The following is a 70218-nucleotide window of genomic DNA, read 5'->3' as shown; positions in this document are numbered from 1 at the left end:
GAAATGCTAGTGAACAATGTTGGCATGCTTGAAGCTGAGGGACCAATCACGGTGAGTGCACACTCTTGTAGGCCATGCTATTCTTGATGTTCTGAACTACCTAGACAGCTTCTAGCTCAATTTTAAGTTTCACCTACTCCAATAGCTGGCACATATATGTCACAAGATTTTCATTCCCCATTATTGTTTCCATTCTCCTTTCTGCTTTCATGAACTATCTTTCAATGATTCCTGGTAGTATTTCTCGGCAAAAAATTTCATTTAATTATTTGGTGTTTAGTTCAAGAGAATCTTATAGTATGAGTAAATTCCATTGTGGGTAAAAACAGCTTGTGAGGTGGATGCAACTATGTACGGAACTTTACAATGGTTTGTTTCGGTCACAAAGCTTGATTAGCGGGCTCAAAGGCCAGTTGTGCTAATAATGCTTAGTCAGCATCCAACGGTGAAGTGTTCTGGTCGTGGGCTCTCAGTCCCATGAACTTTTGCAAGGCTAATATTCCATTTGGTAGTATTATTTTTTCTATGGTATTGTTGCCAGACATCATGCCAAGCACATCAACCTGTGCAGGTAACAGAATCTGATGCTGTGGATGCTGTTGAGCTAGGTCTTAACCGTTACTCTGCAGATGTGACAACTAGGTCTATGTGTCTAGTTGCACTTTTGAAGCTCTCCTCACGGTTTCCATCTATGTCGGAGTAAGATATCTTTCAACTTGACCTAGTACTGTAGTTGCATAACTTCTAAAAACATACTAGCTCAAAGCTGCAATTTTTTTTTAATAAGGAACCATTTGAATTTGTTCTTTTGGTTCTCCTGTATCCATAATATTTCCAGTAATTTCTGAATACTGCAAAACTATGTAATGCTGTATTGATGTCTACCCTATGGTAGTCATATGGTGTATTTGGTACATGTTTTTCTCATCTTTTTGTACATACTACTGCCATTGTGTATTTGTTTATAATTTTCTCATCTTTTTGGCATCTCTGCAAACTTACCTTCTGTACAAATTCACATCTTTTAGATGCTTGCCGTGGTACCAGGTTGTAACCTGGAAATGCTTTAGCATGTTAATGTAGATAGCGTTAACTACTACCAACTGCTTCTTGCATTATATTACTGTTATGTTAAATCGTATGATTTAACTTTTTAACAGGAGGATAAAACAAATAGTTGCCCAGAATAAAGAGAATATGGTGCTTGAACTACAGCAAAGATCAATTGAATTCGGTTCCATTATACAAAGACATCAGTCTATCAGGTGGGTTACAGAACTTCTAAATATTACTCCCTCCGTCCCATAATATAAGAGCGTTTTTGACACTACATTTGTGTCAAAAACGCTCTTATATAATGGGACGGAGGGAGTACTGCATAAACTTTCTCTTTTATCCTGGTACTTATGAATGGTATTAACCTTAGAGAAATGTGGTATGTGCAGGTCATGTTTGCTTGAACGTATGCCTGTACTGGATGAAGCTACTTATCTTGTGAAGAGGGCTAGTGCTACACAAGCAACTATTCCAGCATATAAGCCTGCAGCAGTCACTCCTGGAGGCCTTAAGCTTCCTAATGGTGTAGCAAAACCTGCTGCAGCTCCATTAGTTGATTTGCTTGATTTAAGTTCTGACGATGCACCAGTCACTTCCGCTGCTTCTGCTACTACAGCACCTAGTGATTTTCTACAAGACCTTTTGGGAATTGGTGGGACAAATTTATCAACTGCAGGTATTTTGTTTTGCATTTCCATTATTGTTCTCATGGACGTGCCTTGTTATTTTGCTTCTCACTTGACGTAAATGGAGCTAGATGGTACTTCATATCCTCACCATAGACATACTAAGTTCCTTTCGTTTTGTTCAGGAGCACCTTCATCTGCAAGCACAGATATTCTAATGGATCTTCTATCCATGGGATCGTCTCCATCACAGAATGGTCTGCCAGCTCCAGCCCAAGGTAAAAGTAACTCTAATCGTAACAATGACCTTATTTTCTGTTTTTGTAGCCATTACTGATCTGTCTAACACTTCTGTATAACAGAGAAAAAACCTGTTTCTGCTGCACCTCAAGTTGGTTCTCTTGTACCTGAACCTATGGATCTACTCGGCAGTTTGTCATCAAGTGCATCTATTTCTGGTTAGTTTTGTTCATGCTAACAGTACCAGTTGCTTCCTCTGTATCTGTTTATCGCCAGTGCCAAATTGTAACACTTGTGCCTCAGGAACTAAATCCACTATTGCTGCACCTCAAGCTGTGGATCTGCTTGACGGTTTGTCACCAAGTACATCCGTTTCTGGTAAGTTTAGTTTTAGAGTTTTGAAAGGAAGAACTGGCCTTGATATGTCAATGTTACTAAAAATTCTATTTGAGCAGGACTTGAAGATACTCGCCCGTCAATAACGGCTTTCCAGAGTGCAACTTTGAAGATCACCTTTGATATCAGAAAACAGCCTGGAAAGCCACAAGAGGCTACCATCCATGCCACTTTTACAAATTTGACATCTAGCAATTATACAGATTTCATTTTTCAGGCAGCTGTTCCAAAGGTAACATCATGTTCCCTTGGGTCAAGGAAATATAGCCTAAAATTGTGGTGCATTCTTGTTTCTTTGTTTTATTGACTAAAGGCTGAAATATTTTCTTATACTGATGGAATGTTCCTTATGCTTTCCAAAATGATACCACAGTTCATTCAATTGCGACTGGATCCAGCTAGCGGTAACATTGTTCCAGCTAACAGGAAGGGTTCAGTCACACAAGGTTTCAGTGTCACGAATAATCAGCATGGGCAGGTTTGATTTGCATCCTTCACTTTGGGTTCATCTTCCTGACTAGATTGAATTGCATTCCACATTGGGAATTTACGCTCCGTTTACAGCTGAGACTATCCTATAATGCATAGTGCATCATTTCCATTTATGTGCCAGTTAACAGCATGACAGCATGTACATAGCAGGCTGAGAAGTGAATTGTCTGTAGAGTTCGATAGTGCTATTATAAGAAGAGAGTCGATTATTCCATCAGTTATCAGAGACTAGACTCTAGATTGCCTATCATGTCGTCATACTATGGTAGCACCTGGATAAATAACCTTTTGATACATGAACACGGTTCTTGAAATGCCATGATTACGGAATGAGTTTATTTGGTTTCTCTTTGATGTTTTGTACTTATCGTTTCTGCCCTGCTGCGATGGCTGATTTATCTTCGTCACCTCTGTTATGATTTTGGTGCAGAAACCGCTTGCAATGCGTATCCGGATGTCTTACAAAGTGAACGGCGAGGACAGGTTGGAACAAGGCCAAGTCAGCAATTTTCCACCTGGAGTATAGTGCCATTTGTGTGTAACCTATGTTTTGTTGTGATAGTTATGTTCATTTCATGTGTTCGGGGCAGAGGGGAGATTCTTATCTCTTGTTATACTTTTTCGGCTCCTGTTCCCCATTTGAGGGCACTTAAACAGATAGTCTGGCTTGCCCATCATTGTCTCAATATATAGTGTATAGTAGTTACAGCAGTGTAAAATATTTGGAATCATCATAATGTATTTTCATGCATGTGTATTTCACATTCAAAGATAATCAAAATTATTCGGCCTGCCCTTTTGAGTTATTTTGGAAAGGTCCCTTTGAGTTATTAAACAATAGATGGAAATACATGCTGCAATCATAGTTGTCGGGGAATTTCCATAGTTATATTAGGTAAATCATGATGGAAATCAAAATCTATTAAGACCCAGACACTTATTTTGGATCGGAGGGAGTATCAACTAAGAAACTATTACTCCTGCAGTTAGGAAAAAATGGAGTACCATAGAGTCCAACACAATTAGACAATATATATGTTCATCACAAACCATAAGCATATTTATAGAAATCAGATGATCGAGTAGCCAAAAGAGAAAAAGTCATGGGAATGATATCTTTGTGTAGTGCATGGTGCTTGAATCTTAATGAAATTATTGGTGTTGTAACCGCCTCCTCTCCCCAAATCACCATTTTCCTACAAATTCTCTAATTCGAGCCCCCATTTTAAATCGCCATAGACCCTTTGGTGCCTCTTGGTGTCTCCACTTTATCCATTATCAGACAAATGATCTTCTCCAATTCGACCTCACATTTCAAAATTGCCATGGATCCTTTGGTTTTGATGTGTGTCTCCACTTCATCCGCTATCGGAAGATGGATTGGCTCTCCACGGTCTAACACGACTGCTTCTTGGTGTGCCTCCTCCGTCAGCTCATCCACACACTCAACCGCTTCCTTCCGCCTGATACGGACCTAAAGGCACCAGCGTCACCACCGACACGTCCCGTGTTTCTCGCCTTCATCATGCACAACATTGTTTACCGTGCTCGCTGGCAACAACTTCAACATAATGGACTGCATACATAGTTTTCTCCTCCCCGTCGTCGACGGTGCCCTCCGTCGCCACCGACTCATTAGTGTTTTTCGCTTTCATCATCCACTACATTATGTACCGTGCTCGCCAACAACAACTTCAACATAATGGACCACATACATAATTTTTCTCCTCCCTAACATCGTAACACATCATGATGTGCAACTTATGCATATGACCTTTAGAAGCCCTATATCATTCCAAAGTCTCAATTAGTGTAAGAAATTATGGTACTATTGTCTAAATTGTAAACATTATTTTCATTTACATTTTCAATCAAATAATCTTAAATGATATTTTTTTGAAAACTGGAATTGATTGTCATTTATTCAGAGTTTTGGGGCAAATCCGAGTTCAACACATCCTTTATAATTCTATGTGACATGAAACCAAGTCTTACATACATACGATAAATGAAACCTTCCTAATTAAATTATAAGCGGCACAATATATCATTCGTCGAACGTAAACGACTCTGAATTCCTTGGGAGCACCGTGTAAACCTTTTTTTCTCACCATTGGTCCAAAGATGGACATACTCTTTTCCCGATCAGATAACTTTGACATATCGTCTTTGAGTTTTATTAAACAAATTTTATTGAAGGTCATTTTTGTATTATACTTTTGAATTTTGGATTAAAACCTTATTGAATTAAATATAGTTTAAATGTACAAAAATTATAAAAAATAATAAATAACATTTAGCCATGTCATTTAAATGCCTTTTTATTTAATACTAAACTTTTTTTTATTTCCTATGACTAATTTTGTCTCTAAATTGTAATATTATTTTCAGTCATATTTTTCATATTAAATTATCTTAACCGTTTTTCTCTTATTGTAGTTCATGACACCACAACGTTGATAAATCCAATATATATACAACCGAAACGTTACCATTAAACGTACTATAGTACTGAAAGTATGAAAAATGATAATTGCTTAACTATTGTTATTTATTTCAAACAATTATAATTTTCGGTGTTGTAGTTAATCTATCAAAATAATAATTTAGTAGATACATGTGTGACATGCATAAACATCAGATACTATAATAATAAGTAGAAGTTTTATCATATATAATATTCCCTTTATATAACGTCTATCGTAATATGAACTCTACGAGGTCTACATGTACATGAATAAAGTTGGATTCAACTTTTCTTACTACTTTTAAATCTGGTTTACAATTTTCTTAACCACCTTTTTATTTCCTATTTGTCTATAGTATATTGTAAAATAGGTCAGTACAACACCATTTAGCACATGCAAACTGAGTTTCACCGTTAAATATATATCTTGCTTATACTTCGCTTAAAGTAACCTCAGAGCACTTGGAAGAGATCATATTTTGGAGTCTTCTAGCGAGTCGATGACGCAAGAACATGGCATTTCTTCAGAATGTTAAAGAAAATTGAAGCTGCCCCGAGAACTATGGAATGTGGTCATGAACACATTCTCCAAATATATACATGGGCGTTCTAGAGTCTTATGAGGGCATGTACAATGGTGTTAGCTTAGGAGTGCCATGTAGGATAAACGTTGAGGTGAAGGAGAGAGAAATCATAAGAAAATGTTTGTCTTCTATTATTTAAGAGATGATCTCTTAACAACAATATGTCTCACCATGTTTTTAGGAATAGCTAGTTATTAAAGATAATGCTAAGAGATAACCCATTGTAGTCATACTTTTATTGTGATCTTTAAAGTACCTGCAAGGCTTAAGATAAGACTGTCTTATCAACCACTGTACATGCCCTGATAATCTTGAATCATGTGTATAGGAAAGGATAAACTACAAGCTCGGATATGAAACCTAAGACACAATTTTTGACAGTTGACTGGGAGTTTCACTAATGCATCTTTCACTTCTCCAACATCTTTCCTAACTAGTACTATTACATTATTAAATTGCACCAGACATTGGGAATTCAAGTTCCGGTACAGCGAGTCTATTCTATAATACATAGTACATCATTTTCATTCATGTGCCCACTGCCAGAGTATACATACCAGGCTGAGAAGTATATAGTCTGCAGATTTTACATAGTCTAGATGCTTGTAAGTTCAAGATTATTTTTATAAGAAAAGGGTTGATCATTGCATCAGTTATTAAGGACTAAACTTAGAACATCTAGCATGTCGTACCATGATAGTACACAAACACGATTCTTTAAATGCCATGGTTACAGAACTTGCATTATGTGGCCTTTGATTATTGCTGATTTATCTTTGTTACCTCTATTCCGTTGAGCACACAAAAACCGCTTGCCAGGCTTATACGTATGTCTTGCAAAATTAAAGGCGATGACAGGTTGGAACAAAGTTAAGCCAGCAATTTTCCTCCTGGGTAATAGTACATTTTGTGTGTATCATTATCATGTATGGTGTGATGGTTCTCTTCATTTCACGTGTTTGGGACGTAGGGAAGATATCTTTTTATCTCGTCCTGCTTACGGTCATGCAGTAACCGCAAATGCTTGACTCCCACCGGCTTGTGAACAGGCTCCGCGACGTATGCCAATCTAGATTTCCTAACTAAATTTTCAAGATCTATTTTACCATCTGATTAACCAACTTCTTTTCTAATCTAGTGGTTATCACAACTTAACAACTATAAACTGAGCCTAGTCGTGTAAATATACCTTGCTACTCTGCACTTAGAAGAGATCTTGTCTTGGATCTTCTAGCAGGTCGATGAACCAAAACGGAAGGACATTTTCCACTACGCATAAAGAAATTCAAGCTAGCCTTTGGATCCATGGAATGCTGTCACCACACTATGATGCACACATTCCCCAGATATTTTTTGAAAGTTGAGCAGGAGTTCTGCTACTGCATTAAACAAAGGAAGAAACTAGACAAGTGTCTAACAAAAAAAAGGGAAATAAAGAAAGAAAAGGAAACAGAACATCAAAATTAAAGGTGTTGTCTTACAAAATGAAGTTACCTGCTACAAATGTGAGCATACAACACGTAAGATGGGCAATTTGAGTGTTCTGGTTGGCTGTATCTGTGTTACGACTTACGAAACATGAGCGTATGTTTTGGCATTGATTTGTTTTTTTGTAGTAGATGTATAATTTGATTGACACGCATAACCCAAGCAGTAGTAGGCCAAAGGCAGATTTCTGAAGCATACAAAATTTATTTACTTAAACAAGAACTATATAGTGTTCCAGGTGAAAGAAACTTCAAAATGTATGGCTTATTCATATGCCATCGCATCATTCCGCATCTTGGAAGAAGGAAATGAATGCTCATGCAATATGCTGGTCATCACATCCAAGGCCTTGATCCGGATCAAGCGGCACTCCTCAAGCTCACAAGGCCCGGACAAGCTGAAGGTGACAAGCTTGCTCTCTCTCTTCATCCAATCACACATCTTTGTGGCCTCATTTGCCATACCCACCATTGCAGCAACAAGAGCGGCAGGTTGGTGTCCTCTGAGGTGGTTCACAAGGCCCAAGGCGCACACGCGAATCACGCTGCTCTGCTGGACGGTGTCATCAGAAGGCTTAGCGCCATGGTTCAGCAGCTCACACATCAGTTCAGCCTCCTTGGCGATACACACAAAAGCAACGGCAGAAGGAACACAAATTTCACCCCCTCTGCCGCAGATCGAAAGTGCAAACTTCTTGATAAGGCTGCTCTGAATGATAGTGCTGACTGGTAAGGTGTCGGCCGTGCTAAGTCGCACCCGAATCTTCCATTTGGACTGGAGCTCCTCCTCCATCTCGAGACAAAATCTGACAACAGCAGCACACATCTCAGCACAAGTGGAAATTTGTGAATCATCATGATACTCTTCAAGATAGCTGCGATAGTCGGACCACTTAACGGAACCGTGCAGTGGCAGCAGCCTTTCCCACCCCCATAGCTTCTCCAAAAGACTTTCTTCTTTCCTCTTACTCTTTTCACCACCTTCAATATTTTTCTTAGACTGAGAATTCAATGCATCTGAATTAGTGCCACCCCCTGTGCTGTTTGCTGCTCCATCAGCAGGAATGCCATCCCCATCACCACCAGCACCATTTCTATTGGGAGGTTCTTCCCTATCAATCTTGTGCCCAACAGCAGCAACAACAGAAGATTCTTCTAGTATCTCAATCATAAAATTAAAGGTATAGTACCGGATCGTGCGGCTGTCCATTATCTCATCAGGTATGAGATCATCATAGAAATCAATAGGCTTGTTATTTTTACTCATCCACGCGCACATCATTTCGGCCTCCCTTGCCATACCCAGCATGGCAGCGGTGGCAGCAACGAAATTGACCGAAGTATGCCGGTTCATAAGGCACAAGGCACACATGCGTATCTCTATGCCCTGGTCGACCAAGTAATCATCAGTGGGATCAGTGCCACGCCTCAGCAACTCACACGTCAGGTCATCCTCCTTGGCAATGCACAACAAGGCGGCACCGGAAACATCATCCCGGAGAGTGGATTTTCTGAACCTTGAAGCACCATCCAAGACTGCACCGAGATATGCGCGGACGATGACTGAACGTGCACGCTGGTGGATCAGGCAGCTCAGAACGATCGATTTCCTCATCGGCAAGACCATCTCCTCCCAAGATTTCATCCAGATCTTCTTCCACTCGGACACGAGTTGCTCCTCCTTGACGAGACAAGCCTCGGAGAGAGCGGCTAGCCTTCTAACTACGGCAACATTGCGGCGGTGATACTCTTCAAGGTAGGCGCTATAGTCAGACCACAACACATTATTACCTTTGTGTAGCAGTCTGTCCCATCCCCATAATTTCTCCAAGAAATCATGATACTTGATGATACTTGGCCGCGGCAACTGCTTTGTAACTGTGTCGTACTCCTCACTCTCCTCCATCTCTTCGATGCGATAAGTAAAATGCTTCCTCTCTGCCTCTTCTTCCCTTCGCCTGGCCTTCTCCCTGCGCCTGCGCCTGGCCTCCTTCACGATGTCGTCCAAACACCCGCCTTTGGCCTCCATCCGCTTCTTCGCGATGGGTCCAAAGTGGCCGCAAAGACGATGCCGGTCTGATATATGGTTAATTCCTACCCGTCTAAAGGAATGAAAGGATGGGGGCTGGAGAGGGGATTGGAGGAGTAGAAACGCTATAGATGAAATGGGCTAATGACTAGGGTGATCTATTAACTTGTTGAGGGTAAGAGGTAAGACTGACCTACTCAAGGCTATTTATATCTTTGACACATCATTACTTGCCATTTTCTGTCATGAGTTTAGATGGAAAGAATTTGTGTAGAAGGAAAGAAACAAATCATGTAATTGTATAGGGATCCGGCTTGCCTGCTCCCTCCTCATGCTCCCATCCGTGCCCCCACTTCATCCTACGGTTGTATAGAAGGAGAGAAACAAATCATGTAACCGCCTGAGGCATGCACAAACCATGTTAGGTATTTTGTTTACTTGTTCAAAATGAGTTATTTGAGAAAAAAAGAACTAAGATTACATCAAACATCTGTCAGACCATTATTTTTCAAGTGATGCTTAATTATTATGGTATACTCGTTTGACACACTTCAAAATTAGTTGTCTTTAATCAAAGTGTTGTTTGTAGCCCAAATCCTTTGCGGTTAGAATTCGGTGACCCCAAGTTTGGAATAACTTGTTGTCCAGGCTTGTTGTTCCACATCAAAATATAAGTCCCAAATTTAAGCGATTAATTTGGAAAACAAAAAATGGAACTTAATTATAAAATGTTTTTGTTATGGAATGGCTGGCATCCGTGGAATACTAGAAAGAAAAAACAGATTATTTCCCCATAGCATTACAATTTTTTTCTTCATGAAACATTGCACACGCGTGAAATATTCAGCAACATTTGCCAAAAAAGTTCAGATTTTGAATTTTATTGTTTTTCTTAATTTACTGTTCACCCGAATGCATGTGCACACGGGATCCAAAACTCCATGTTCCATGTTAAACGACTTAGTTTTGGGAAATCCTAGTTGGTACGTGTACCATGCTGCCTCTTTTTTTGTACGATAAGATCATGCTATCTCACCATAAGTTTTTTTCCCGATTGCTTCATGATCATTTGTGCCACTCTTCCTACTCCAGGAAGAATTTCTTACCAGACAATTATTTCGTACCATTACTTATATATGTTCTCTTTGTGGTATATAACTGACAGTATATTTAATGTTGTCTCATCCAGCCATTTGTGGCTTTGATTTATTTGATTAGCCTTTGTTATTTGTGCTCCTTTTGTGAGCTGTACCCTGGATTACAGACTATGTTTTTTCTTGGACCTGATTAATAATATGGCTGCATGCATCTATCGGATGGCAGAGGCCGGGGGTGACCTCCTTTTCAAAAAAAAAACTGACAGTTTAATGAGCCACATCAGTGGAAGATAGAGCAAGAAAACGGATGCGCTAATGCGCAACTGCTTTCACGCTAGTTGTTTAATCACACTCATATGGTTTCAGCGGGTGAGCCGGAAACAACGAAATGGATGGTGCATGAGGACCACACCAGCTATAATTAACAGACACCTGAACAAGGACGATGGATGTTTTCTGTAATAGAAGAAGATGTTAGTATGTTACTTTCATACATTGCATGAGTTTTGAAATACGCCGTATATTATGTTTCTGACCAACAATTACTCTATTAGTATAGCTTTTATATGTGACACAAAACTGGTGTCATTAGATCATATTTGGAAGAACCTATTTGTGGCAGTGATTTTGTATCACAAAAGTCAGATACTAATAGTGTAATTGTTGACCATAGCTAACCAAATCAAAAAGGCGGTGCATTTTCAGTGGGAGGGGGCCTAAACAATCACCGGTCATAATAATTAGTGGAAGCAGCTATCACAGATTATGTACACTACCATAACGCTACATTTGCAAGATCAATCGCGGTGTATCTCACTTAAACCCTGCTTAAAGCAATCTTACAGAGCACTTGGGAGAGATTTTTCCTTCGAGATATCTTCTAGCGGTTCGATGAGCCGAATCCACGAATTTCGCTTCCTTTGCGGGATCTTTCCACACACGCTTCACCTGTTTATACGAATGGTCAATAGTTAAAAATGCCAAAGCAGGGGCATTTCCCACGATGTGCAAAAGAAATTCAAGCTGGCCTCTGGATCCTCGGAATGCTGTCATGCACACATTCTTCAGATATTTATATGGACCCTCCAGAAGTCCCTTCATAGGCACGTGTCCCGTGTATAGGGAAGGAGAAACAATAAACTGCAAATTGGAATAAGAAAACTAAGATAGAATTTTCGAAAGTAGCAGGAGTCCTGAATGAAATGTATGAAACTAGAGAAGTTAAGCTCATACAGATGTGAGCATGCAGGGGGGGAGATGGCACAAATTCAACTGGCTGGTTTGCTATATCCAAGTTATCATGAAATAGAAATGCTTGCTCTTGTACTGATTTGGAAGAGTATCGATGCAATAACATGGAGAAGTGTACAAATTACCAGAGAGGAAACCATAAGAATACTTACATCCATCTCTAGTGTTTCGAGGAAAGGAGCGGATGTCAGAAAGGAGGCCAAATGCGGAGTGTCAACATCGTTTTCAAATAGCAGCATCAGTTTTAAATGCCTCAGCTGGGAAAACTTGCATGGGTTATGCATCAGGCAGGGCATCTGGAAGACAGACAATCAAAGGTCAGTATGACTAACTAAATGGTTTAGAAGATACAATAATGAATCATAAGTTATTAGGGATGGTCAACTGATTAACAAACCACTTGTGGTTCGCAGCAAGTATCAAAAATCAGATTTTGAGCATGTGTAAACACATTAGCAAGTTGGGTGGTAGCGTCCTCAAGAGTCACTCCATAAAAACTAACATCTGCACTTTCGAGCCTTGAAGATTTGCCGAGGTCAATACATACTGACTTCCCCTTGTATACAAAATTTGTGAGTTTCACGGCATGCAATGCAATCTTCGTTATCTCGCAGAATGAAAAATGCAAGTGTAGCAGGTGAGGCAGTGGACCATTAACCTTTAGTTCATCGTAGAGATGACATCTAACAATACTTAACCACTCTAGGTTAGAGCAATTTGACAACATGTCTTGAAGATCTTTTCCACTGACATTCACTAAGTTCAGATCAAGCTTCCGTAGGTTAGGGAAACCACTGAACCCGGTTGGTGGCCGGAGATATCCAAAGCTAAGATGGATTTTCTGTAGACGGGATATACTTCCACTGTCCAAAAGTTGGAACGGAAACAAGTAGCGATCATAACGACCTCCAAAACGTTCTGGTGCCAAATCAAAAGTTAAGAACTCTATCTGTGATGAGGATAGCACAAAGCGAACCGAGTTATTGAGATGGTCAACCAGCATGGTGTCAAAATCAAATTTGATGGCTGTTAGAGTTATAATATAAGTCATGTACCCCTTTGTATCTATTCCGTTGTATAAGGGGTTTCCTGCATATGTTTCACACCTGTACATGTATATATATCGGCCTATGGCCTCATGGTAATACAAGTTGCATATTTCCTAACATGGTATTAGAGCTAGGTCAATTTTTTGCACGCTGCAACTCGTGTTGTTGATCCACCTCGCTGTGGCCGCCGCGACTACCCTATCTGTGGCCGCCGCTCCTTTTTCTCTATCACCGCTGCCTCTCTGCGCCTGCTGATCCCCCCGTAGGTCAATCCCAGCCGGCGCGTGTCCCCTCGTCCAGCCTGCTCGTGATCCATCCCAGCCAGCGCGCAGGTCAATCCCACGCGCTCCTCTGGCCCCGATCGAGCCGACCGACTGCTGCTGATCTCCGCCGCCAGGAGTGCCGCTCGTCGCCGATCTTCGCTGTCCTCGCGCCCTCGTCAGATTCTGCCGCCAGCCGCCGTTCTGTTTCATCCGCTCCTGTGATTCAGATCGAAGTTGCCACCTTCCTTCAGTCCAGATCAAGCAGCCGCCGCTCCAGTCTTCCTGTCGCACGCAAGCTGCTGCAGATCGAGACTCCTATAGTCTGCCTCAAAAAAAACAGGCACGATGTCTCAGTCCTCGGGTTATGTTGTTGTCCCTCGCTGTCCGGTGATCTTCGATGGTACTAACTACACTGAGTTCACTGGCTTCATGCGCATTCACGTGCGTGGCATCCGTCTCTGGGGTGTTCTTTCTGGCGAGGTCTGCTGTCCGCCACGTCCGGTTCCTCCGGTGGCTCCTATTCCGCCGACTCCACCGGTTCTTCCTCCGGATGCTAATCAGGCCGCCAAGGATGCGGCTAAGCTTGCTGATGAGGCTGCTGATCGTGCTTATGATGAGAGGGTTTTGGCTTATGAGGAGGCTCTTCAGACGTATCATGGTGCTCTGTCTGTTTACACCCAGTGGCTTGATGATGATGCTCGTGCTGCAGCTGTTCTCACTGCTAGTGTTCTGCCTCAGTTTGCTTCTGAGTTTCTGGGTCTTCCTACTGTCTTTGAGATGTGGACCCGTCTTCGTCAGCGCTATCAGCCCTCTGGTGATGCCTTATACCTTTCTGTGGTCCGTCAGGAGCATGCTCTTCAGCAGGGTGACTCTACTGTTGATGACTTCTATGCACAGAGTTCTGCTATCTGGCGCCAGCTTGATTCTCTCCGCAGTGCTGGTTGTCGTACCTGCCCCTGTTGCCAGGCTGTCCAGGCCAATTTGGAGTTTCATTGCGTCTATGAGTTCCTGTCTCGGCTCCGTAAGGAGTTTGAGCCCAGGCGTGCTCAGTTGTTTGCTCGTGGCCGTATTTCTCTCATGGAGGCGCTTTCTGAGATTCGTGCTGAGGAGACTCGCTTACGTGGTGCTGGTTTGCTGGAGGTTCCCTCTGTGCTCGCTACTCGTGCTCCTACGCCACCTGCTGCACCGACCCCTTCTCGCTCGAGTGCTCCACCGCTCTTACCCACTCCTTCTGGAGGCTCAGGTCGCCCCCGTCCACATTGCGACTATTGCAACAATGATGGTCATCTTGAGTCTCAGTGCTACACGAAGAAGAAACACCTGCGCAAGGCGTGATCATCATCTTCAGGGACTTCGTCATCTACCTCGACAGCTTCAGCCATTGCTTTGACTGACCAGGATATTCTGAGACTTAAGCGTCTGCTCGCGGCTTCAGGTTCTTCCTCGACGGGTACTGCTGGTTCTGTGACTGATGCTTCCCGCACTGAGCAATCACCCTCTACACAGTCAGGTACATCCCCATGGGTTCTGGACTCTGGAGCTTCTTTTCATATGTCTTCTCATTCTTCCACTTTGTCCTCTCTTCGATCACTGGATTCTCTTGTTCATGTCTTCACTGCTGATGGTACTCCACTTTCTGTTGCTAGTAGAGGCAATCTTACCACTCCTTATTCTGTTCCTAATGTTGCTCATGTTCCTCGTTACCATGAATCTGTTTTCTGCTGGTCAACTTACTGATTCTGGTTGTCGCGTCATCCTTGACGTTGACTCTTATTCTGTCCAGGACCGTCGCACGCACACTCTGGTTGGGGCTGGCCCTCGCCGCCGTGATTCTCAGGGTCTTTGGGAGTTGGACTGGCTTCATGTTCCTTCCGCTGCCACCACCATCGCCAGTTCTTCCGCTTCTGTCGCCTCCGTTACTGGTTCCTTCCAGCAGTGGCATCATCAACTTGGTCATCTGTGTGGTTCTCGGTTGTCTTCTTTAGTTCGTCGAGGTCTTCTGGGGTCTGTCTCAGGAGATGACTCTTTAGAGTGTCAGGGTTGTCGTCTTGGCAAGCAGATTCAGTTACCATATTCACATAGTGAGTTAGTGTCCAAGCGTCCTTTCGATTTAGTCCATTCTGATGTATGGGGTCCGGCCCCTTTCGCTTCGAAAGGTGGTCATAAATACTATATTATTTTCATAGATGATTTCTCTCGTTACACATGGCTTTATTTCATGACTTCTCGTTCTGAGGTGTTGTCTATTTATAAGCATTTTGCTACTATGGTTCATACTCAGTTCTCTTCACCCATTCGTGTTTTTCGTGCTGACTCCGCTGGCGAGTATATCTCTAAGATGTTGCGTGGTGTTCTTGCTGAGTAAGGGACTCTCTCAATTCTCTTGTCCTGGTGCTCATACTCAGAATGGTGTGGCTGAGCGAAAGCATCGACATCTTCTTGAGACGGCTCGTGCATTGATGATTGCTGCCTCTCTCCCGCCTCATTTTTGGGCTGAGGCCGTCTCCACATACACCTATCTTATCAATATACAGCCTTCCGCTGCTCTACAGGGTGGTGTTCCTTTCGAGCGACTTTTTGATCGTTCTCCCGATTATTCGATGCTTCGCTCGTTTGGTTGTGTTTGCTATGTTCTTCTTGCCCCTCGCGAACACAGCAAACTGACTGCTCAGTCTGTTGAGTGTGTGTTCTTAGGCTACAGTGATGAGCATAAGGGCTATCGTTGTTGGGATCCTATCGGTCATCGGATGCGTATCTCTCGAGACATGACTTTTGATGAGTCTCGTCCCTTCTACCCACGCCCATCTTCCTCGACTTTTTCAGTGCATGATATCTCTTTCCTCACTTTTCCTGACTCACCTATCACCCCCGTCGAGCCTGTACCTCTCTGTTCCACTTCCTCTCCTTCTCCACCTCTAGTTGATTTGCAGCCACCATCCTCCCCGGTCTCCTCGCCTAGCATGTCACCGGGTTCTCCACCTTCATCTCCGGTGACTTCCTCCCCGGTCTCCTCTCCTAGCATGTCACCAGATTCTACACCTTCATCTCCGGTGACTTCTTCGTCGCCACCCCCCGATTCTACCTTGACGATTCCTCCTTCTGTTATTCCATCTTTTCCTCAGCATTACACTCGTCGTCCACGACCAGTCGTTGCCTCTGTGGATGAGTCGTCATCTTCCTCTCAGCCTACTTATGGCTTGCGTTCTCGTCCTCGTCCGCCTGTTGATCGCTTTGGATTTCCCACCGCTGGTGCTGCTGTTCTTGAGCCGACTTCTTACCGTCAGGCTGTTGTTCATCCTGAATGGCAGTTTGCGATGGCAGAGGAGATTGCTGCTCTTGAACGCACTGGTACCTGGGATCTTGTTTCTCTTCCTCCCGGAGTCCGTCCGATCACTTGTAAGTGGGTCTACAAGGTTAAGACTCGCTCCGATGGTTCTCTTGAGCGTCACAAAGCTCGTCTTGTGGCTCATGGTTTTCAGCAGGAGCACGGTCGTGATTATGACGAGACTTTTGCTCCTGTGGCCCATATGACCACTGTTCGTACACTTCTTGCCGTTGCCTCTGCACGCCACTGGTCTATATCTCAGCTTGATGTTAAGAATGTCTTTCTTAATGGTGAGCTGCGTGAGGAGGTGTACATGCAGCCACCACCTGGGTATTCTGTTCCTGATGGCATGGTATGTCGTCTTCGTCGCTCTCTCTATGGCCTTAAGCAAGCCCCCCGCGCCTGGTTTGAGCGCTTTGCCTCTGTGATCACTGCTGGTGGTTTTTCAGCAAGTGCTCATGATCCAGCATTGTTTATTCATCTTTCTCCTCGTGGTCGGACTCTTCTTCTTCTCTATGTTGATGACATGATCATCACGGGGGATGACCCCGAGTATATTGCCTTTGTAAAGGCCCGTCTTAGTGCGCAGTTTCTTATGTCTGATCTTGGACCTCTTCGCTACTTTTTTGGGATTGAAGTCTCTTCTACCTCTGATGGCTTTTTTATATCCCAGGAAAAGTATATCCAGGATCTTCTTGCCCATGCTGCTCTTATTGACGAGCGCGTTGTTGAGACTCCTATGGAGCTCAATGTTCACCTCCGTGCTACTGATGGTGCTCCTCTCCCTGACCCGACGCGTTATCGTCATCTTGTTGGCAGTCTTGTCTATCTAGCTGTCACTCGTCCGGACATCTCTTATCCGGTTCATATTCTGAGTCAGTTTGTCTCTGCTCCCACCTCGGTTCACTATAGTCATCTCCTTCGTGTTCTCCGATATCTTCGAGGCATGATCTCTCACCGTCTATTCTTTCCTCGCTCCAGTTCTTTACAGCTTCAGGCCTATTCGGATGCTACGTGGGCTAGTGATCCTTCAGATCGCCGTTCACTTTCTGCTTACTGTGTTTTTCTTGGTGGTTCTCTCATTGCCTGGAAGACGAAGAAACAGCTTGCAGTTTCCCGTTCGAGTGCCGAAGCTGAGTTGCGAGCAATGGCTCTTTTGACGGCAGAGGTGACTTGGTTACGGTGGTTACTTCAGGATTTTGGTGTTTCTGTCACTACACCGACTCTGCTCTTATCTGACAGTACAGGTGCTATTAGCATTGCGCGCGATCCTGTGAAGCATGAGCTCACCAAGCATATTGGTGTTGATGCTTTCTATGTGCGCGCTGGTGTGCAGGATCAGGTTATTGCTCTTCAGTATGTGCCTTCCGAGTTACAGTTGGCGGATTTCCTGACGAAGGCCCAGACTAGAGCACAACATGGCTTTTATTATCTCTCCAAACTCAGTGTTGTTCATCCACCATGAGTTTGAGGGGGGGTGTTAGAGTTATAATATAAGTCATGTACCCCTTTGTATCTATCCCGTTGTATAAGGGGTTTCCTGCATATGTTCCACACCTGTACATGTATATATATCGGCCTATGGCCTCATGGGAATACAAGTTGCATATTTCCTAACAATGGCAAGCTCGTCAACAACCCGGCCATGGCACTGTGCCAAGACTGCATTAACATTATCGATGAACTTCTGAACATCTTGTTCTTTCCCACAAGTACTCTTGCCACACATTGTAATTCCTTCAAAACTCAGGTTTGGACAAACTGTCCACAAGAATCTCCACTTCCTTGACACGGCACTGGTCCTTACAGCATCATTCAGAGGCAACTTGGATAAAATTGTGCATAGCACGTCCTGCAGCAAAGATACATCATAGTAGCACACCCGTTCAATGAGTAATTTGCGATCATGAGAAGGCTGGATAGAAAATTTCAAGTCTGCAACATACCTCTGGAAGGCTCTCAAACGGATCACTTGATATCCCCTTTTCAGAGTTTAATAACTCGTGACAGATGATGTAGTCAGATATAACTCCACAAGCCAGAACGCTGCGCAGTCTATGTTGATCATTTTGCGCCCCCTTGTCACAGACCGGTCTGGGACGAGTGTGCAGTGACATTGCTCTGCAAATCAGAATGCTCAATAGTTCGAATCGGCCGTCTGCAATCCTCTTTTGATGGACTGCCTTACATCCAGCCTGGTATGATATAGCCCTGAGAACCATAATGCAGCACGGTTCGAATGCTTCATCTGCTATTCTACCTTGGCGGCATCGCTTCCGATCGTGGTGTTCCAGTGTAGTTATTCCATTTCCAGGCATGAGATTCAGAATGCTCCCCATTCTGACGCTACAAGGAACAAGGAGAAAGCTATTCATGTTCAGTCCAACATTATTATGGTACTCCATCAATTTCATAATGTAGTGTGTCCGCGCTTTCCGAGATTCAATGGTATAATTTTTGCTCCCGCCGCAATCGGTCTCTTTGGTTAAATTTACGGTCAAACTTGAATCTCAGGAAGCGCGGGCACACTACATTATGGAATGGAGGGAGTAGTATGAAACAAGTGGGCAGTCAGGAGAGAAGTGATGGGGACAGGCCCGTTTGGAGAATGTTCTGGAAAATCCAAGTTCCACAAAAAGTGAAGATATGTGCGTGGAAGATGCTAAAGGAAGGGCTTCCCACACGCCAGGTTAAGAAATCTAAACACTTGGATGTGGTTGATGAGTGTCCGAGATGTGGCCGGGGGACGGAGGATAGCTTTCATGCTGTCGTTGCGTGCCCTACCTCCAGTGCTGTATGGGATGCTATGGGTGAAGTGTGGACTGTTCCAGCGAAGGAGACGATTGGGAACACTGGTGATGAGTGGTTGTTCGATCTGTTGGTAACCCTCCGGGAAGAGGAACGTGCTAAAGTTCTGATGATAGTATGGAGAAACTGGCAGCTACGTAATGTTGCCATGCATGACAAGACGGTGCCTCCGGTCAAGGTATCCAGGAATTTTTTGCAAAGCTATATGGTCTCTCTAAATCGGATAAAACTTAGTAAAGGCTATTAAATGCTGAAAGGAAAAGAAGACATAAGACAGGAGGGGTCGGGAGCTCGGCCACAGCGCGAAAAGAGTATTTAGGAGCCAGCCCCATGGCCGCCACCCCGTGAGGGATGGATTGCAGTATCCGTTGATGCGGAATCACACACAGCGGGAGCGGCTATGGTGGTGAGAAACAGTAGAGAAGAATACATCATGTCGGCGTGTTGGTTTATACCACGCTGCTCGAGTGCCTACGAAGCGGAGTGTGTGTCCGCTCGGGAAGGCGTTACTACGGCGCTCCTGCAGTCAACACTGCCTCTGGTTAATCAGACGGATTGTGTACCCCTGGTAAAGGCTTTAGACAGTCCGAAGACGGGAGACATATAGGTCGAGTGTAGGTCATCTGGTAAATGAGACTAAGGAGCTGTTGAGAGAAAGGGAGTTTGTGTGTAGGCGCATTGATCGTTTGCAAAATAGAACTGCAGATCGCCTTGCTTATCTGTCAAGAGTGGAGCAACGCACCGACTTGTGGTTGCGGGGGCCTCCTGATGCTCTTATGTGCTATCTAGCATGTGATTATACAGCTATTCCTTAATTAATAAATCTCTCTTTCCAGTCGCAAAAAGAAAAGGAGAGAAGTGAAAGTATGAGGCGCCGACAACCGGGGTTGTCAAGATGAATGTCGACGGCGCAGTCGACACGGCTAGTGCAAAAGGTGGCACCGGCGTAGTTGCCCGTAACAGCGAAGGCAGACTACTAGTGTCGCGGTGCACTGGCTACCAAGGGATGGTTGATCCCCTGATAGTGGAGATTTTGGCTTGCAGAGATGCTACCTTGCTTGCGAGGGAGAAGAACTATCAGAATGTGATAGTCGAGACAGATTGCCTCAACGTTGTTCAGCTATGGGAAGGTAGGCTGAGAGGCAAATCGAAGGGGTTCCATATCTTTCAAGAGATGCAGGAGGAGTTGCCGTTTTTTCAGAGATTTCAGCTTCGTTATGCTAGCCGTCTAGTGAACTCTGTTGCTCATATTTGTGCTAAGAAAGCTTTAGTTATAGAGAATGTTGCTACACACTCTAATGTAATCCCTGGCTTTCTGAGATGCGCTGTGCACTCGGATTTGCTACCGCTGAATGAATAAAATCCAGAGAGCGGAGGTTTCAAAAAAAAAAGTGAAAGTATGAGAAGCAGGTGTGCAGGCAGTGCATATTACAGTAAAAAAAAGGTGTATCCATTTATTTCCGTTTTCTTTGCATTCCAACAAATACTCTGTTTCTGCTGCTGCTGCTGCTGCAAAGATGTACTAACAAAGGGTGAACAAATTTCAGTTTCGGACCCTCCTCTGTCCCTGCTGTCTCACGGGGTGTGTGTGTCACAGTATGGAAGAACTAGCCCTAGCTTATGCAATTTACTCCTAGTAGCTTATACTACAAGCTGCATAAAGAGATTTGAAGGAGAGATTGCCATGCTTACTCACCCCTACCCAGTCGAGCGCGAATCTAGGGTTCCTCACGAACAATCGGGAGCAGAAACCGATCCGCGACGGTCACAACGAGTCCGTCCGTCGGAATCGAGCCTGGGGAGGGGACAGCGTCATCGGATCGGAAGTTTGGGAAATTTTCAGCGCGCTCCAGAGTCCAGAACAACAGCGCGGCACTGGGTTTACGTTTGCTCTGGGCGTTTACGTATTTCCCTCGGCCCGGATCACGATCCGTTCCGGTCCGACCTCCGACGCCTCGCCAGGCCCGGCCCGGCCCAGCCTGACCGCCACGCCGGGGCCGGCCTACTTAACCCGACAGCTTTGCTGGGCCGCTCCGTCTCCGAAGCCGCGGCTCCCGTCCGTGCCGGCGGCGGGCGGGGCGGGGCGGCGACACGGCGCGACGGCGACGCGCAGGGCCGCCCCCCCGGCCGGGTGGCAGAACCTCTACGCCCCGAATGGTACCGCACCTTCCCTCCCGCTTCACTCGCATAAGCTCTAAGTAACCCTCGTCTAGGATCTAGACTAGATGCGTCGCTTCTTCTCACTGTCCATGTTGCGCTCCGAGGCTCCTAGAGATCCCCGTGCTACTAGCTGCTGCTAGTTCAACCTCTGAGATTCGCGCGTATAGGGTTCAGCAGGTCAGGGAGCCTCCGAGGTTCAGGTTGTTTCCCCAATGTTGGTTGGTAGATGCATAGCGCGCTGCACCGAATCTGCTTCCTAATTAAGCTAAGCTGATATATACTCCAGTGATGACCGATTTTGTACTATGTCGTTCCAATTCCTGAAAGCGTGCCGCGTCCCATCCAATGGGAACGGGATGCTGCACGCTGTGTGGAGCTCAAGAGACATCTGAGGAGTCCACTTCCTTTGTTAATGCTTGGTGCACTTCTTACTTCAGTGGCGTTCCTTGAGATCTTCGTTTCATTCTCAAAACTGTTAATTGCTGTTGACACCTGGTTCAATTCGATAACTTCAAATATGACTTATTTCTTCTACTGAATCGCGCTGAATTGCTTCCTTGTTGTGTGAGATGCTCCAGTGATGACTTATTTCGCCTCCTATATCGTTCCAATTCCTGGAAGCGCATCCAATACATGGGGTGCTGCACACTTTTTGGAGCAGAAGGGACATTTGACGAGTTTAATCTGTTTTATTTCAGTGTTCTATGTTGAGACCTTTTTTTTAATTGATTCTTGAACTTTTGTCAATGTTTCTAGTTAGAGTCGAAAACAGTGCAGTGTCCTAAATTTGCTTCCTTGTTGTGTGGGATATACCAGTGATGACTTGTTTCACCTGGCATATCGTTCCAATCCCTGAAAGCACATCCATGGGATGCTGCACATTATGTGGAGCAGAAGGGACGTCTGAGCAGTTTAATTCATTTTTATTCGGCTCAATGTGTCAACAACTCTTTTTATTTCAGTGTTCTTTGTTGAGTTGTCCGGTTGTCATACTATTTTCATGCTGCCGACGGTTGGTCTTATATGATACTCCTATACCATAAGTGAAGATGTCTACAGCTTGAAATGATTCTTTTTCTTGATTTCTGGTTTCAAATGTTGCAATGTATTCCCTCCGTCCAGAATTAACTGTCGCTGAAATGAGTGTATCCACGGATGGAGGTTGTAACAAATTTGCTTCCTTAAGGCGTAGGATGCTCCTGTGATGACTTGTTTGTTTTGCCTCATATATCGTTCCAATTCCTGAAAGCGCATCTAAGAGATGTTGCGCATTATGTGGAGCAGAAGGGACATCTGAGGAGTTAAATGCTGGAAGAACTTTTTTTATTTCAGTTTTCTTCATTGAGTTGTTGGATTGCCAAACTATTTTCATGCTGCTGAACGTTGCTTGAATTTGATCCATACGTGACCATGTGTATAACATCAAATGATTCCTTTTAAGTTTCTGGTATAAAATGGTGCAATGTATCAAATCTGCTTCCTTTATGTGTGGGGTTACTCCAGTGATGACTTACTTCACCTCATATATCGTTCTAATTCCTGAAAGCACATCCACCGGATGCTGCACATTATGTGGAGCAGAAGGGACACCTGAGGAGTTCAATTTGCTTCTTCTATTGCTTAATGGACAAATCTTTCTATTTTTAGTGTTGTTGGATAATCTGTTTTCATTAATCTTTTCATGCTGTTTGACACTTGGTTGAAACTGGCAGCACGTGCAAACATGTGGAGCATCACATATGAGTATTTTTTGTCGAGCTTTCTGGTTTGGCCTTCCGTTTCCTTTTGGGTGTTGTTGCAACTTTGTGTGGAACATCAAAACATTCATGAGCAATACGACTCGGCAAACCAAATTTGGAGTTACAGAAACAATAGATATTTTGAGATTGTTAGTCTGACTGGTTTACAAACTCTAGGCGTTGAATCACAGAACTGACATTGTATCTGCGAATGTGATGCTATTTATTTATTTGTTTTTGTTCAGTGAAGTAGAACGGGCATCTGAGGAGTTTAATCCGTTTTATTCTTGCACAATTTGTGGAGAACCATTTTTATTTCACTGTTCTTCACTGAGCCTTGTTTGATTCAGGAACTATTTTCATTTTCACTTTGCCCACAGCTGGTTGGCTTTCATACCGTAAGTGAACATGTATAACTTCAAACGGTTCCTTTTTTCAAGATTTCTGCTTTCGAATGATGCAATATATCGACTCTGCTCAGTTAAGGTGTCAAACACTCCAATGATGACTTGTTTCGCCTTGTATATCGTTCCAATTTCTGAAAGCACATCCACGGGATGCTGCACATTTTGTGGAGCAGAAGGGACATCTGAGGAGTTTAATTTGTTTTTTTCTTGCTAAATGTTTGAACAACTCTTTTTATTTCCGTGTTCTTCATTGAGTTTGTTCGGTTTCCGTACTATTTTCATGTTCTCATAAGTCGGTTGAATTTGATGCTATAAGTTAACATGTATATAACTTCAAATGGTTCCTTGATTTATGGTTTGAAATGGTGCGATGTACCAAATCTGCTTCCTTAGGTGTGCACGTGGGATACTCCAGTGATGACTTATCTCGCGTTGTATATCGTTCCAATTCCTGAAAGCACATCCATGGGATGCTGCACATTTTGTGGAGCAGAAGGGACATCTGAGGAGTTCAATTTGTTTCTTTTCTCTCTTAATGTTTGGCCAACTCTTTTTGTTTCACTGTTCTTCATTGAGTTGTTCGATTTCCAAACTATCACACTGCCGATGGTTGGTTGAATTTGATATCGTAGGAGAACATGTGTATAACTTCAAATGGTTCCTTTTAAGATTTCTGGTTTGACATGGTGCAATGTGTCAAGTCTGCTTCCTTCAGCTGTGGGATACTCCAGTGATGACTTATTTCGCCTTGTATATCGTTCCAATTCCTGAAAGCACGTCCATGGATGCTGCACATTTTGTGGAACAGAAGGGACATCTGAGGAGTTCAATTCATTTATTTTCTTGCTTATTGTTTGGAGAACTCTTTTTATTTTACATGTTCTGGAGAATTTGTTTCATTTTGATATTTCTCATGCTGTTCGACACTTGGTGAATTTGATACCACATGCAAACCTGTGCGGATCTTCAAATGTGAGTATTTTTTTGCAAGATTTCTGGTTTGGTCTTTGGTTTATTTTTGTAGCCTTTCAAGTGATACGACTTGGCGAGCCAAATCATTAGTTAAAGAAACAATAGATATTTTCATATTGTTAGTCTAACTGGTTTACAAACTCTAGGCGTTGAATCACTTAATTGGCATTGTATCTGCTAATCTGATGATATTTATTTGTGTGTTTTGTTCGATTAAGTTTTAGCAAGCTTTTGTTTTTCCAATGGAGAAACCAACACTAGATGCAACTATTTCTGGTCCATTTGGTGGTCTTCATCTGCTCTGCACTTGACTATAATCTCACAAGAAGCATTTTTTTGTCTGCAGAGTTAATCACCCAGTTCTCTTAAGCTCCTGAGCAAGGCAGGTGACTGATTGGTTGCCTTGATGCTTGAATAACTGAGCAGTATTCGAGGGATCGGGCCTCCATTGCTTTTTGACCTACACTACAAGAGAATGTGCTGAGAAAGCCAGGGAGGAGCTTGCTGACAGTGTTAGTCATCAAATGTTTGGTTGCAACCATAGGGTGATGTGGGGTTGACGTCCAGGGTCTCGACCACAGCACAGCAGGGCTGTGAGCAGAGTGAATAGTGAAGGATCCTGCTCACACATTTGCTGTATTCATCCCCACCTCGTGTGCCCCTGTTTTCTGGGTTAACCACCCCCTTTTCTTGTAACACTGTCAATCCTGTATAGATACACTCCTTTACCTTCTGGTCTACGTGTAGATTTGTTGTCTCACTAGAGGTTCATAATCCAAAGAATTTTTGTTCTTTCTGCTGTGATAGTATATTGTTGTGTTTCTTTAATGGTTATAGCATATTATTACTTCCTGCAAAAAATAGGTGTTACTCTGTAGACCAGAGGTACTTCTTTATTGATATTGTGAGTCATTGATTTTACTCTGTAGGGGCAGTGAAAGAAAAGGTTTAGAATAGAGGTAAATACACTAGAAGTCATAGAACTTGCACGCAATGTTCAGTTTAGTGCATAAACTTGTAAAATACGTGTTTCTGGTCATCTAACTCGTCATTTTGTGCATATACGGTGCTCCCAACCGTATCCCTACGAGTGCCAACGTGGCAGGGCCACCATCAGTGGCTGAGGCTGTTTTTTCTTAAGAAAGGACCCATACATTCTATTTATTTTTACACGAACAATCCTCAAATAAAATGAAAGAAGCTGCAACGCATGATGGGATTCAAACCGATGAGCTAGCACGATCCGCCTAGCGTAGAGAGCGACTAGACCAACTAACAGTTGGCGCTTCCTCAAAAAAGAAAATCTAACAGTTGACGCTAAAATGCACAGTTAAAGCTATTTAACACGTACTGCATAAAAAATAGAAATTAAAACGACAAAAGGGTTTGCTGAAAAGGGAAAGCCCCAGTTTGATACTATGGCATCGTGTACAAGTGCCAACCATCAGGCCACACCGACACTTAGTAACACAAACAAATTTTATCTTGTATATTGTTTTTTCTATGTAAGATAGATTTGATTTTAGTTTATCAGTGATAAATAGAGATAAAAATGATAAAAGTGTTATGTATTGTATAGTATAAAATTTATGTATTCCAATGGCAGTGAGCTATGTTTAATTTTTTTACGCAAAGATAGATCTTTTTTTGCACATAGTACCTAACTTTAAATATATATTCCCGCAAAAAATAGTGCAGAATGAATGAATGCAAATTCTTTTGGACAAACCAACGAAAATTTTGGTTGAATTTGATTTTTTAAAATTATAAAATCTGGATAAAGGAAATAAAATGTAGAATGAATATACGTAAATTGTTTTGGACAAATCAACAAAAAATTTGTTTGAATTCGAATAATTCTAAATTTAAATATTTATATAAAAGGAAATATAGTGCACAGTGAATGTACGTATGTTTTCGGACAAATAAACTCAATTTATGTTTGAATTCGAATAAATGTAAATTTAAAAATCTAGATAAAAGAACGTACAGTGCAGAATGGATGTACATAAATTATTCTGGACAAATCAAATATTTTTTGTTTGAATTCAAAAAAAATTAAATTAAAATCTAGATAAAAGAAAATATAGTGTAGAATGAATGTACATCCTCGAGCCCGAGGTCTGAACTTTTTCATAATAGTAGTCCAAGTAACTTTGGTTTTAGTAATGAAAAAATTCGGACAAATCAACGGAAATTTTGTCTGAATTCAAATAATTTTAAATTAATAATCTAGATAAGAGAAAACATAGTTCAGAATGTGTACTTTTACTCTTTGATATATATCTTAGGAGTCTCAAATAGGGTGCTATCTAAAAAAGTGCATGCGGATTACCACCATCTCAGCCACTGACAGTGGGCCCCTCCATGTGGCATGCATAGGGATACGACTGGATACCGTAGAAAGCACCGTATATGAACAAGAGGACAAGTTAGATGACCAAACACGTATTTTACAAGTTTATGCACTAAACTGAACGTTGCGTGCAAGTTCTTTGACTTCTAGTGTATTTACCTCTTTAGAATATCCGTGCTCTTCCTGATTAAGGTTGAATAATGTTATATCTAGTATATGGGAGCCTTCCCATATTGATTCTTGTGTGTTTCCTATTCCACTAACAGAAATCAAAGTAGAAACCTGTCATGGCTCAGTCTGAGGCCAAAGATATTTGAGCAATAGTTCTCAAGTATATGTCCCATGTACCTAAATTAAATCCGCAGTATGTGTGAACTCTCATCATAATTATACATTTGATTAGTTTAGATGATTCTTCACTTGAGCGGTTGAGCCATAACAATTTCAGGTTAGCTATACTGCTATTCTTTCAAAAACTTCAGTAGCATACCAGCTTTGCTGGATGAAGAGAACCAATGGCAGTAAGGACTTCTTTTTTTGTAATCAAGACTCACTAATAATTTTAGGAGTAAGATCCATGTTTCTGGTACACAAATCTTAACCAGTGCAGTTGAAATTCTCTTTCAGCATAAAATTTATTTGTATCCAACCAGATCACTTTGTTGACCTTTCGTCTTGCGTGTGCATCTGAAAATAGACGACGTTCGTTTTTTCAGGTGCTATCTGCATGTTCAGCTGCAAGCTCATCATCTCTAGAGAAAAATGCTGGTTGTGCAAACTAGTGTTCTAGTTGCATCCAATTTGTCTGTCAGCAAGCCAAGATGTCTCGTTCATTTGATTGAGTGCATGGAGTGATCTGGAGCTATGGACACCTTCTCCCCTGAAGCTTAAAACCTGTAGTTTCTGTTTAGATTTTGTAGGGTGCTGGAATGTTTGGAACTTCAGTTTTGTACTCCTTTATTGCTTTCTCTCTGCACTGCGATAGGCGGAGGCCGGTGAACAGATTTGGAAGTGGCTGTGATGCGGTCTCCTTTTAATGAACTGTTTTACAAACTCTAGGCGTTGAATCGCAGAACTGACACTGTATCTGCTAATGTGATGCTATTTATTTACTTGCTTAGTTCATGCAAGTTTTATCCAGCTTTTGTTCACCCTTGGAGAAACCAACACTGGTTGTAACTATTTATGGTCCATTGTAGTCTTCAGCTGCTCTGCGCCTCATTATAATCTCACAAAAAGTCTTTTCTTCTCTGCAGAGTTAATGACCCAGTTTCTCTTAAGCTCCTGGGGGGTTCGCTTGTAGGGTCTCGGCCGTAGCAGCAGGGCAGTGAGAAAGACAAACAGAGATCATTCCAGTTGTCCACCTTGCGCACGTTTCACTGCATGATTATGCAGTCACAAGCAGCAGCTCAGCAGAGTGAATAGTGAAGGATCCTGCTGGGAAACACCATCTCAATCGTGAGCTCAGACCTTGCTGTATTCATCCCCACCGCCTGTACTACTTGTAGCACTGTCACTCTCTATAGATACACTCCCTTTCCTTCTGGTATGCCAAAGGATTTTTCTTCTTCTCTGATACGGAGCACTAGTATATTATTGTGTTTCTTTAATGGTTATTGGACCATTTGGAATGAACGCGCCCATGTCTTCCGTCACAAGAGTGCTCCTTCAAGGAAAATTTTATGCCTCGGTTTTGAAAGGAAAAAAATAGTACTCCCTCTGTTTATTCAGTCTACAAAAACGTCTTATATTATTATTAATGAACAAAGGTAGTAGTATATTATTACTTCCCACAAAAAATAGTATTATTACTACTTTTTTTCAGTGATATTCTTTTGTAGAGGTTTTTCTGGTGATATTCTGATCTCCTCGTTTGTAGAAAAATAGTTCAAGGGAATAGCACACAAGAACCCCACGAGGAATCAGGCCCCAAACATAATTAGGCCTCCCGAACACAAGTGCCCCACACATGGAATCAGGCCCCAAGCAGAATCACGGGCCTGTCCAACACAAGTAATCAGGCCTGCGAGCTTGCACCCAACAACCGGCTAATAAAGCACAGCGCTATGGTTTGGTTTAGTACCACCTCGCCAGCCGAACAAGGGAGGTTGGGAGAGCAGGAGTATATAATTAGCACCAGGGCAACGTTACAACATACTTACCTGGACTGGGTCGACGGCCGATCAAGAAGGGTCGTGGCCTAGATCAATGGCTCACATTGCACCTGGTGAGTGCGTTGGCCTACCATCTCCTCAAGTGGGAGAGTGGACGTCGTAATTTGTGATAGAGGGGGTACGCGTTCGCGCGGCCCCTGCCAATCTATAAAAACTAAAAAGTTGCATCTGCATCTTGTGTTACATGTAACAATAATTTTTCAAAGTGCTTTGAATCATGATCACATCTTCAAAACAATCCTATGAGCTATGGTGGGCATCTTCAAAATAATGCTAACTTGTTTTTCTCAAGCCCTGCGTACAGTTTTATGCTTGTATTTATTGGGTTTGAAGGGAATTGGGATTAATTAAATCCCCAGCAAGTCAAAATCCACCTCCAATCCTCTTCAATCCCCTTGTGGTGGGGATTAACCGAACAAGCCCTAAAGAAATATTAATCACATAGTTCAACCTTATCACAGTAAGAGATACGTCGTGGGAAATTTCATATACTCTGTCGTATGTGCACTGTGCTTGGTAGTCAGAGTGAGTGTTTACCTGCAAGTACATGTCATTAGAATTTTCAACTCTAATGCAGTTATAGCTTGAATAGTTCAGAGGCTGAAAGGGGCCGCCGCCTCTGTTCCGGGAGAGACATGATGTTTATTTGCAGCAAGTATTTCTGCAGCGAGATAACACCAATGAGCTGGAAGTGTGTCCTGGGTACTTGCATGGTTGAGGAAGAGACTGGTTGTTCCTAAATGTGCTATTGCAGATCCATACTATTGATTCACATATACTGAAGCTTGAGGCTGAAATTCAACGCTTGACAACAAGTTTGCATCTGCATCCAAACTGAACTGTTGTGTAACCATTCAGTCTATCAGACTGTCATGGAGACATAACTTTGGGTTAGTACACCATTTTCTTTACACCAATGAGTTCCCTGCATATATATGAGAAGTGGCTAATACTTCCTCGGTCCCAAAATAAGTGTCTGGACTTTGTACAAACTTTAGTACAAAGTTATACTAAAGATTGAGACACTTATTTTTGGACGGAGGGAGTATGAGGCATGGTCATCTCTGTTTCACAGGCTAAACTAAATCCAGACCAGGGGGATACTAGCACCTGTTTCTAGGAAGAGAATACTATAACAAATACGAGTAAGTTCTGACCACGTTGTAATTAATTCCACTTATTTGGATGAACCATATCAGTTGAGACCCAATAAAGAAATGCCTAATAGGTGTATATTTATGTGTTTACATTATTTTCATTCTAAAATGTGGATCAGAGTGTTTAAACAAGATACGTCACCTTACATTTCTGTCCTGGTGGATCCTGTGTTTTCTTGCAATTAGCAAGATCTTCTGTGATTTGGATGAACCATATCAGTTGGAACATGTGTTTTGTTGCAATTAGCAAGATCTTCAGTCTTGAGGCCACCTAATTAGTAACCACGGAGGATCGCCGCCTGCTGCCATGGAGGATGAGCCGACCAACAAGCGGGGTCGGGTCAAGCCAGAAACGCAAGAGCCTCCGGCGATCCTGGACTTCATCAGCAGCCTCCCCGACGAGATGTTGGTAACCATCTTATCCCTCCTCCCCATCAAATCCGGCGTGCGGACCACCATCCACTCCCAGCGGTGGTGCACCCTCTGGCACTCCACCCCCTGGACCTCATCGACGACGATGAGCTCTGCCGCGGGGATCACAAACGCTTGGAAGTGTTGTCTCACATCCTCGCACACACCCTAGGCCAGTCAGACACCTTGCCATCGGCAAGTTATGTTCCAACTGCAAGGTCAAACCCAAGTTTCACGAGTGGTTCCAATCCCCGGCCCTAGGTCATCTGGAGGAGTTGAGCTTTCAAGCTGGCCATCTGCGCTCGCTGCCGCCATCGGCCCTCCGCCTCGCGCCCACTCTGCACCGCGCTAGGTTCATGTAGTGCGTTTTCCCCCAGATTAATGTTGAGCCCGCTCTTCATCTCCCTAAACTGAAGCACCTCAAGCTCCAGGGCATCAGCATCTCGAAGGAGGATATGGAGCACCCACTCCTCAGTTGTACAGTGCTCGAGTTCCTTTGTCTTCAGGTGATGGATGAGTTCAGTAGCATCCACATCGCCTCAACGAATATCTGTGTGATTTATTTTTATTGCTGGTGCCGCAACAGGTGGTCAGTTGCGGTGTTTCACGATATGGTCATTGAGAATGTGCCTTTCCTTGAGAGATTATTTGTGGTTGATAAAGAAGGTCCAACAAGACTCATGGTCATTGACGCACCAAAATTGACAGTATCGGGCTATTCGTGTGCTGAATTCTCCGAACTTGTAACTGGATCCATATCCATTCAGGTACAACTGTCTTATTCTTCTCCCTCTTATCATACACCCCATTGTCTAATATTGTTTATCTATGTTCGGTTGTCATCCAGACAATGATTCCCACAAGCATGATCCCGTCTCTGCCCACAATGAAGATCTTGGCACTACAATCTGTCGGTCCGATATGGATCAAGTTGTTAGATTACTCAGATGCTTTCCGTGCACGGAGAAGCTATACATCGAGGTGATGCTCCTCTCCTGTTAATTGATAACCACAACGGAGTTCAAATTTTGGTACTTTTACGCATGATTACAATGACAAATGTACTATGATTTCTAAAGGAATTTTGGAGCATTTTAATGCATATTTTTTTGAGATGTTAGTCATGAACAACTGAAGATGGCATGTCATTCTTTGTGTGTTCTATAAATCCAGCAAATCAAAGAGGCCCGTAGTGTTGAACACTGCATCTAGGTACTAACGTGTTGTGTTCGTTTGCAGATACAAGCAAGCTCGAAAGTGGAAAATGTAGCGTAATATAACAATCCCATCGAATGCCTTGATCCCCATCTAACAGAAATTACTTTGAACAAGTACCGAGGCACCACACAAGAGATGAAATTTGCTAGGTTCTTTGTTCAGAAAGCAAGTTTGCTGAAGGTAATGAGGTTTGCCCTATATTTAGTGCGCAGAGATGAATGATTTGTTGATCAGCACGGGCATCTTCAGCTAAATGGAAAAAGCTCGGCACAAGCTAAATTTCATTTTGAAAATTCAAATGACAAATTATTTGGAAGTCATTCTATCAAGTCGATATATAACTTCTCGGTGGCTGATCCCTTCGCAGAAATAGTGCATGACAAAGATTCTGAAGATGATGAATTTGATCTGTAATATCAGTTTGAACCTTGTAATCTCCGAGTTTGGGCCTTCTCATACTAGAATTTGAACCTTGTAATATTTCTAGTATTTGTGATACAATGTTTGAAATGGCATTGTCTTCTTTTTTTTTCTTTGAAATTTCTGGCTACAATTTATACAGAGTACTGCCCGAGTATGGATGCAAGCGGACTGCGTCCAAATGACATGGGATTGAGATGATCGAAAAGGCAAAGTTGTTCATTTGTACAAAACGAACTTTCTTGTTGACCACCTTTCGGCTTGATGAAATTTTAGATTAACTTGTACATAATGGAATATATTTCTATGTGATCTATTTTCCTGTTCATGCTCTCATAGTTCACTACAATGAGAGCACGCACGGAGAAATAATGAATGGATTTCGATAAGAGCATTTGAACCCTAAATCCTGAAAATTAGAATGTATTTGTTATAAACTCTATCGTAGCAGAATTTATAAGGTACTACGTTCTAAACACCAACACACCATTTTTTATTTGTTTTTTCTAGCCCGCCTAACATGGTCTGTGACACTACAAATCGTTCAGGAAAATAGACATGCCTACTGACGCCCAAAAGCGTCGCACAATTACGGGCCAGAAAGTCGCCGAAATTGGTTAGGGTGCTGCCCCGCGAGGAAAACACCTCGTGATGATGCTCTGTCATAGAAAATGATTTCAGGCGACGTTTCCTATTTCGTTGCCAGGGTTTTTGTCACTAAATAAATGAAATTTTGTGGTGCGTTACTCTGTTTGTTATGAACTTAATATTGTAGATGCATGCTGGACAACGGTCGATTGGTGGAGTAATAGTAGTAGATGTAGGCATGAGTCGGTCTATTTGTCATGGATGTGATGCCTATATACATGATCATTGCCATGAGTACGTCATAACTATGCGCTTTTCTATCAATAGCCCAACATTAATTTGTTTACCCATCGTATGATATATGTTCAAGAGAATAGCCTCTAGTTAAAACTATGGTCCCCGGATCTACCTTTATCATATTATAAAAACAAAAAATACCTTGCTGCAATTTTATACTTTTTATTTTACTTTTGTTTTTATCTATCTATCACTATTACATTTAATCCTTGCAAGTAACGAGTTCAAGGGGATTGACAACCCTCTTGTCCGCGTTGGGTGCAAGTATTTGCTCTTTTGTGTGCATGTGCTGAAGACGGGAATTCATGTGATTCTCCTATTGGTTCAATAAACCTTGGTTCTCACCGAGGGAAATACTTATCTCTACTGTACTGCACCTCTCCTCCTCTTTGAGGAAAATCCCAACGCATCTCACAAGTAGCACACAACCTACCGCTAGGGCCTCTGGCAGTAGGACTTACCTACATCGTCACGCCCATTTGGTGCGCAAAAGATTCTAACGCTATGGTCCTTAGTGGTAGGTTGTGTTACCCTGCCTCCATGGTCCTTGGGGTAAGGTCTTCACCTTTGTTTATTGCATGTATGACCCTCTAATAATTGCATGCATGTCGCTACCGCCAAGGACCTTGGCGGTAGGGTCTTTTCCACACCAAACAGGCATGATGGCGCCGGTAAGTCGCACCGCCAGAGACCCGAGCGGTAGGATGTTCTATCCTACCACTAAGGACAGTGGCGGTAGGAAAAAGGGCCAGATCCCGAATTTTTTAAAAAGCGGGGTCAAATCTTGCTAAAGTTTTGCAAAAGTGTCAAAACAATGAATTTTCCCGACGAGGGGCGGAACAGGAAATCCCCCTACCCCGCCATTAATTCCTGATTCCTCGGAGTAATCCTCATCCTCACAAGTCACCATTAACCTTGCCCCTCTGATGTCTACTACGCAACCTTCTTCTTGTAGACTCATGTTGGGCCTTCAAGCACAGAGTTTTATAGGACAGTAGCAATTTTCCCTCAAGTGGATGACCTAAGATTTATCAATCCATGGAAGGCGTAGGATGAAGATGGTCTCTCTCAAACAACCCTGCAACCGAATAACAAAGAGTCTCTTGTGTCCCCAACACACCCAATACAATGGTAAATTGTATAGGTGCACTAGTTCGGCGAAGAGATGATGATACAAGTCTAATATGGATAGTAGATATAGGTTTTTGTAATCTGAAAATATAGAAACAACAAGGTAGCAAGTAACAAAAGTGAGCAAAAACCGTATTGCAATGCTTGAAAACAAGTCCTAGGGTTCATACTTTCACTAGTGTAATCTCTCAACAATGATAACATAATTAAATCATATGGCAATCCCTCAACGTGCAACAAAAAAATCACTCAAAAGTTTCTATCGGAGAACGTAGGACGAAAACGTGCATCAACCCCTATGCATATATTACCCCAATGTCACCTTGGGAATCCGCGAATTGAGTGCCAAAACATGCATCAAGTGAATCAATAGAACATCCCATTGTCACCACACATATCCCATCGCAAGACATACATCAAGTGTTCTCAAATCCAATACTCAATCCAACGTAACGAAACCTCAAAGAGCAAGACTCAATTCATCACAACAAGATAGAGAGGGAGAAACACCATATGACCCAACTATAATAACAAAGCTTGCGGTACACCAAGATCGTGCCAAATCAAGAACACGAGAGAGAGAGAGAGAGATCAAACACATAGCTACTGGTACATACCCTCGGCCCCGAGGGTGAACTACTCCCTCCTCGTCATGGAGACCACCGGGATGATGAAGAAGGCCCCCGATGATGATTTCCCCCTCCGGCAGGGTGCCGGAACGGGGTCCTGGTTCATTTTTCGTGGCTACAGAAGCTTGCGGTGGCGGAACTTCTCTACTAGGGTTCTTTTCGGGGGTTTTGGTATTTATAGGAATTTTTTGTGTAGGTTTCACATCAAAGGGGTGCCCGAGGGGGCCAGAAGCCGTAGGGGCGTGCCCTTGGGGGTGGGCGCGCCCTGGCGGCTTGTGGCCACCTTGTCCACTTCCTGGCCAACTCCGGTCCTTCGGGGGTCCCTTTTGGTCCATAGAAAATCACCGTAAATTTTTTACCCATTCCGAGAACTTTTATTTCTGCACAAAAAGGACACCACGGTAGTTCTGCTGAAAACAACGTCAGTGCGGGTTAGTTCTAATAAAATCATACCAAAACCATATAAAATTATTGTAAACATGGCATGAATACTTCATAAATTATAGATAGGTTGGAGACGTATCGCCCTCCCCTCTCCACAATCCTCCACCTCATGCATATCTAGGGGTAAGGATGTCGGGGAGCTCTCATCATTGAGTCGTTGCTACCTCTTGAGCACTGTGTTGGATTTTCTTGAAGAGGAAAGGGTGATGCAGCAAAGTAGCGTAAGTATTTCCCTCAGTTTTTGAGAACCAAGGTATCAATCCAGTAGGAGGCTACGCGCGAGTCCCTCGTACCTACACAAAACAAATAACTCCTCGCAACCAATGCGATAAGGGGTTGTCAATCCCTTCACGGTCACTTATGAGAGTGAGATCTGATAGATATGATAGGATAATATTTTTGGTATTTTTGTGATAAAGATGCAAAGTAAAATAAAAGCAAAGTAAAAAGCAAAGGAAATAACTAAGTGTTGGAAGATTAATATGATGAAGATAGACCCGGGGGCCACAGGTTTCACTAGTGGCTTCTCTCAAGAGCATAAGCATTTTACGGTGGGTGAACGAATTACTATTCACTAGTAGAAAAAGGGTCAAATGTGAGAGACATTAGTCCCGGTTTGTAACAGAACCGACACTAATGTGTCCATTAGTGCCGATTCCAACGGCTAGGCGGGAGGAGACCTTTAGTACCGGTTCATGGCGAACCTTTAGCACCGGTTCGTGCCACGAACCGGTACTAATGGGAGTGGTGGCAGGATGTTGTCAGAGTGGGGCCCCTCCAGCATCTTTAGTACCGGTTCGTGCCACGAACCGGTACTAAAGGTCGTCCTATATAAACCCTTCGTCCACCAGCACTCTGTTCTTCTCCCTTTCCCCTTTCCCTCTTCTCTGTTCTTCCCTTCTTCCTCTCGAGTTCATCACAAAATTTGCCCCAAATTTGTCAAGATTTGCAGGCCCCCATCCATTCAAATGATCACAAAGGTTAGCAACTTTATCCTTTCATCTCTCATTGCTAGATTAGCTCTTGCATTGGTTTATATAGTGATTAATTGTGGGTTTTAGTAATTTGGGAGGAATTATATGTGGTAGTATTTGATTTATATGCAAATTGAGGTCAAAATAACACTTAGTTTGCATATGTAGGTGTGGTTTACTTAGTGCCTTCTAAATCTCCGTTGTAACCACCGTCGATCGCCCGCACCGTCCCGTCGCCGGCACCACCTTGTGGTGAGCCTCTTGTTCATGAAATTTTATATAAAAAATTGATGTTTGTGTGATTTGGATATATAGTTACTCGTATAATTATCTTACTCATACATTGTTTGTTATACATAGTGCCATGGTTTTGATATCCGTCCCCGTCGGCCCTCATCCTTGTTATGATTCAGATGTGGTATATTCTCTTTTAAAACTATTTGTTGCATTTCGTGTTTATGACAAATTATGCCCATCAAGTTGACATAGATATTTTTATCTAGGAGGTATGTGAACCGGAAATTCCAACCGACCCTATTGTCGAGAGGTTAAATTTAGTTGAAAGAGAAAACGAGTATTTGAAAGAAAAATTGAAAAGAATTGAGGGGAGAAGATGGAATTGGAGTTGCATGTTGCCGATGTCGTCGATGATCACAAGATCAAGATGGAGAAAATGTGCTTGAAGATTAGAAAGATTAGAAAATATGCCATTGATAGTGAGGCTTGATATCATTATGCTGTTGGATCAATTGTTACCTTAGTTGCGATCTTGATCGCATTTGTTGTTGTATTTAAATGCTTTAGCTAGAGAGTTATTTGTTTGTTGCATTTAAGTGTTGTATGAACTTTATGTATTGTATTAATTTGGTGTTTTCGGTGTTGTATATTGAAGATGAGCCGGCAATGGATGTACGATGACCGATGCTCTCCCGAGTTCATTAATGGCGTGCATACTTTTCTACTTGCGGCTGAGGCAAACGAGCGGGTAGATGGTCTTATGCCTTGTCCATGTGCTGGCTGTAAGAATGGTCACAATTACTCTATGTCAAGAACCATTCACGTCCACCTGTTTGAGTCCGGTTTCATGCCCCACTATAATGTTTGGACCAAGCACTGAGAAAGAGGGGTTATGATGGAAGACAATGAAGAAGAAGAGGACGACGGCAGCTATCCTGGCCATGGGTTCCCTGAATACGATGATACAACAATGGGGGAAGAAGCTGAGCCGGTAATGCGGGAAGAAGCTGAGCCGGCAATGCGGGAAGAAGCTGAAGAAGAGGCATCGGATGAGCCTATTGATGATCTAGGTCGGGCCATTGCCGATGTAAAGAGAAACTGCGCAAGTGATTTGGAGAAGAAGTTGCAGCACATGTTAGAGGATCACAAAAAATTGTTGTACCCGAATTGCGTAGGTGACAAGAAAAAGCTGGGCACCACACTGGAATTGCTGCAATGGAAGGCAGAGAATGGTGTATCTGACAAGGGATTTGGAAAGTTGCTGGTAATGATAAAGAATATGCTTCCAAAGGATAACGAATTTCCCGAGAGTATGTACGAAGCAAAGAAGGTTGTCTGCCCTTTAGGGTTAGAGGTGCAGAAGATACATGCATGCCCTAATGATTGCATCCTCTACCGCGGTGAGTACGAGGATTTGAACGCTTGCCCGGTATGCGGTGCATTAAGATCAGCCGCGATGACCCTGGTGATGTCGAGGGCGAGCGCCCTAGGAAGAATATTCCTGCTAAGGTGATGTGGTATGCTCCTATAATACCACGGTTGAAACGTTGGTTACAAAACAAAGAGCATGCCAAGGCGATGCGATGGCACAGAGAATACCGTAAGAAAGACGGAAAGTTGAGAGTACCCGCTGACGGGTCGCAGTGGAGAAAAATCAAAAGAAAGTACGGGAATGAGTTTGCAGATGACGCAAGGAACATATGATTTGGTCTAAGCGCAGATGGCATTAATCCTTTTGGAGAGCAGAGCAGCAACCATAGCACCTGGCCTGTGACTCTATGTTTGTATAACCTTCCTCCTTGGTTGTGCATGAAGCGGAAGTTCATTATGATGCCAGTGCTCATCCAAGGCCCTAAGCAACCCAACAACGACATTGATGTGTACCTAAGGCCATTAGTTGAAGAACTCTTACAACTGTGGAATGGAACAGGTGTACGTGCGTGGGATGAGCATATGGGGGAAGAATTTGACCTAAAGGCATTGCTGTTCGTGACCATCAATGATTGTCCTGCTCTCAGTAACCTTTCAGGACAGACAAACAAGGGATACCGCGCATGCACGCACTGTTTGGACGATACCGACAGTATATATTTGGCTAATTATAAGAAGAATGTGTACCTGGTACATCGTCGATTTCTTCCGAGTAGGCATCCCGTAAGAAAGAAAGGCAAGCATTTCAAAGGTGAGGCGGATCACCGGACGAAGCCTCGCCACCGTACTGGTGCTGATATACATGATATGGTCAAGGATTTGAAGGTGGTCTTTGGAAAGGGTCCTGGTGGACAACCTGTTCTGAATGACGCTGACGGGCACACACCCATGTGGAAGAAGAAATCTATATTTTGGGACCTGCCCTATTGGAAAGACCTAGAGATCCGCTCCGCAATCGACGTGATGCACGTGACGAAGAATCTTTGTGTGACCCTGCTTGGCTTCTTAGGCGTGTATGGGAAGACAAAAGATACACCTGAGGCACGGGAGGACCAACAACGTATGCATGGAAAAGACGGCATACATCAGGGTCATGCAAGCTACGCTCTTACCAAAGAAGAGAAGGAAATCTTCTTTGAATGCCTGCTCAGTATTAAGGTACCGTCTGGCTTCTCGTCGAATATAAAGGGAATAATAAACATGGCAGAGAAAAAGTTTCAGAACCTAAAGTCTCATGACTGCCACGTGATTATGATGCAACTGCTTCTGATTGCATTGAGGGGGCTTCTATCGGAAAACGTTCAATTAGCCATTGTGAAGCTATGTGCATTCCTCAATGCAATCTCTCAGAAGGTAATCGATCCAGAAATCATACCAAGGTTAGAGAATGATTTGGTGCAATGTCTTGTCAGTTTCGAGTTGGTGTTCCCACCATCCTTCTTCAACATCATGACGCACGTCCTAATTCACCTATGTGAAGAGATTAACGTTTTGGGTCCTGTATTTCTACACAATATGTTCCCCTTTGAGAGGTTCATGGGAGTCTTAAAGAAATATGTTCATAACCGTGCTAGGCCAGAAGGAAGCATCTCCAAGGGCCATGAAAATGAGGAGGTCATTGAGTTTTGTATTGACTTTATTCCTAACCTTAAGCCGATTGGTGTTCCTGAATCGCGGCATAAGGGCAGACTGGATGGAAAAGGCACGCTAGGAGGGGATCAAATAATATGTATGGACGGACATTCTCTCACTGAAGCACACTACACAGTTCTACAGAATTCCGCCTTGGTGGCTCCGTATATGGAGGAACACAGTTCTACACAGTTATACATTTCTTGAGTGCACATTTCTAAAGAAACATGAGGACTTGCCCTGATTTCTTCAGTGCACATTTCTAAAGAAACTACCAAGCAAAACTGACATGAGGACTTGCCCTGATTTCTTCAGTGCACATTTGCAACATTAGTACCAAGCAAAACTCCCATTCTACACATAATATATTGAACACTAAGTTCAATTGTGCACTATCCATTTCTACTAAATATATCAATTTGTACAAATAAATCAATTTCTACTAAATATCACAATACTAATAAAAAAACTAACACTATCCATTCATCCATCCATCTTTGAAAAATATATCAATTGTGCACTATCCATTTCTACTAGATATATATCAATTTATACAAATAAATCAATTTCTACTAAATATATCAATTTCTACAAATAAATCAATTTGTACAAATATATCCATTTCTAGCACTATGCATTTCTACTAATATAAAAAACTAGCACTATCCATTCATATATAAACCAATCAACTACCCTACATATCCATCTACACAAAATATTCTGGCTCAGATCGCGAGGGAGACGCTTGGGAAAGAAGAAAAATCGCGAGGGGAAGAGGGGATATCTCACCTCCTTGCCGGAGTTGGCGACGGCCGCACAATTCCGGCGGCGCCGTCGGGCAGCGGCGGCGGCGGTCGAGAAGGGGGGAACGAAGAAGGGGTGAAAACGACTTATACTGATTTTGACTGGATGGGGTAGTTTTTTTGCTGGCGTGGGCCTAATGGACACTATTGTCGTAGGCCTAATGAGCCATGCCATAGAAAACGAAAACAGACGGAAAAAACTCATAAAATGTCTATGGCGTACGGAAAACATACTATGCCAGCGGTAAGCTCGTATCAATATCGTACAAAATTGTCTGACGCCACCACTATTTGGAAAAAATAGTACTGGCGTTGCCAGGGGTCGGCGCGCCACTAACAAAAGTTGTGGCTAGCACTATTTCCACTACTGGCTCTTCAACACACCCATCCAGAACTACCACCAGATGTAGTGGATCTTCTTCTCTGAGTTGGCAACCCACAAACATGCCTTGGGCTCTTGATGCTGGTCTGTATATTTCGATGAAGTGGTATAATTTGCTGTTGCATATCATTCTTCCGTTGAATCTTGGGTGTTTGATCCAAATATGACTCAAATACCAAAGAATTACATTTGGACACCCCCCACCCCACCCCAAAGAATCAGGACCCCAATAGCCAGCAAACGTTCGTCGGGAGAGGAAGACATTTCCGAATGATTTTTATGATAATTTTTGTGTTGCTTGAGCATGACAACTCTGTTGCAGTTCAGTTCTTGTCAGAAAATTGCCCTGCTTATACAAACAAAAAATGTCATCTTTATCATTCTCGCAACAACTAAGGCCCAATTTTTTTGGCCGATTCTCCCATTATTTATTAATTAAACAGTAAAACTGAGCTGGCTATGCCTCCTGACAGCGATTTTGGGTCCTAAGCCGTCAGATTAGTCACATGAACGCATCAGATGATTCTATCGTCCCGCAGCATTCTCTGGGCCTCGTCCGCCTCATCCCCTTGCACAAGCTGACAAACCAATATACGTGAAAAGGGCTGCTGCTCCACAGGTTTTTCTAGGCATCTTCTCATGAACCAGGCTGTTGGGCCGCAAGGTGAGTTCTTCTATCCGTGGAGCGATGATTGGGCCGGCTGGTCTGTGGCGCTGTTCTCAAAAAACAAAAATACGTGGCGCTGCAGCCTGTGTTTTTTCCTGATTAATTTGCTGTTTCTTAATGGTGCAGATGGTAGCTGGCTGTTGCGTTCCCAAGTTCCGTCACCGTCCGGTTATAAGTGGACGGGAGTATTTGGCTACATATAGTTCTATGTCAAGCCTACAGAGGATGATGTGTGCCAGCGAGACATGCTCCACCACTTGCTCGAATGTCTTACCAAATGAATTTCAGACAAACTTTTTTGTACCATGACATTCCAATGCAAATTTAGATGGCAGTGTCACCCGTGTCAATTTTAAAACATGTATACCCCACTTGCTCATAATCTTGAACTCATATTTTTTTTATAATCCTAACTAGGATGCCATCAAAACGGAAGAATCGACCAAAAGAACTGGACCTAAAGATGCCATTAAAATATTCGCAATTGTCATCCCTCCCAGCGAACGTTCGCTTGCCGGAGATATTTTTAGAACATCGGTACAGACACAAGCGCTCATATATACACGTACACACGCACACCCTACCCCTATGAGCACCTCTGAGAGACCGAGCCGGCATATCATCTTGAGATTTGCCGAAGTCACCGTAGGCGTCTTGTAGTCGACGGGAACGTCTCTTCCCACTGAAAGCGTATCGCCGAAAATCCTGAAATAAATCTAGAATAAATACGGGCATCATGACTTAATCTTGGTGGGCTGGAGATACCACTGTCCACCTAACCATCCTTCGCCGCTTGCCGGAGAATTAACAGGTGGGAGTACCATTGTTCCAAATAGCCAGCGAGAACCGTGAAGAGTGGCATTTGTTCCGCCTCTTATCTAAACGAAGGTCAAACAGTCCTCCGCGAAATTCCCGGAAACCAGCGAGCAAAATTCACGCTTTTCAAATTCGGCCGGCCACGGACGGAGCCGACGGAGGACACAACGCGCTCCCACTCTCACTGAGACGTGGGGCCCCGCTCCCACACAAGCACCCACGCAGGTCTCCCACCGGCCACCACCACCAACCTCCCCCACCCCCACCCAAAATCGCGCGCGAAAACATTTCCCTCGCTCCCGCGCTCCCCCTCCAAATCGCTCCCGCCTCCGCTCCCAAAACAATCCCCTTTCCCCCGTCTCCCCCAAACCACCGGCGATCCCCCGAGGCCGTTCCGAACCCCTCGCCGCGCGCCCGCTCTCCCCTCTCGCCCCGGCACACGAGCCCGCGCCGCCTGCTGCCACCCGCGCCCGACACGTGTTCGACGGAAGGTCAGGCCGGGCCCGGCGGCGCGATGTACGTGGTGAAGCGCGACGGGCGGCAGGAGGCCGTCCACTTCGACAAGATCACGGCGCGGCTCAAGAAGCTCGCCTACGGCCTCAGCCAGGACCACTGCGACCCCGTCCTCGTCGCGCAGAAGGTCTGCGCCGGCGTCTACCGGGGCGTCTCCACCTCCCAGCTCGACGAGCTCGCCGCCGAGACCGCCGCCGCCATGACCGCCTCCCACCCCGACTACGCATCGGTAACCCAACCCCCTCCCGCCCTCTCCCCGTCCCCTGCCCAGCCGCTTCGATGATTATGATCTCTAAGTGGTTCTGCCGCTCCTTTGCGCCGTGCAGCTCGCGGCCAGGATCGCCGTCTCCAACCTGCACAAGAACACCATGAAGTCCTTCTCAGAGACGTGCGTGCCTTCCTTTCTCTCTCTTGTCCAGGAGGAAATTCCTGATGATACGTTTCAATTTTGTTTCCTTTTTCTGCTGACCAGTGTTGTGACGTGGCTGTGTTGCTCTCTGTATGCAGGGTGAAGGTCATGTACACACATTTCAACGAGAGGTCTGGGCTGATGGCTCCCCTGATCGCTGATGACGTCTACGAGATCATCATGAAGGTGCGGTCTAGATGCTAACCGTGTTTTCTGTGGGAGCATGCCCTATTCCCCTGTCATTTAGATTACCTGGATCCTTTGACTATATATTGTAACTAAGGAGATTGTAGATGTAAGATGCTAAATACTATCACCTGGCACTCTGGCACAGTTGGGATTTGGCTAGTTATTCTGGCCGCACTGACATAAGTAGCTGGCTGTTCATGTTAGTGTTGCAATTTGCAACACTTTTTGCTGTACTTGTTTTTCATTTTTGTTTGTTGATGGGTCTGTCCTTAATCTGACTCTTTTGTTACATAGTTACATGTCTTGTGCATTGATAGTTTTAGTCTTTAGATGCTTCATTTCATATGAGTATCTGTGTTGTTAACTGATAATACTATAGTGTTACCTTTCTAAAAAAAACAGATATACAATGTTACTTATGGAATTTCTGATTTCTGTATTCTCATTTCAGAATGCTACTTGCTTAACATGCTAAACATGACCGCCTGGCACTCTGCCACACTTGTGAATTGTTAGCTATTTGGTCTGCACTGACATGAGTAGCTGGTTGTTCATGTGTTATGTTGCAATTTGCAATGCTGTGCTACCCTTTTATTTTGTTTTAGTTGGTTGATGATCTTGTCCTTATTTAGACCATTTTGTTACATTTTTCTCCGTCCGTCTTGTGCATTGATAGTTTTTGGATGCTTCATTTCATATTGGTGTATCTGCGCTGTTCATTGGTATACAATATTACTTTTATGAAAAAACAAAACAGATATACTTATGGAATTTCTGATTGCTGTATCATTTCAGAATGCTACACGCCTGGACAGTGAGATAATTTATGATAGAGACTTTGACTACGATTTCTTTGGTTTTAAGACGCTTGAGAGGTCTTATCTACTGAAAGTTGGCGGGAAGGTTGTGGAAAGACCACAACATATGTTAATGAGGGTTTCTGTTGGGATACACAAGGATGATATTGAGTCTGCTGTCAAAACATACCACATGATGTCCCAGCGCTGGTTTACTCATGCTTCCCCAACCCTTTTCAATGCTGGCACTCCAAGGCCTCAAGTACTGCACCTTCGACCATAATTGAATTCAGTGGTGATGGTTAAGCTGTGTATTCATATTCCTATTATTTGTGATGCAGTTAAGCAGCTGCTTTCTGGTCTGCATGAAAGATGATAGCATTGAGGGAATTTATGATACTCTCTCGGAATGCGCTTCCATAAGCAAATCTGCTGGAGGGATTGGTGTCTCAATTCACAACGTTCGGGCTACTGGCAGTTACATTCGTGGAACTAATGGAACTTCTAATGGAATTGTACCCATGCTACGTGTTTTCAATGACACTGCACGCTATGTTGATCAAGGCGGAGGCAAGAGGAAAGGTACGTAGCACCAGTTACTCAGTTAGTCCGACCACGTTTACATACTCTTAAGGATTCCTCACAGGTTCCTATTTTTATAGGTGCATTTGCTATATACTTGGAGCCTTGGCATGCTGATATTTACGAGTTCCTTGATTTGAGAAAGAACCATGGAAAGGTAAATGTTCTTGAAGTAACGCGTAACACACTTTGAGACAGAGATACTAGAAACTTATTACCAGTTTGGATTTAATTTTTCAGCATTTGATCACGACCGTCACGCTACGACCTTATACTACCCCATCTCACCCTCATTATGTGTAATTTACAGGAGGAGAATCGTGCCAGGGATCTTTTCTATGCTCTCTGGATTCCTGATTTATTCATGGAAAGGGTGCAAAAAAATGAGCAATGGTCATTATTTTGTCCCAGTGAAGCTCCAGGTTTGGCTGATTGCTGGGGAGATGAGTTTCAGAATCTGTACAGCAAATATGAAAGAGAAGTAAGCTGGACTAGATGTTACATATTTCTTGGAGTGACGAAACATGTACTAATAACATAGCTACGTGATTTCAGGGCAAAGCGAAGAAAATTGTTTCAGCACAGTCCCTCTGGTTTGAAATTTTGAAAGCACAGATAGAAACTGGAACACCATATATGCTTTATAAGGTTTGTCTAAATTTTGCAAGTCCCTGAACACCTGCTTTCTCTTGCAATGGTTTGGCTTAAAAAGTCCTTGATGATGAATTGATGATGATGTGCAGGACAGTTGCAACAGAAAAAGTAATCAACAAAATCTGGGCACAATTAAGTCTTCCAACTTGTGCACAGAGATAGTTGAGTTCACAAGTCCCACTGAAACTGCCGTGTGCAATCTGGCATCAATTGCTTTGCCACGTTTTGTAAGAGAAAAGGTATGTGCTGATGACTGCTGAGTTTTTTCGTTAGCGGTTGTAACCTGGCAATGTGTGTGCATTACTTGACCCTGTACATTTGATGTTTCAGGGTGTTCCGATAGAGTCCCATCCAGCTAAGCTTGTTGGCAGCATTGGGTCAAAAAATAGATACTTTGACTTCGATAAATTAGCTGAGGTTTGCCTGGCTCATCTTTATTGTGGGATCCTGTCCCATTAGTCTGAATGCCAACTAACAAATTGTTGAATGTATGACAGATTACTTCAATTGTTACATGGAATCTCAACAAAATAATTGATATCAACTACTACCCCATTGAGACAGCAAGGAGGTCAAATATGAGGCACAGGCCAATTGGAATAGGTGTTCAAGGCTTAGCAGACACTTTCATTTTACTTGGCATGCCATTTGATTCACCAGAGGTACATTTTCAAGCTTATTTAAGTATGGTCATTTCACTTTGTACTTTGGTGATACTCATTATAATGGAATTGTCTCAGGCCCAGCAGTTAAACAAGGATATCTTTGAGACTATCTATTATAATGCATTGAAAGCTTCTGCTGAAATTGCCGCAAAAGAAGGTCCTTATATAACTTATGATGGGTGCCCAGTCAGCAAGGTTTGTCTGATTTCTGTAAATATACCTGTCATTTGTGCTGAATATATGGTGTGATTATGTTGAACTATGCATTTTTTTTCACATATAAATTTTAACTGATGGTAGAAAACAATAAAATTATTTCTATGCTCGCCATTAGTGGTAAGGTATTTAAGGAGATGTAGATTTTAGCATGATTTACTTACAACTATGAAGAACTAAACAACTATAACTGTGAGATAGGCCTTCCCACTACTGATGTTCCCATCAGGGTGAACTTAATTAATTGCTTAACTGTGAAATTGTGCTTGTGCTAGTGAAGTAATTGTATTCATGAATGATGTTCTCTCTTGAATGGTTTGTAGTAAGATAATGGAACTCTTAGTTATAATTGGCAGGTCATTTTGTTCCTTCACAGGGTTTTAGCAGCCAATCTTATTTCTGAGGTTATTCTCAATACACTTCTATGCAGGGCATTCTTCAACCTGATATGTGGAATGTAGTGCCATCAGACAGATGGGACTGGCCAGCTATAAGGGGGATGATTTCCAAAGTTGGGTTAAGGAACTCTCTTCTTGTGGCTCCAATGCCCACTGCTTCTACTAGTCAAATTCTTGGCAACAATGAGTGCTTTGAACCATACACGTCGAACATTTACAGTCGAAGAGTTTTAAGGTTTGCATATCTGTCCCTTGTAGTTTTGAGCCGCTGTTTGACGTACCAATGCTTAGATGCAACATAATTATTTTTCTCTTGGCAGTGGTGAGTTTGTTGTAGTGAACAAGCATCTCCTCCATGATCTGACCGAGATGGGTATCTGGTCTCCTGTCCTGAAAAACAATATTATCTACGACGATGGCTCTGTCCAAAAGATCACTGAGATCCCAGATGATCTGAAAGCAATTTACAAGTACGTGAAATACGATCATCCCACCCTTTAGTTTCACAAGGTTTTGGTTCATGGCTTCATGCGCGTCTAAACCTTTCTATATCATTGAACCAGGACTGTTTGGGAGATCAAACAGAAAACTGTTGTTGACATGGCCGTCGACCGTGGCTGCTACATCGATCAAAGTCAGAGCCTCAATATCCACATGGATCAAGCAAACTCTGGGAAGCTAACCTCCCTGCACTTCCACGCTTGGTCCAAGGTCTGCCTGTTAAAACCAATACTGCTCTAGCGCTCCATGGTTTTACTGAAAACTCCAGCAGTTAGCGCTGAATTTGTAAATTTGCATGCTAACAATGTTGTTTATGATGCTACTGTCATGTGCCAGGGCCTGAAAACAGGGATGTACTATCTGAGGACACGTGCTGCTGCCGATGCGATCAAATTCACAGTGGACACTAGTCTTCTCAAGGTGAATACTTCACTGATTTGCAGATCCATATTTTTCTCCACACGACTGCTTAGACATGATCCTTACCGTGAGCAACACTGAACGTGCAGGATAAGAAGCCTGCGAATGCTGAGGAGGAAGAGGATCTCCAGGCTAAGATGGCGCAGGTGACCTGCTCCCTGAACAACCGGGAGGACTGCTTGTCATGTGGAAGCTAGATTCATCCGCGACACCCTACGCTAACCTATACTATCCTCTTACTGTTGGCTTGTCGTTGGGTTCGATGATATATCTGTAGTGGTAATCTGCCTATGCATGATGAACTCTGAATTAAAAGCAAGCCTTGCTCCAGAACCTCGCACTCATGCTATTGCGCCTGTATATATATGCCACCTATATATATCTAAATGTATAATATTTGCCTGGAACACTTATCTTCGTTCTTGTACTGTCCAGAAGTTCTGTGCTTTCCAACTTAAAAAACTGCAGTAACTTTAAGTCAAAACACACGGCTGTGATTGAATGGTAACTCCACGAGGTATGCTTTTTTTTTTAAACTTTTGGTGTGATTTTGTCCTTGCAAAAATCGTCAAAGGGGTAAAATCTGGTGCGCACCTTCCATTTGGTAATAACTATATATTTCGGAAAAAATATACCTTTTCAGATATTTAGCAAACTAATTCCGGATGGTAATATATCTGGAAATCTGGCACTACGACATGTAATTTGCTGCCTTAATAAGATGCAAATTTTGTTTCCATGGTTATTAATTTTGCTACTAGTAGAAACGTTGCTCCATATGGATTTTTTTGCCCTTTTTTGAGCGGGAATGGATTTTTTTTGCCTTACATGATTATTAATGGTGTTTCCATCGACATGTGAATCAGCTTACATGATTATTAATGGTGTTTGCTTCTATGGAATAGGAGTATATCTTATGATATATTATTTCCAAAGCATTCCTTCCACCGAAGATAGAAATAATACTCTTTCTTTTTTTGACATGAATAGAATAGAGACTCCCTAGATACTCCCACGTTAATATAACTACCAGTGGTTGGATAGTTAGGATGACAATGGTGTCCCCAACATACCAGGGTTCAAGTCTTAGACTTGACACCGGTGCTCGTATTTTTCTGGTTTTATTTCAGACCTTCCGATGAGGTGTGTTCAGTGGGAAAAGACGTTTTTGTCAGCAATGAAGGTGTCTGACGACTGCGTCAATCTCTATATGATGTGCCGGCTCAGCCTCTTGGCAAAAAGGTGACTTCCTTTGCGTCAAGTTGTCCTGCTACGTACAAAGGCGACCAAGCCGAGCAACCGACTTGGGCTAGCCCATTTAGGAGTAACTGATATCTTCAATGTCTTCGGACATTTTTAGGGGTCGTCTTCAATGGTTAAACCGAATCTCTAGGGACTTCTATCTGTGTTATCCTGTGAATCTCACAACACATTAGTCGTTCAACCAAGTTTGTCTTCAGTACTCCAAAACCAATAAGGCGTGGCACTAGATGCACTTACAGTCTATGCCATGGAAATTAAAACCATTAAGCTACGCGTGAAGGGCGGCCAACCAGCTATGCCACATGGCGCAAGCTGGTTGGCCGCGGTGAGAAATCTTTTACAATTTTTTAGATGAAGGTGTGGATTATTTTTTAAATGTATTTTTTACATAGAGATGAGGACCTCTGATATTTTTTAAATGGTGGGTATGCAAAGTGGCACTTGCTGGTAGGATGTTGTGATAAAAAAAATTAGATAAAGATGAGGATTATTATTTTTTTGAGATTTTTTTTAGACGGGGGTGAGGACTCTATGTATTTTTTAAATAGAAACGTGCGCACACCTTTCTCTCAAACGGCGCCACAGGGTGGCGCCCCAATCACTAGTTGAGATAGCGACATGTCCCATGGTGTCAACAAACAACAGAGCTTCGCGCGCCGCCCTTATGGAGCCGCTTAGGCTGATATGGACATGCATGACCGGATTCTATCTGATCCAGATATCCTTGGCAAGATTTCCGGCAACAGTTCCAGAACACGTCGATGGCAAGATCAAGGATGACCGATCATGTAGATCGCTGTTGTAATGCCAAAAGAGCACTAGGATCGCCACTTGCCTCCACCACATCGACACCATCGCCGCCACGACGGAGGGCGCCGTCCCGCGGCGCCCACAGCCCATGCCGCCGGTTGAAGACGGACGCCAGATCGGGGCGGATCCTGATCCGTCGCCACCCCCTCGCCTGCACGATCCGCCACCTCGAAGCCCGTCGTGCGCTGCCACCATGGGGATCCGCCGCTGCACCACCTTGACCCTCACCATCGCCGCCCTGCCGTGCCACCCCTTGGTAGAGGCCCTGCGCGAGAAGGCGACACGCCTCGCCGCCACCGACACCGGCCAGGCTTTGCCCGGCCACGTCCTCTGGCGGCGGTGAGGGAGGAGGGAGGGAGGGTGGGTACTGGTGGCGGCGGCGGTAGCGTCCTCCCCGTCGCCCACGGGAGTGGCGTGGGAGGGTCAGATCCTTCTTTTGTTGGATGATTGATATCCTCCTTTTTTAGAATCGCCCCCCTCTTTATTATATGAGAAAAGTATACTTTTCGTCTCTCAACTCTTGGTGAAGTCTAGATTTGGTCCCTCAACTTCAAAACCGGACAACTTGCACCCCCAACTACCGAAACCGGACAAGGTTCGTCCCTGGACTCGGTTTTGACCGGGTTTTGGTGTTGACTCACCCCGGTTTTGACCGGTGCTCACTCATATTCCTGTAATTTTTTTATATCCGTGAACTTTTTAAAATTCACATACACTTTTCAGCTCTGCATAGTTTTTTCAAGGTCGCGTATTTTTTAAAAAATAAACATTTTTTTTTCAAATCAGCGAACTATTCTGAAATTCGTGTACTTTTTTCAAATCCGTGATTTTTAACATTTACGTATTTTTTCAAATCCCCGTATTTTTCCCAAGTTTGCGTAAATTTATCAAATCCAAGTATTTTTCAAAGCCATGAATTGTTTCTGAAATTCACATACTTATTTCAAATCCACATGCTTTTCAAAGTCCGTTTTTTTTTCAAATCCGTGTTGCTTTTATAATCCATGAACTTTGTAGTATGAAATTCACGTACTTGTTTCAAGTTGAAATAATTTTTGAAATTCACATATTTTGCGCAAAAGAAGTCCATATCCGCGTACTTTTTTCAAGTTTGCATAAAATTTTCAAATTCATGAACTCTTTCAGAAAAATGTACTCGAATATGAAAGGTGCATCAATTTTAAAAAATTAAAATTTTAAAAAACTAAATGAACTTTAAAAACATATGCATTTTTGAAAAAATAAAATGAACTTGGAAAAAAGTACGCTGATTTTAAAAAAGTACACAAAATTTAAAAAGATTCACGTATTTGAAAAAGTAATCGAATTTGAAAACAGTAGGTGGACTTGGAAAAGGTAGGCAAATTTGAGTCGGAACGGTTAAAACTGGGGTGGGGCACCACCAAAACCGGTCAAAACCGTGCCCAGGGATGAATCTTGTCCGATTTGAGAAGTTAAGGGTGCAAGTTGTCCAGTTTTAGAGTTGAGGAACTAAATCTAGACTCCACCAAGAATTGAGGGATGAAAAGTATACTTTTCTCTTATTATATTGATACCATCACAGACATAGGGATACAAAGGTTCATCGGTGGGTTTCCAAACCAAACCGATGTTCCAACATCAAGGGACGTAGCATAGCGGGATAAATTATGAGCTTCACCATTGAAGCTCGTCCTTCATGACAGAAACCTGCTTCTTCAGAGCGTTTTGCCCGGTCCTGGCACTCATGAATGAGTAATAAAGCTGAACACACCTTTGTCAGGCAGCTCTCGTGGGAAAGAACGGAGACACTTAATTAGCAACCTCCAAAACAATCTGTGGCTATTTTAATTCGTCCAAGATTCAGATCAGCTGACAGTGCTAGAGCTTCTCTGCATGCCAAGTTCTCCAGAATTGCTGGATCGGACAGTCCTTCAAAAGTTACAGACCAACACCCCAAGTACTCGCTCCCCTGTAGCAGTTCTGGCAACAGCGAGACCGCCCCCTTATTGGCTGATTTCGCCAAAATAAAGCTGCGTCAACATTGATCTTCATGATATTCGGAGGCGGCGCAATCCACTTATGTCCCTTGCAAGTTGCAACACAACTAGTCTGTCTCGCAGGTTTCTGCTCCCGAATGAAATCGAGATCACTCGGAAATTTATTAATGAAACTGAATGTTGACAAAGGGCTCTGATATTCATCACCAAAAATTGCTTTCCGTCTCGCATACCAGATTGACCACATTGTTACCAGTAGTCCAGATAAACTCCTCGACTAGGATTGGCCCCGTCCTACCACTCCTCAACTACTAGTACATTACTCGCTACAGCTGCAAATGAACCACCAAGATTTCCACATCACCCGGTGGCGTTTGGGTGAGCCGCCATTGCCCATTGGTATCTCCTCTGAGCACGGGCCAACCCCCTCCTCGTCCGAGGTTGGTGGAAGGCCGGCCACAACACGGGCCTCAACGGCGCATCTCTGCCGCAATCGAAGTGAAAAATCAGGACTAATATGAACTATCGGAGCAGCAGTAATATCCTGCATGTAGACCAAGCTGAGGGGCCATCTTGACTATCGGAGCAGCAGTAGACTAATATCAGATTCTTTCACTTTTATTGTAGAACAACCTTCAGTGCCAGATCATGCATGTATGCGAGTGACATTCCTCAAAACATGCGAGTCACCGAACAGCTGCATGCGCAGACGCACTGAAACGATAACTCCACGGTAGTAGAACATGCTTGGGTACGGCCAGAGTGGCAGAGCTAGCTCCACGGGGTCCTGTTCGCCGTACCAGCGTATAGCCCAAGGGTCGGAGTAGCGGTCCCTGTGAGCGCGAGAAAGCGGCGGATTCCAATGGTCACAGTCAACGGGCGGCGTGTCCAACACAGGATCCGGCTCCTCACGCAGTCCGTGGAAAGTACAAGGCTGAGAGCCATAGCCGGCACAGTACGAGGTGTTGCTCCTCCCTCCCCATTTTTCCGGGCGGGCTCATGCACGAAAGTGGCATGCCGTTTGGTTCTGCCCCCAGAAAGAGCGCCCAATCATCCAGCTTCTCCATGGGCAGCACTGTCGCGGGCTCGGTCGACACGTCGAGGCGGTAGAGCTCCCGAGGGAAGGGAATAAAAACGATAAGCATGTCACCACAAACCACCAGCGCTGTCATATCACGATGTTCTTGACTCCAGTCCTCCTTGTCGGTTGTTATATCCTGCATGTAGACCAAGCTGAGGGGCCATCTGCACAGAGTGGAACCACCCATTGCCATCCGAGAGAATGAACTGACCATCGAATTCCACAATCTGGTCCGTATACATATAAGGAAGCTGGGCTTGGGACCAAGAGTCGCTTCCAACACGCCAATCAAATAAGTAGGACTTGTGGTAGGTGCTGGTACTGACAATGAGATGTGAGCTGGGTGATGTGACAGGGGCTGTTAGAATGCCATTACAGCGGTATATCGAACACTTGGCACTGGGTGGGAGACATGGAGCTGAAACCTCCACACCAGTGAAGAGTGAAGACATCGACGATGCGACAATATCCTTCGCGGTAGTAGATGATATTACCATAGGAAGAGCCGATACATTTCATATTCTCCAGGGTTTCTCGAGGAATCTGGCAGTGAAGGGCGGCGTTCGGGTTGGCAGGATCAATAACCTTACATTTGAGTAGCTCACGGCAACCATCAGTAGAAGGAAGAAGAGGACCTTGTACATGACGGACACGGGGCTGGATGAGGAGAGGTGGGAATTTTGTGCGGAATGTAGATTTCGATGGGTATGAAGAGGGGCATGTTGCGGCGAAGCCAAGAATGTCTCGAAAAGAGCGCAATCGAGCAACGATGGGATGAAGCAACTCATCTGGGAGGTCAGCCCAACCTTGGATACCGGAACAAGCAGGGGTCCAGCGAGAGAGACAGTGGGCCGCCTGCTGGGGTTTTGCATGGCGCTCTGCTGATGGCAAACTATCTGCAAGCAGTAGAAAAACAGTGAGCTGCTTAATAAATAATAAGAGGCATAAGTAGCATGTTAATTAGAATATACTAGATAAGAAAATGATGTTTTGCAGGTTTGATAGAGAGTATATGCCTATCTATCTATCAATGTAATCAAACAAACTTGTTATTGCACCAGGAATAATAAGAGTGGATGGACAAATATACGGTATCCATGTATGCTGATGAAAATCAAAGGAACTCTAAAAGCGGCAATTTTGATACGGTTAAATTTCAGTGGTGGTCCTCTCATGTTCGGAATAAGCTAACAGTGCCCAGGGCAAGAAGATACTTGCCCATGGAAATGTATCCCTATGAGTATTCTTTCTGTAAGCAAATGTGACAGGTGCAGATCGATCATCTCAGGGGCGCTCAAATAGATGAAAACAACCGACTAACAAAAACTGAAATGTATGCCTATCAATGAAAGGAGGAACTTCCTATGCACCGAAAGCAACAGTTTGTATCTCGTATTGGTGGGCTTAAGCTAGCACTAGCACCCAGGCCAAGAATATACTTGCATATGGAATGTATCTCAATTGTATACAGTAAATAAAAGTGGCAGGTGCCGTTCTAGCTCTGTAACCGCTTCGGCGCACTGAACCGTTGCACAGATGTTTTTAGAAGAAACCTTTTTGTTTCTTCCATTGGGTAGATGAAATTGCTCATAACGGCCAAATAACGAAAACCGGAATAAAATGCCTATCACATGAAAGGAACTTGCTATGCAGTAAAAACAACAAATTTGATCTGATTGAATTTCGGTGGGTCGCCGCAGGCTGTCGTGTTGGGAACAAGATAATACCACCCAGGGAGGGCAAGCAGTTCAAACGCTAAGGCAAAGCGCTGTTCAGATGTTTCAAAAGGCCCCCTTTCCTTTCGTGAGCTTGGCAGATCATTTCAGGACGGTGCCCTCTAAAAAAAGAAACGATCGGCAACGGGAACAGAATCCACTAGTAGGTGTCAAATCGGTCCACGGAGATGATCTCGTAGTCGCAGGGTTATGGGAAATAATTAAGAGATGGGCTGAACAAAGAATTAAAGAAGCAACGGGATACGTATGGCACCACGATTGATTCGGTGGAACTAGCTAGGGTTCTGCTGGAGCAGAGGCATGCAGAGGGGGCGAGAGGGAGAGGAGAGGCCTTGCCTTGCGGTTGCGGATGGGAAAGGAGACGGCGATGCGGTGCCGGATGGGCTGCTGCGGAGGAATTCTCCGGCGGGCGGTGCCGCCGCCTCGCCCGCCGTGGAGGATTCGCTCTGTCGGCTTCCGGCCTTTCCCTTTGCCGCTGGCGCCTTTCCCCAACGCACTCCACTCCACTAGACACTAGTAGTGCGAACGGAGGGACGGAGCAAAGTGCAACTCCCCGGTTTGCTTTTTCTTTTTCACCGGCTCGAATTATTCGCTCGAGCAGTAGCACACACCCGTAGATCAACCAGGGGACATGCATATCTATAGAATTTTATTTTATTTTTTGCATCGAACAGATATCTATCGTTACCGTCTTAGAGCAACTTCTTTTCTTCTTCACATGAATCAATTATATTATAAAAGTCAACCGAAAATACAAAGCATCTCAAACGTAACAAAATTATATCACGATTCCGAGACCACCAAACGACTACTACTGCCATCAGAACGAGCCACCGACTCGCTGCTATCGCCACTCCGCTATTCGAGCCAGCTTGACCTTGTTGATGCCATCCCGGAAGTCTTCGTGCATGTACCCCTAAGGACCAGTGCCTTGGAGTCACAGTCGTCGTTGTTGAACCCTTGTATAAATCGGAAGCACCTGACACCAAATCTTATCACATGACACGAAACCTTAACCTCACCGTCCAAAACTACGACAATAATCTACACCGAAGCTTCGTCGCCTACACCCAAATGCTGAATTCGAGGGAGATTGGTACCTTGGGAACAATTCCGACCTGACAGTAAGAGAGGGGTAGTGAGAAGAAGCATGGTCTAGCTACGGAGAAGGTGTGACGCAAGATGTTTATGAGTTCAGGCCCCTCACGGTGGAGGTAAAGACCCTGCGCCTGGAGCTGCTGGAGTTGTTCTTCTTATATCTGGATGAGTACAAATGGATGTTAATCCTTCACCAAATGCTACGGGGTGGCTTATATAGAGTATGGCGCCGCCCCTTGAGCTAGCCCATTACAAGGAGGGGTTGATAATTATGTTATTTATAGGCGTTATTATCAGAAACTGAAGGTTTAATTACTAGTAACGCCCGACGTCGTGTTCCTCGGCTGCTTCAGATCCCGCGCTTGTGGGACGAAAGACTTTATAATTGTGGCACTTGTTTTAGAAAAATAAGGTGTGTTGTTTCTTCAGGTACTTCCTGACGTTCCACTAGGAATGGCTGATGCAGTGAACCGTGGAGGTCAACTCCTTGCAAATCTAACAACTGGCACACCATGGGAAGCTTGCAAAGGAGGTAGGTACCACTTTTGGCACTGACTCTGGCATTCTGCGAACACAGGTCCCCAAGAATGTCAATGCACTTGTGGATGTAATTGTTTCATGGGTAGCTTCAAATTCTGGCCCAAAACTACTTCGTTGATGACCACCCACAAATTTTACCTGGATGTAAATCACAGCAAACAACATCAGGGTGTACTGATGAAATATGAGTAGTGGAAAATTTAGATCGCATACGTACCAGAGCTGCATTTAGTTGTCTATAATCCATAGTATCCAGAGAAATCCTATATGCTGAGTTATGCATGAGACACCGGTAGATCAACCAGGGGACATGCATATCTATAGTTTCTTTTATTGTTTTTTTTTGCATCGAACGGACATCTATAGTTACTGTCTTAGAGCAACTTTCTATTTTCAAAGGAATCAATTATATTATAAAAGTTAACTGAAAGTACAAGTACAAAGCATCTCAAACATAATAAAATTATATCAAGATTCCGAAACCACCAAACGATCACTACTGCTGCCAGAATGAGACACCGACTCATCGCTATCGTCGCTCCCTTATCGGAGAGCGCATGATCTTATCAATGAGGCAGCCCGTAAGTATTCGTGCATGTGTCCCTAAGGACCAGTGCCCTGGAGTCATAGTCGTTGTTGTTTAACCCTTGCATAAATCTAAAGCACCTGACACCAAATCTCGTCACATTGACATGAAACATTAACCTCACTATAAAAAAAAGAGTGAATTCCACTTTTTACCTTGTAGTTGTACATGTGTGACACATATTACCCCATTTAGCGGAAATTTTATCGAAATATCAGATTTTGGAGACTTTTAACACGGTTTTACCCCAGTTTTACATTTTCTTTGTTTATGGTCAATAGGATCGGCATGTTGCGTCATTGATTCGTAAAAAAATCTGTAAGGATCGGAGGGCATCATTGGCGATCTTGTCCAAGCTTCTCTTGTCTATCTGTTCCATTCCTTGTGGCCGTCCATATATTTTTGGATCCGGAGCATCACCTCACACCTTACCTGATGGACACGCATCAGAAAACAAGGGTTCAAAGCTTTCAAAAGGGGTATTCTAGACGAATTTTCACTCGACGGGGTAATTAGTGTCACAAATGTACAAATATGGGGTAAAAAGTGGAATTCACTCTAAAAAAACAAAGAAAATTATTGAGAAAAGCTCAACCCAATACCAATTTTTGTTTTAACAAGGAAACATATGCCACTAAGAAAATCAATAACAATCTAGCTAACTTTTGCAGGTGTCTTGCTATGTACTCCCGCTGTTCACTAATGTAAGACGTTCATTTTCTCTGTTGTTGCCATCACCGAACGACCTAGCACTGAAATCTGAATTCCCTAGATGAATGCATAGCTAGGTAGATTGTTTTGTTTCAGATCAAGAAATAGGCAGAAATTATAATCTACGTGCTGTCTAAACATATTTGTTTGCATTGCGAAACTAACACTGACAGAGATTCAGATTATTTCATCCAAGGAATTCAGATTACCACCCGCACAAGGTGCAGTGAGGGAGGGAATAAGAGCATCTACAATTGGGCACCTGAAACCCTTCTCAGACATCTGGGCGGGCCACCCGGTCACTATCCGATCACAAAAATTCGATCCAGTTAGGGGCCTCAAACATGCCTCAAACACCCAGGTTGACCGGCACCCCTCATATTCAGCCCAAATATGGGACGGATATGGGGGCGCCCGGACGCGCCCGTGCGTGCCCGCCACGTCAGACTCGGCCCACGCTAGTCTACTCGGCCACACATATATTCCTCCCTATCCGCTCGCCGGACCAAACCCTAAGCACTTCACACTCCTCTCCACTCCACTCCCTCGGTCACCGAGCTCATCTCCGGTGATTTATGGTCGTCTCCAGCATGTCGACAGCGGATCTGACTCCAACCAGTCCGGATGCGTCTACTGGGGTGTCCCGTGCGGGTTAGAGGAGGCAACGACGGTCTGCATTGCACTCTGCTACTCCTGGGAGGACAACGCCCGGCCAACGGGTGAATCTGTCCGGCACGACTCCATATCGTCGGCTCAACGGGTGCTCGGGTTCTCTGGGGATGGATCATCGCGGTCCTGACAGCCGGAAAATCTCTCCTTCCCCATCACCGGTAGGGCAGACTATGAGTCCCAGCGAGAACGGGCGGCCCGCCATGGTCAGGAGAGGATAAGGGCCACCGAGGGGCGTATCACGGCGGAAATGGCGACGACACGGGTTGCCGCAGAGGAGGAAGCCATCTACGCCCGCATTGTGAAGAAACGATAGCGGAGGAACACTCAAGTCTTCGTCCGAGAGGAGAATCAGACGGTTTGTGACATGGCCGGACTGCCATTGAAGAAGGAGAAAGACGACATCAACGGCGAGCACAACTCTGGCGACGAGCAGATCCGGCTCGATCCCTACTACGTCTTTGACCGGTACATCCGCGAGAAGGCCGGGAAGGGAAAGAGGCAGTCGTGGATGATCTCAACCATAGCCAAACATGCCAAATCTTGGTAGTCTGATGACATGTTTAGTAGTGATGGAGTAGCCGGACGATGCGTGTAATGCATCAACGTAGCTGGATGAGTTTATATGAATTTGAGATATGATAATTAAGGTGTCTGGTTGTGAGAAGGCAAATTTGAGGCTTGACCGGTCAGTGTCTGCCGACGCGTTTACAAGCGTTTGAGGGGCAAAATCTGGGTGTAGATGCTCTAAAGAGATTGGGGCAAGGAATGAAGTAAAATATTCGTTATGTAACTATTTTTTTGCATGATAATACGTGTCTCATTAATAAAATAAAGATTGATTTTGGAAAATTTGTATCAGTGTGGCGTTCGCAAAAAGAAAAAGAAGGGCAGGCAGGAGCGGCCCGCTCCGCTAGGGTTCCTGCCCTCGCCGCCGCCGCCCCGACCTAGCCTCCCTGCCGCCGCCGGCCGCCGGGCGCGTGCCTCCCGGCCCGCCCCACTCCCCCTCCCCCCTCTCCTTCCCTTCCCTCCAGCGGCGCGCCCGCGCGCACCCGGGGGCTCCCTGCAGCCGCGGCCCTCGGCCTCGCCTCCCTCCCCTTCCCCCCGCCGTCGTCGTCGGGCTCCGTCGGGCAAAGCCCGGGGGGCGCGGCGGCGGCGGGGCCCTCCTTCCCCGTCCGCTTGGGGGTGCCGGCGCGGGGCGGCTCCTTCGAGCGGCGGCGCTGGACGTCCGCAGGATCCAGCGGCGCAGTGGCGGTTTCGCGGGGCGGCGGGGTGGCCTGCTGGTGGTGGCGCTCCGGCGTCCCTCGTTCTGCGCGCGGGGCGGCTGCGGTGCTCCCGTATCGGGAGGTGGCGCGCGACCGGTCTCTTGCCGGATCCGGCTTTGGGGGCCGGCCGGCGACGCCTGGCTCCGGTGGTGCGTGCTCGGCGGCTCCGGCGCTTGGAGCTCGTCGGGCAACGTGGGTAGGGCAGCGGCTGGGCGTGGCCGCTGCTCCGGCCATGGGCGGCGGCAGGGGTAGGTCTCGGTGGTGGCCTACCGGTGTCGTGGCGGCTTCACGGTGGCTCGATGGATCTGCCCGTGGCAACGGCCGGCTTCTCTGGCGTCGGTTTGTCTGCGTTCGGGCCGTCTCGACCTTCACCCCATCTCCTCGTCGCCCGGGCGCTACCCCCATCATTGGGCTCGTCTCGCACCCGATGCCGCAGGACCGAGCTCGTCTCGCGCCCGATGCCGCATGACCGAGCTCGTCTCGCACACGATGCAGCAGGATCGAGCTTGTCTCGCGCACGGTGCAGCAGGACTGACCTCGTCCCCCTCTCGGTGCTGTAGGACCGAGCTCGTCTCGCGCTTGGGGCAGCAGGATGGGTCGGTGGATGCCAGTTCTGGCCAACCCTTTGGTTCTCGACGCTGGGGGTTGCCCAGGGGCGCGAAAGGTGGGACCTTTCCGCTCGTCCCTTTCGTTGGGGTGCGGCGGGTCTCGGGTGAGGTGGTGTCGAGGTCTTGGATGCTGGGGCGGCGACCCTGGTGGTGGTTGCGCGGTGCTCTTGGACAGAGCCCGTGCCTGGGTGCTGCCCGGTCACCATGGTCGTGTGGACGGCGTGGTTGCCGGGGTGTGGCGTTCGGTGGCGGTGAATATTGGACGAGGTGAAAACCTGCTCTATCTTCGGACGGACCGGCGGCGGCGAAGATCGTTCCCTTCTTGAAGGCATCGTCGCGGCTCTCATTGCCCGTCATGCGGCTCCGGGGAAACTCTGATCCTTGGATCGGGCGGTGGCGGCGCTCCGGCGTCGTACCCTTCCTGAAGGCGCCGCCTTGGAGCGTATGGTTCGTCATATGTAGATTCATCTCTTCGGGGCGGTAGTGCTAGGAGCGGTGTTGCTGCGCTCAGCGCCTATGTATCCTGTCCTGGGTGTGTGCGTGTGTTGCGATGGCGTAGCGTGTGTTTGTACTGAATGCTTGTGGTTTGATGCTTTACATGTAAAGCGGGGCGAAAGCCTTTTTCGGTATAAAATAAAGATTCAGTTACGGGGCACGTAAACATCGATATTGCAGGATTGAAAAGATAGGATAATCCTATGCAAAAAACCCAGCGCATGTCACTCTCCACTAAAAAAAAGGAGACATATCAGCTCTTCACCCGAGCTCGACGCGGCTCCATCGCTGATCAGCAGCTTTACGGACCTCCAGAGTAGTTTGCTCGAGGCAAAACCATTGCCCTTGAAAGAATCAGGCCGGGGCAACTTGTCCCCGGACACGCCATCGAACTTCAGAACCGACACCCCCGCACGACTATGATGCCGGAGGAGGAAACCAGAACTGTCAGCCTCCAACCACAAATTAACCAGCACAAGATGCACCATCTTCCTGCTGTCACTTGCGTAGACAACCGTCTGCGCGTACTCCTGAACGACAAAACCTCCCTGCTCCACCATGATGTTGGAGACAACGCCGCATCAACGGGGACAGAGTGGAAGGAAGGACACACTTGATGGAGTCACCGCCGCCCCCTCGCCGACACCATCCATGAACCCTAGCGCCGCAGATCTGAAGGATCGGCAAACACATTATGCCATCAACTCCGAGACACCGGCATGATGAGCATCACCAGTGTGGGAGTGGTGTTGAGCAGAGTTATTCGCCCGGGCGCCGCTCCCACCACCCCAACGGCGCACCACGATCTATAAATTCAAACCTTAACTACAAAGCGGAAGAACGGGGTCCCTGCCCCCTCCTGCTGCCGGAGCAGCAGCCGGAGGGAGAGGGGGCCAGCGCCCTGGCCGATGGAGATCGGTGGAAGAAGATCTGCCTCCCTAGTCGCCTGGTTCATGGTGGCGGCTAGGTTAGGGAAAAACTCGTTATGTAACTATTTGTCATGTATACAATTCGTGACAAACAAAAACAAGAGTATGTATATCCGAAACAATTCTGTTTGATTCTAATCTTTCTAATTTGAGGATCTTTATCTAATATAATGGAAAAGAGAAAGAAAATGTGAGTCGTAACGTACCGTGCCTACCGTAGCTAGCTTTTATATATGGGAGCCGTAGGAGTTAGGACAGAGCACGTAGGTACGTCTACGTATGCGGGCAACAGCACCACCGGAGCCCTAGCCGCCGAGCGCAAACTCCGACGACGAACGAATCACCCCCTGCCGGCGAAGACGGCGAGATCAGTAGCGAGCGATGGCATCAGCAGCAACTCACGATCACGTGGACACGGCCGTTGGTGGCGGCGGCGAGGACGAGCTGAGGGGCCTCCCCGACGACGTCCTCCTCGACATGCTGGAGCGGCTGGTGAGGGCCGGCGACGTCCACACGGCTGCCAGGACCTGCGTCCTGTCGCGCCGGTGGAGGCACATGCCTAGGTACGAGATCCCCCACGTGTGCCTCGATGTGGCGGACTTCTTCTACAGCCCCGGCGACGGCTGGTGCCCGGCGGCGTTGGCGCGCGCCCGGCGCCGCAAGGACTGGTGCCTGCCCTACCAGCGCCGCGCGAGCGAGGGCCTCGTCCAGGCGCTGTGGTGCTTCCTGGCCGCGCCGGCCAGCGTGCGGGTCATCGAGACGCTGCGCCTCAGGATGATCCTGACCAAGTACGAGGTGCTGCGGCGCGCCGGGAGGCTCGTCGGCGAGGCGGTCCGCACCGGCAGGATAAAGGCCGGCGGCGCCGTGGAGCTCGAGCTGGTGGTGGAGAAGGAGAACCTTGAGTACGCGCCGGCGGAGGACATGCTTGGGTACGGCGCGCGGTTCACGCAGTTCCTCCGGGGCTGCCCGCGCGCGTTCCGGGCGCTGACGAGGCTCGCCGTGGAGAACCTGTGGTTCAAGGACCCGGGCGCCGTGACGGACCTCGTCCGCCGCTGCCGCGCGCTGGAGCACCTCTCCCTGCGCTGCTGCGGCTTCGACGACCCAGTGGCGGAGATGGCCGTGGACGCGCCGCCGGAGTCGCGGCTGAGGACGCTGCTGTGCCTCGAGTGCGACGTCCCCGGCGTCGCGCTCGTGCGGGCGCCGAGTCTCGTGGAGTTCCACTGCGGGTGGCGGCTGTTCCACGCGAACACGCCGCCGGCGTCGTTCGGGTGCACGCCGGCGCTGAAGAAGGTGACCCTGCATTACCAGCCGTACCACAGGGATGATGCTCATGTCGGGAGGAGGCTGAGCGAATTTTTGCTTCTAGAGCCTGACCAGTTAGAGGTGCTCACGCTCTTGTTTGATGAAGCTACCAAGGTACGTATTCGGTATTCCTAGATCCTAAATTAAGGTCAAAACCATGCCATGCCATCAACGAAACCGCTTCAAGTTGCGATATGGACAAGTTCAAAGCTCTTTGAAAGTTGGGGGTGTAACTCATCTAGTTTTAAAATTTGGGCAATGAAATCCACACTAGTTTGACAGACGAAGTATATACTTCTCTTTTGTTTCATGATGATATATGGTAAACCACATTAGCCATGGCCCATTTGGCTTGGCTGTAGCTTTGCCAGTGCGAAGGACCTACAGTGGTGGTGGTTGGAAGTGGTCTGAAGAGGGGACCGACAATGGTTGTGGATGGTTGAGATTCGTGCAGTATGTTCTAAGTTTGTGACAAAAATTATTTTGTTTCATAGTGTTACATATGTTTCAATTTTTTTTCTCATTTCAACGTATACCCTAATGTTTCGTTGTGTATCAACAAATAAAAATGCACTTGATACACAATGAAACATTACGAACAGTTGAACACTTTGAAACAGAGGGAAAAACCAACGAAACATTATATAATACTTTGAAACGGGACTACTTTGCGAAAGAACAGAAAGCGTTGCATGAACTCAAAGCAATGATGGGTGGTGGATGCGAATGGTATATTCCGTGCATGGTAGAAAAATCCCTCTCGAGAAGCTAGGCTGTTGGAAACAATAGCTGACACTTAACTTAGAGGCAAAAAAAAAGGCATGATAGAGGTCGCTAAAACTAGAAGTCCCTTTTAATGATATTTTGCATGTTTCTGTGACACTTTGTTGTATACATGATTTTCTTTCAAACATTTGTGTGGGCCTATATCATGAAAGTTTTCACGTTGTGCATGCCAATGCCATGTTTTGAGAATGTACCCCATCACCGTGGTTTGTTGCAGATTTGGGTGCGCCCAGAGATGCCGAAGTACCTGCGGCCCGTGCTCGGCGGCCTGAAGGAGCTCCGCCTGGAGAATGTCCACCCTGCCCGTGATCTCTCCTGGGCGCTCTTTCTGCTGGGAGCTGCACGACACTTGGAGACACTTTACATCGAGGTACGTTCGTTGCTCATGCTCAATGGGGCTAATACATGCTCAACATATACTTCGACAAAAAAAGTTGGATTTCGTATGAGCTTCTCATAAATATGCAAAGACTACATGTCTGTCATCTTGATGCGATTTTTTGAGTCAATAAAATCTTTCTTTACTGAAAGTAGTGTCATTATACTCGATGAGCCTTTTTGCTCGCAAAAAAAAATTATACTCAATGAGCTTCATGTTTATGGGTTGTGCAGATCTTCAACCACGTGTGCAGCCTCAGCTGGGACATGAAGCTCGATGAGGACATGGAGCCGGACACGACATGCCTACCACCGCCGGGGTTCAGGCACCGTCGCCTCAAGGAGGTGGTGATCCGTCGTGCGTTCCATGTGGCCAGGGACGCGTCGTTCGCGAGGACGGTGGTGGAGATGGCCGTGAACCTGAAGAAGCTTACCCTGGGCGTGGAGGACCACGGGTGCGACGGGTGCGCGGCCGTGGAAGCTAGGCGGCCAGCGCTGGCCAGGTCCAGGTTCAGGTTCCCTGGAGCTGGTAAGGACGTGGACGCGCTCGTCGAGAGAGTGAGAGGTGGCGTCACCACGTCTGCCCAGGTAGTCGTGCTCTGATGATTTGATGCTTATGATTGTGTTTATGCTAAATTACATGCTTCTTTTGGGATTGTTATGGGTTTTCCCGGGCTAGCTATGCACCCCATGCCAATTCCATACTATTAAGTGAGAGTTCAGAAATTCTGGACACTATTAAGTGTGTTTTATTACTCATGTTTTAGGTAAGTTGACTCGCTGTCTTCTTCTTCTTCTTCTTTTTTTGGGTGAGAAACTCCAATCTATTCAGAATATTATGCTGGCGCAGAGGCAGTGTTAGAGTTGTGTCGAATATCGTGTACAAGGTAGGTTACAGTTGGACTATGAGTTGTATTGTGTTTACATAGGATGTGGAGTCGTGTCCTAGTAGGACACTTGTATCCTAGGCCTCTCTTATATAGCGGGGGTAGACACACGATGTAACCTATGCCAACATAATAGAACCGGAACGCAGGGGAAGCCGGCGACATGTGCCGGTGTCCAGGGCGACCGGGTGCGGTATTGTAGTGGTGTCATGGGGAGGAGCGCCCATAGTCAGGCCCCGGGGATGTAGTCATATCGGTGAATCTCGTTAACAAATCTCGGTGTTATGCTCGTGTGATTGCTTGATCCTCAGATGATCAACGGTATGCCTTGGATTTATTCTAACAAGTGGTATCATGAGCTAGGTTGTTCGGAGGTTGTTGGATTGTTGATTAGGAGGATGAAGAGTACATCGATAGAAATCAGCAGAAGCAATCGTAATACGGGACAGAATCGTCGGCGAGTTGCGGATCAGAAGCAGATATGATCGCGTTGTAATCTTCATGGCAGCGATCCGAATCGATCTCGGCGAGTTGCAGCAGTGCTTGAATCGCGTAGGCGCGGGCAGGGGCGCAGAGCCGCATCAGTGCAAGCGGTCAGCGCAAACGCGTGGGAGGCGGCGGCTTGAAGGCGTGGCAGGCTGGTGAGGCTTCGTGCGCTAGACGCTAATATCCCATGTGAGACCGCTGCAGAGCAGGCATGGCGGGCTAGGCCCAGGTGTTGTGCGGCTGTGCAGGCGTTGCCCTGTGCGCGTGTGCAAGGAGCTGACAGGTGGCCGGCTGGTTGTTGCATTGTGCTGAGTCGAAGGGGTGCAAAGACACGAGAGAGTTTGTTTGAGAAAAAAAAGGGACCGAGTCCCTGGATGAGACGCGTTTCTCTTGGAGGCCGATACACGGACGTGCAAACATCAATGGGAAGTACTACATCGGAAAGGAAAAGGTTTTGGCAAGGCAAAGCTAGCATTGAAGTTGAGCCACGGGAGCCACTCTATATGACGACCAGAAGCTATCTTGTTGGATTTGCTACTAGTATACTCGGTGTACTTGGGGATCATGAAAAGAGTGCTCGATTTCTTTTTCACAGGTCAGCCGTATAAAGAATCATGGCACCAACGGGTACCAGGTTTGAGGTGGAAAAGTTCGACGGAACTGACGACTTTAGGTTATGGCAGACAATGGTGAAATTTTTTGTTGGTACAACAGGGATGTTTGAAGGCGTTGCTGGATGTCAGGCTAGACGGACGATGAGGACTGTGAGGAATTATGGATGGTTGCAGTTGGAAGTTCGGATGGGTTGGACTAATCAGTCTGACAGATCGACACGAGTCGGTTAGAACAGAAGACAGTGTGGGATCGGCGACAGCGACATAGGAGCGCGATGCTGATGGTGACCGACTTCTGGGCGTGGAAACACGCGGCACGGGCCTGAGTGCTTGTGCGGCTTCGACAAGACTATGGCACGGGATTGATTCAAGGTGTTGTATACACGGAGCTTAAAGTCGATGAGGCGCAGGGGTGGACTAATCATCTATCATGGAGTCATGTTGAAGGTGGAGCTGAATTGAGGGGCTACGGCGTAAGAGCTCAGAGAGTCGAAGCCTATTCAGCGGGAAAAAAGCGAGTGACACGTAATTCGAACTGGATCCCAGTGGTCTGATGGAGGCGTGAAACTCGTTATCGGTCGGTGATGATCGATGGTACTCTGCAGTGGGGTTGAGTGGTGTGGGTTTGCAACCCTTGAGACTCGACTGGGACAGCGGAGGCTCGACGCGGTAATAGCGGCGAGGCGTGCGGTTAGCACGGGACATGAAGACGAGCCAGGGCTCTGGTGGTCATACATGTGGTGAGACAACTGTGAATTTGACTCGGGGTGACTACAAGCAATGGTGAAATTCCTTCAAGTTTCAGTCAGGCGGTCAAGAAAGGAGCGGTGATATTGAGTTCAGGTAACTCTTATGTGTGACACCCAATATGTGAGTTGTTCACTTTCACCCAGGTCAGTGATCAGTGTGTGATGGCGTTGGACGGATACTCTGGAAGTTGGGAGCACAGACTAGAGTAAAGAGGAACTTAATTTTGCTCGAGTGTTGACTGTGGTCAAGAAAAAGAAAGGACTACAAGTTGCAGGTGGAGTCATATGGAGTCTTTGGAGTAGCAGCAGTACTCATGAGATAAGCTCAGGTCCAATGTACATGGAGGTTTGATGCATTGACGAATTCAAAGTGGTGGAGAATATTCGTCAAGGTGGAGTTTGTTAGAGTTGTGTCGAATATTGTGTACAAGGTAGGTTACAGTTGAATTATGAGTTGTATTGTGTTTACATAGGATGTGGAGTCGTGTCCTAGTAGGACACTTGTATCCTAAGCCTCTTTTATATAGCGGAGGTAGACACACGATGTAACCTATGCCAATATAATAGCACCGGAACGCAGGGGAAGCCGGCGACATGTGCCGGTGTCCAGCGCGACTGGGTGTGGTATTGTAGCGGTGTCATGGGGAGGAGCGCCCATAATCAGGCCCCGGGATATAGCCATATCGGTGAACCTCGTTAACAAATCTTGGTGTCATGCTCGTGTGATTGCTTGGTCCTTGGATGATCAACGGTATGCCTCGGATTTATTCTAACACACAGAGGTGCCGAGAGGGAGAGGAGAGGCCTTGCCTTGCCTTGCGGACGGGGAAGGAGACGGCGATGCGGTGCCTGATGGGCTGCTGCGGAGGTATTCTCGGGCGGGCGGTGCCACCGCCTCGCCTGCCGTGGAGGATCCGCTCTGTCGGCTTCCGCCCTTTCCCTTTGCCGCTGGGGCCTTTCCCCAACGCACTCCACTCCACTAGTAGTGCTAACGGGGGGAGCAAAGTGCCACTCCCCGGTTTGCTTTTTCTTTTGGGAAACATTTCTGATAAGCTCGAATTCTTCCTCCGAGCACACACCGGTAGATCAATCAGGGGACATGCATATCTATAGTTTTTTTTACATCGAACAGACATCTATAATTACCGTCTTAGAGCAACTGTTTTTTTTTTCAAATGAATCAATTTAAGCATCTCAAATTTAATAAAATTACATCAAGATTCTGAGACCACTACTGCCGGTAGAATGAGTCACCGACTCACCGCTATCGCCACTCCCCTATCGGAGCTGGCTTGACCTTGTCGATGACAGTCTGAAAGTCTTCGAGTATGTGCCCCTAAGGAGCAGCGCCCTGGAGTCACGGTCATCGTTGTTGAACCCTTGCATAAATCTGAAGCACCTGACATCAAATCTCGCCACATGACAAGAAAGCTTAACCTCACCGCCGACAGTAATCTACACCGGAGCTATGTCGACTACGTCCAAATGCTGAATTCGAGGGAGACCGATGTCGCGGGGATGATTCTGACAGTAAGAGAGGGGCAGGGAGAAGGAGCGTGGTATAGCTACGGAGAAGGTGTGACACAAGATGTTTACGAGTTCGGGCCCCTCGCGGTGGAGGTAAAGACCCTGCGCCTCGAGCTGCTCGAGTTGTTCTTATGTCTGGATGAGTACAAATGGATGCTAATCCTTCACCAAGTGCTACGGGGTGGCTTATATAAAGTACGCCGCCTCTTGAGCTAGCTCATTACAAGGAGGGGTTGATGATTATGTTATTTACAGGCGTTATTATTAGAAACTGAAGGTTTAGTTACTAGTAACGCCCGACGTCGTGTTCCTTGGCTGTTTCAGATCCCGTGCTTGTGCGACGAAAGACTTTATAATTGCTAGACGAAAGACTTTATAATTGTGGCACTTGTTTCAGAAAAATAAGGTGTGTTGTTTCTTCAGGTACTGATGAAATATGAGTAATGGAAAATTTAGATCGCATACGTACCAGAGCTGCATTTAGTTGTCTAATCCATTGTATATAGAGAAATTCTATATGTTGAGTTATGCATGAGTATTCTAAACTTTCAGGGAAAAAAAATCTTGGCTAATCATACATAAAAACGATGCGGTTCAAAGCCCACGGAGCGGTAGGTCGACATTCCTTCTTCTTTCCAAGCTTCTGGTGGTATCTATACCTTTCGAGACCAAGCCCTGCTACAATTCATTGCTGGACGGACTGTAAATTCGTTGACAATGTCTACGCTGGTTCAAATCCAGCTCGGCGCTCAGGAAGAAAGAAGGGGTCATCTTTTTGATTTTTATTCCACCCTCATGTACCCTTCTTTGCATCTGCTAATGGATTTCATGTCCCTCTTGATCTCCATTCTCATTGGACGTTTATGGTCACATTGAGCTATTAATTGTTTCAAAATGGGTTCTGTCCACAGGTATATAGTTTACCCCATAAATATGTAGCCAAATATATTTTGCATGAAAACTACTCGCTGCCTTGTTGTTTAATTTGTTTGGTGGCAACTGCATTATGCTTTTGTATGCCAAATATATACTGGCTGAGATGCTTGTTATCTGTGGTTCTCATTCTTAGAGCGGGTGTTTGTTTTCTGTGGAGTGTGCATCAAGTTTTATATGCTGGCTAGTGATCGAAAGAATTCTGAGTGGATCGCTATGTTACCTCATGGAGAGGAAGACTACTCGGCACTATCGTGGATCGCTGGTGTACAAGTCACCTTACCACACTGACAATGCAAGAATGCTCTCCGGAGTCCCGACTCCCGAGATCTTCGTATAAGATCCTTAACTAAGGTAGAATATTTGTCCTGGTTGGGTGTCTGCGCTCTTAATTTGAAGATGATGGCTGTTGCCCACTGTAAGTTTTGAGTGTGCATTACTGGGAGGAATTTTAAGAAACGAGTCCATCAGAGGAGGAGCCCTGTAGCAATATATTAAGATAGAAATGGTCCTTCGTGAGAATTCCAAAATTCTTTCCCGGCAGAATAAACTCCGGTTGTTAGGGTGCGTCCACACGACTCCAGTTGTCACGGTGCACACTAAGCCAAATTTACCTGACCTTGAGGAGATCCGATTTGTTGCTAGTCGACGTATGCAAACTGTCCACAAGAGGCATTTTGTGTAGGAGAGCGGAGTTAATAGCGTCCGAAAACATGGCGGCCTCGACAGAGTTGAAGCTAGAGCTGGATTTATTAAAGATTTCAAAATAAAATTAAAATCACCCAAGAACTACCAACGTCCTCTAACTAGCAAGGATTAAATACACTACTGGTCTTATACATCTGTAAAAATAAAGTGTGTGGTGGTGGTGGTGGTGGGGGGGGGGGCATTTGCCCCCCTTGGCCCCGATGAAGCTCCGCGTATGAATGGTGGCCGTTTTTTCTTCTAAGCCCAACACCATACAGCCGCCACCTCTTCAGGCGTCCAGTGGTTGTTGTTTCGTCTTAGTCCAACACCATCCACTAGTGTTGTCACCTCTTCAGGCGTCCAGTGTTTGTTGTTTCTTTGCCGATCGAAAGATACTTCTCAACTCCATCATCAGATTGAAACATCTAACACATGAACGTCGCACTACTAGAAAAAGGCCTACTAATGGCGCACCAGTTTTGCCTACTAATGGCGCATCACTGGTGCGCCATTAGTATCACGCCACCAGTATTTTTTACT

General features: G+C 45.2%; 4 protein-coding genes, 1 long non-coding RNA gene, 1 other non-coding gene and 3 pseudogenes across 7 annotated transcripts in view; 6 read left to right on the top strand and 3 right to left on the bottom strand.

Annotated features, from left to right (window-relative positions):
- Nucleotides 1-3616, top strand: part of LOC147966543 (AP-1 complex subunit gamma-2-like) — a 9616-nt gene extending 6000 nt beyond the window's left edge. The window contains exons 11-20 of the mRNA XM_087528947.1: nucleotides 1-51; nucleotides 572-699; nucleotides 1161-1265; nucleotides 1446-1732; nucleotides 1868-1960; nucleotides 2045-2140; nucleotides 2226-2300; nucleotides 2378-2550; nucleotides 2692-2796; nucleotides 3241-3616. The exon at nucleotides 1-51 is cut by the window's left edge and continues 45 nt beyond it. Of these exons, the coding sequence (XP_087385073.1) occupies nucleotides 1-51; nucleotides 572-699; nucleotides 1161-1265; nucleotides 1446-1732; nucleotides 1868-1960; nucleotides 2045-2140; nucleotides 2226-2300; nucleotides 2378-2550; nucleotides 2692-2796; nucleotides 3241-3336 (1209 nt within the window). The 3' untranslated portion in view covers nucleotides 3337-3616. The remainder of the gene's footprint in view (nucleotides 52-571; nucleotides 700-1160; nucleotides 1266-1445; nucleotides 1733-1867; nucleotides 1961-2044; nucleotides 2141-2225; nucleotides 2301-2377; nucleotides 2551-2691; nucleotides 2797-3240) is intronic.
- Nucleotides 3617-7613: 3997 nt separating this feature from the next.
- LOC147966542 (uncharacterized) lies at nucleotides 7614-9377 on the bottom strand (annotated as a pseudogene).
- Nucleotides 9378-11302: 1925 nt separating this feature from the next.
- LOC147966540 (F-box/FBD/LRR-repeat protein At1g13570-like) lies at nucleotides 11303-18767 on the bottom strand. Its single transcript, XM_087530865.1, has 5 exons — nucleotides 18309-18767; nucleotides 17962-18214; nucleotides 12123-12751; nucleotides 11878-12021; nucleotides 11303-11614 (listed from the first exon to the last, which is right to left on the bottom strand). The coding sequence occupies exons 1-5, from the start codon at nucleotides 18765-18767 to the stop codon at nucleotides 11303-11305; spliced, it is 1797 nt and encodes a 598-aa protein (XP_087386991.1).
- On the top strand, nucleotides 13383-14774 carry LOC147966541 (uncharacterized; annotated as a pseudogene).
- Nucleotides 18768-20766: 1999 nt separating the features above from the next.
- On the top strand, nucleotides 20767-25276 carry LOC147966539 (uncharacterized). Its single transcript, XR_015608976.1, has 2 exons — nucleotides 20767-21327; nucleotides 24795-25276. It is a non-coding gene; the product is annotated as an uncharacterized LOC147966539 (long non-coding RNA).
- A 3682-nt stretch (nucleotides 25277-28958) lies between these two features.
- On the top strand, nucleotides 28959-29118 carry LOC125531936 (U1 spliceosomal RNA). The gene has a single exon (XR_007293631.2). It is a non-coding gene; the product is annotated as a U1 spliceosomal RNA (small nuclear RNA).
- A 13351-nt stretch (nucleotides 29119-42469) lies between these two features.
- On the top strand, nucleotides 42470-47980 carry LOC147966538 (ribonucleoside-diphosphate reductase large subunit-like). The gene is made up of 17 exons (XM_087528945.1): nucleotides 42470-42957; nucleotides 43055-43116; nucleotides 43236-43323; nucleotides 44122-44385; nucleotides 44465-44705; nucleotides 44786-44862; nucleotides 45016-45186; nucleotides 45261-45353; nucleotides 45449-45598; nucleotides 45690-45776; nucleotides 45857-46021; nucleotides 46100-46219; nucleotides 46671-46873; nucleotides 46959-47108; nucleotides 47202-47349; nucleotides 47476-47559; nucleotides 47649-47980. The coding sequence occupies exons 1-17, from the start codon at nucleotides 42730-42732 to the stop codon at nucleotides 47754-47756; spliced, it is 2439 nt and encodes an 812-aa protein (XP_087385071.1). The 5' UTR covers nucleotides 42470-42729; the 3' UTR covers nucleotides 47757-47980.
- Nucleotides 47981-51137: 3157 nt separating this feature from the next.
- On the bottom strand, nucleotides 51138-55065 carry LOC125529069 (uncharacterized; annotated as a pseudogene). Its single transcript, XR_015609301.1, has 2 exons — nucleotides 54765-55065; nucleotides 51138-53588 (listed from the first exon to the last, which is right to left on the bottom strand). The product of XR_015609301.1 is annotated as an uncharacterized LOC125529069 (transcript).
- Nucleotides 55066-61710: 6645 nt separating this feature from the next.
- Nucleotides 61711-64398, top strand: LOC147966537 (uncharacterized). Its single transcript, XM_087530864.1, has 3 exons — nucleotides 61711-62745; nucleotides 63635-63787; nucleotides 64030-64398. The coding sequence occupies exons 1-3, from the start codon at nucleotides 61711-61713 to the stop codon at nucleotides 64396-64398; spliced, it is 1557 nt and encodes a 518-aa protein (XP_087386990.1).
- The last annotated feature ends 5820 nt before the right edge of the window (nucleotides 64399-70218 follow it).

Source organism: Triticum urartu, chromosome 6A, assembly GCF_056163025.1.
Source record: "Triticum urartu cultivar PI428250 chromosome 6A, HENAU_Tu73, whole genome shotgun sequence".
NCBI lineage: Eukaryota > Viridiplantae > Streptophyta > Magnoliopsida > Poales > Poaceae > Triticum > Triticum urartu.
Note: the sequence above shows the minus strand (reverse complement) of the source record. Positions and strands in the feature narration are given on the sequence as shown.

Bases quoted from the DNA above. Each gene is read 5' to 3' on its own strand.
- LOC147966540 (XM_087530865.1), bottom strand. From the start codon at position 18,767: ATGGAGTACCATAATAATGTTGGACTGAACATGAATAGCTTTCTCCTT. The intron at 18,215-18,308 runs GTATGTTGCAGA...TCTTTGCTGCAG, and splicing joins CGTTTGAGAGCCTTCCAGAG to GACGTGCTATGCACAATTTT. The intron at 11,615-11,877 runs GTAAGTATTCTT...TCCAATTTGCAG, and splicing joins TCGAAACACTAGAGATGGAT to TTTATTGTTTCTCCTTCCCT.
- LOC147966538 (XM_087528945.1), top strand. From the start codon at position 42,730: ATGTACGTGGTGAAGCGCGACGGGCGGCAGGAGGCCGTCCACTTCGAC. The intron at 45,777-45,856 runs GTTTGCCTGGCT...AATGTATGACAG, and splicing joins ACTTCGATAAATTAGCTGAG to ATTACTTCAATTGTTACATG. The intron at 47,560-47,648 runs GTGAATACTTCA...CTGAACGTGCAG, and splicing joins TGGACACTAGTCTTCTCAAG to GATAAGAAGCCTGCGAATGC.
- LOC147966537 (XM_087530864.1), top strand. From the start codon at position 61,711: ATGGCATCAGCAGCAACTCACGATCACGTGGACACGGCCGTTGGTGGC. The intron at 62,746-63,634 runs GTACGTATTCGG...GGTTTGTTGCAG, and splicing joins TGTTTGATGAAGCTACCAAG to ATTTGGGTGCGCCCAGAGAT. The intron at 63,788-64,029 runs GTACGTTCGTTG...TGGGTTGTGCAG, and splicing joins TGGAGACACTTTACATCGAG to ATCTTCAACCACGTGTGCAG.